Here is a 72,089-nt window from a genome sequence, read left to right on the forward strand (position 1 = left end):
TTTGCCAATTATATGCCTGTTCTACAACTTTACAGTCTCTCAAAAAATAACTCCTGATTGGAAGCATAAAAATAAAAGGAATTTTCATGGATTCCTTTGGCATGTTAAAATGTCCACAAGGCAGGTAATATTATGCAGAACACTAGAGCACAAAGTGGGGCAGGGAGAGTACTATACCTTGAAACAACTCAATGTCTATCAGAAAATTATTTGGCATTTGGAAAGTATTGAGTGTGGAATGATGTTACATCAATGCATCACCAAGAACTGAATGTATAACAACAAGTAAAGGAAGTTCATCCAGCCCGGTGCTCCATAGCATTGTAACATAGAAGCCAACTGGATAAGTCTGCCTATGTCCCTCCAAACAGCAAAAAGAGACCCATCATTTACAAATGGGATCTGAAGAGTAATATTCAGCTGAGTGGCAGTTTCCAGCACCTGCATCCAAACCATGTGCCAAAGCAAACATAGGCTGTGAGGGAAAAGTGAAAAAAAGTAAGTTTGTGGCATGGAATGGAACTGAGTCCGTTGACTAATAGTATCTCAGCTGGTAGGCCGAATGAATCCTGCTGAAGCTGAAGAGATTGAGGCTCTATAGCATGACAGTGTGTACACTTGGAGAATGCAATTGGTACAAGGGAAAGTCCAGAATAATGACTACACCTTATATCAATGACTTCAGGTTGATGGTTTTTTTCTCCAAACCTGCTTTCATAAATTAATATTGAAGTAAAATCAAATTCATCCTTTATTTTTCTTCATTTCCTGGATATGGGTATTATTGAAGACTACTTTTTTTTGTTTCTAATTCCTGGTTGTCTTTGAGAAGCTGATATTAGACATCTCTCTTGAATAGTGAATATAGGAAGTTCCAGGATTTGGCCCAGCAAGGTGGAGGTCCTCTGGCTAGAACACTTCTCTGCATCATATTTTGTTATTGTGTGTGTGCCAATGCCATGATTTCAACTTCAATAATCAGGCCACTGGGCTCTAGTCTGCCTAATGGCTCTCTCTCTCGTAAGACCTTAAGTGAAAAACCTCCAAGCTTCCACTATATTCGTAAGGCTAGTGATGCTGTGAGGGTGGAACTGGACTCGCTGACGGTGGTGTCTGAAAAGAGGATGCTGTCCAAGTTGCATGCCATCTTGGACAATGTCTCGCATCCATTCCATAGCGTACTGGTTAGGCACAGGAGTACATTCAGCCAGAGACTCATTCCACCGAGATGCAACACTGAGCGTCATAGGAAGTCATTCCTGCCTGTGGCCATCAAACTTTACCACTCCTCCCTCAGAGTGTCAGACACCCTGAGCCAATAGGCTGGTCCTGGACTAATTTCCACTTGGCATTATTTACTTATTATTATTTAATTATTTATGGTTTTATATTTCTATATTTCTACACTATTCTTGGTTGGGTCAACTGTAACAAAACCCAGTTTCCCTCGGGATCAATAAAGTGTGTCTGTCTGTATTCCACTTAGCTCATTATTAAAGGATTTAAAGTCTCTGAGCTGCTTGTCATTTCATTCTCTTTTCCTGAAAGGGTATTCATAAAGAAACGCCAATTCAATGGTAAAGTAACTTAATGATATTCCTGCTAATTTACGGTTGTTATAGAGCCATGCAGAAGTAAGTATCACACTACTTCTACAAAGCCATGTTCAGCAAAGGAAATCCTTGCATGGATTCACAACAGTAGTGGTGAATTCCAGAATCAAACGACAAGACCTCCCACTCACCATCCATGCAGTCAACGAGTTGGGTTAGCAATGTGGAATGACTCAAAACAAGAGAGAAAAACACCACAAAAATGCTCTGGCAGGTTTTTCACAACAGCTACTTAACTAGTGTAAAGTACTTTGGCATATCGAGAGGTTTTGAAAGCCTCTACAGAAATTCAAGTGTAAAATACTGCAAATGCTAGAAATCTAATGCAACAGCAAATACTGAAAAATACAACATTCATCAACTTGAAAATATTAGCTTTGTTTCTTCCTTCACAGGTGTTGCCAAACTTTCTGAATATTTTAAGTGATTTATACTTTTATTAAAGTAATTCAAGCCTTTCATTCTTTTTCTTGTGCATCTCAAGTGTTTGTTCTTTTAATCTGTTTAAAATAGTATGGTTTAGTGTATATTGACCAAGGAGCTACCTATTAACTTAAGAAGGAAGAAACTGGAGGTTCATGAGCCAGTGTTCATTGAGGGATCAAAAGTAAAAAGGATCAGCAACTTTAAGTTCCTCAATGCTTTTTACCAAGAAAGCACAACAGTGCCACTACTTCCTTAGAAGTTTGAAAAGGTCTGCAATGAGATCTAATACTTTGAAGAACTTCTATAGATGTGTGTGGAGACTGGTTGCATCACAGCCCAGCATAAAAACAGCAATGCCCTTGGATGGAAAATCCTACAAAAAGTAGTGGATTCCGCCTTGTACATTACGGTTAAAATCCTCTCCTCCAGTGAGCACATCTACACAGAGCACTGTGACAGGAAAGCAGTATCCATCATCAGCGACCAATACCATCCAGGCCATGCCCTCTTCTCACTGCTGGCATCAGGAAGAATATGCAGAAGCCTCAAGACTCACATCACCAGGTTCAGGAACAGTTATTACCCCTTACAACAATCAGGCTCTTGAACCAGTGGTGTTAACTTCACTCGCCCCATCACTGAAATGTTCCCACGAACTATAGACTCACTTTCAAGGACTTTTCACCTCATGTTCTTGATATTTATTGTTTTTTTTTCTCTCTCTTTTAAATTTGCACACTTTGCTGCCTTTTTGCACACTGAATTGTTTGTCAGCACTGTCGGGTGCAGTCTTTCACTGATTCTATTATGGTTCTTGGATTCGCTGAGTATGCCCTCAATAAAAAAAAGCTCAGCGTTGTGTATAGTGACATAAACCTGGGTAATAAATTTACTTTGAACTTTTGATATTACGGGAACTATGAAGTGATCTATTTTGAGGAAAATCTATCCCATGCCTTCCTTTCCTTTAACAAATTAGATCATAATAAGCAAATTCCTTGCTGAATCTTGTGAATTGTACTTGCGATCTGCAACCACTTGTGGGTTGGCCCCAGTACACCCTCAGACTGTGTTAGTCATTGATGCAAGTGACGCATTTCACTGTATGTTTTGATGTGAAGAGGACAAATGAAGCTAATCAGATCTTCATCTGTGGCCCTTCATAAATATAGTTGCATGAAAGCACCTTAGAAGATAAAAAGTAAAGTAATTAATCCCTTTTGTAAATACTAATTGTAAATGGCTGAATATATTAGTCCATTCATAGTTGGATGATATCCTACAGTTTTCATGGTAGTCAATTAACCACCTTAAAGCACGCTGTCTATTGTGGTGTATGAACTCTGGCACATAGAAAATGTGCTGTGGGAGGTCCATCCAGGCCATGTCATGATTTTGCATCTACCTATTGAGCAGGAAGTGCAGAAGCCTGAAGTCCCACAGCACCAGATTCAAGACCAGCTACTTCCTTTCAACCATTCGGTTCTTGAACCAACCTACACAGTCCTAATTACCACCTCAGTATAGCAATACTACGACCATTTTAGCCACTTTGCCCTAACTCAGTATGACCACTGTGAACATGTTGCGCTTTTATTTTTGGTTCTATCTAGTTCCTTCTTGGATAATTTTATATAATTTGTTTTTTCTCATGACTATTGTGTATCTGATAGTGTGTGACTGTAATTTTGCTGCAAATAAGTTTTTATTGCAGCTGTGTATTCAGGTAATTGTGTATATGACAATAAATGGGACTTTCACTTTGAACTCGAGCAGATAATGGTTGCTCATGGGGTCACAGAGAAAACATGCAATCCCCACACAAGCAACACCCAATATCAGTATAGAACATCTATGGTCACAAGATGACATACAGGAGTGAGATAGATCAGCTAGTTGAGTGGTGTCACAGCAACAACCTTGCCCTCAATGTCAGTAAGACCAAGGAACTGATTGTGGGCTTCAAAAAATGTAAGATGAGCAAACATATACCAGTCCTCATAAAGGGATCAGAAGTGTTGAGAGTGAGCAATTTCAAATTCCTGGATGTCAATATCTCTGAGGACCTAACGTGGAACTAACATATCGATGCATCCGTAAAGAAGGCAAGACAGTGGCTGTATTTCATTAGAAGTTTAAGGAGACTTGGTACGTCACCAAAAACACTCGCAAATTTCTACAGATGTACAGTGGAGAGCATGCTAACTCTGGTGAGTGCATCACAGTCTGGTATTGGGGTGGGGACATGGTCTGGTTACTACATAGGATCAAAGTAAACTGCAAAAAACTGTAAAATTACTCAGATCCATCATGGGTACTGTCCTCCATAATATCCAAGACATCTTCAAGGAGCAGTGCCTCAAAAAGGCAGTGTCCATTATTAAGGACCCTCATCACCAAGGACATGCCCTCTTCTCATTGCTACCATCAGGAAGGAGATACAGAAACCTGAAGACACACACTCAATGGTTTAGGAACAGCTTCTTCCCCTCTGCCATCCAATTTCAGAATGGACATTGAACCCATGAACACTACCTAACTACTTTTTTCTTTCTTTATTTTTGCGTTACATTTTTCTCTCTCTATTATTGTGTATTGCATGGATTTACTTATTTATATTTTTCTATATTATTACAGAACATAGAACAGTACAGCACAGTACAGGCCCTTTGGCCCATAGTGTTGTGCTGACCCTCAAACCCTGCCTCCCATATAACTCCCTGCCTTAAATTCCTCCATATACCTGTCTAGTAGTCTCTTAAATATCACTAGTGTATCTGCCTCCACCATTGACTCAGGCAGTGCATTGCACGCACCAACCACTCTCTGAGTGATAAACCTTCCTCTAAAATCCCCCTTGAACTTCCCTCCCCTTACCTTAAAGCCATATCCTCTTGTACTGAGCAGTGGTGCCCTGGGGAAGAGGTGCTGGCTGTATTGTATTGTATTGCATTGTACTGCTGCCGCAAAGTTAACAAATTTCACAACATATGCCGGTTATATTAAATCTAATTCTCATTCCATTGTGCTTTGGGGCAGCAATTCTATTGGATCACCCACTGGGCTATCCTCCTATGCATTAATGATTCAAGCGCTCAACTATCTTTTACATGTTTCAAATAATTAAAAATAATAATTACTTTTAAAATAACTAAAACTAAAAATATTAAGCATAAAAATACATTAACCTGATGCAATTTCAATGAAATAAAGCAAAATAAGCTAAAAATACTAACTTGGAGTTATTTTTAGAGGAATACAGGTGACTGAGAGCAGTTGTCAATTTATTCCTTCAGCCATAAAGCTCAGAACAAGTTCAAACTTCTTCAGAGTGCTGGCATTGGACATCCAGCGGGTTGCTGAATTCCACGTTGCCAAGCCCACGTGTGGAAGGTGAAGATGTATTTAGTACTGGAGGGCCAATAGACAACAAATCCCCATAGAACAGCACGCCACACTGTAACTCAATCAAGTCCACACTTGTTTTATTGGAGTTGCGCACACAAAATGCTGGAGGAACTCAGCAGCTCGGGCAGCATCCATGGAAAGGAATAAACAGTTGACATTTTGGGCCGAGACCCTTCATCAGGACTCATCTATTCCTGGCAAATAACCTTCCCTCAATGTCAACGAGACAAAGGAGATGGCTATCGGCTTCAGGAGAACTCACAAAGACACACACCCCTCTTTACATCAGCAGTAAAGCGGTAGAAACTGCGAGCAGTTTCAAACTTGCTGAAGTGCGCGTCTCATATTTCAAAACACTTCCTGCACAGTCAAGAAAGCTCACAAATTCAACTACTTCCTGACGAGGCTGAAGAGATCTGGACTATGCACGTCAATACATATATTCTACTACAGGCGTGCAGTTGAGAGCGTCCTAACAAGTTGTGCCACTGCATGGTAAGGAAACTGCACTGAAGGATCTACAGCGGGAGGTGAAGACTGCCCAGCACATCACCAGCCTACCCGTCATCAAAACCATGTATAGAGAAAGGTGCCGGAAAAGGGCCAGTAACATCCTGAAGGATTCCAGCCACCCTGATCATGGACTGCTTGTCCCACTCCCATCAGGAAGGAAGCTCTGTGGCATCCACACCAGGAATAGCAGTTCAAAACAATGAAGTTCAAAGTCAAAGTTCAGGGTAGATTTGTATCAACATATATATAAATTATACAACCTTGAAATTCATCTCCTTACAAACAGCCACAAAACAAGGAACCTCAAAGAACTCACTAAAAAAAAGACCCAATGCACAGAGACACTAGTCACGCAAATAATAAAGGTGAAGGACAGCATTCAGAACAGAAGTGAGTTCATAGACACGAGGCCCAGAGCAGCCGAATTAGGCCTGCAGCCGCAGCCTCAGTTCATCTCACAGTGGGACAGATCAGTGCACAGCAGATGGATCTGGCCACAGCCTCAGCACAACAGGGAGTAGAGTAAATGTTGTGGTACAGCAAGAAGAACAGGCCTGACCCTTGCTGCCAGCCCCAACGCCCTGCCTTTCCTATCCATCCAGCCCAGTGTTTAAATCATTCCAAACATCAGGTCATCTCCCGCACTAGGGCCTGGGCCCTGTCAGATCAATATGCTCTGGGCCTGCACCCCACCGCCAAGTTCCAGCCCCTTCCTGACCTTTCCAAAACAGCCTGGTGCTTAGATCGATCAGTCCCCTCGATTTCGGTGAACAAGTTCCGAAGCTCCTCCACTCTGTCCACCCCAACTCCATCTCAACCATGTCTCGACCTCACTCCAACCACTTTGCTTGTCACCTCATTGCTTACAGTGGCCGTTTGCCACAGTTTTCCACAGAAAAAGTGTCATTAGTAAAGAAGTTAGTTGTATTTCTTGCATTATGAACCCCCAGTAAGTTGTTGCCCATCTTCAGTAGCAACAGCTTAAACCAGACTCAAAAACAGTTACTTTCTGTGAGCAGTAAGACTGACGAACACCTCCACTCAGTAACCCACCACCACTACTTTATCATTTCCTGTTCAAGTCACCTTGTGTACTGACATTCCAGTCCCTGGCATCATATTATGGACATAAAATCAATCTTTGTATATAAGCTATTTTATTTATTTATGTCTGTCTTTGTTTTTATTATTGTGTTTTTTAACTTTTGTATTTTTTTGTGTGCTGCATCACATCCAGAATAACAACTATTTTGTTCTCCTTTATACTTGTGTACTGGAAATTACATTAAGTAATCTTGAATTTCCACCAAAAGTGAATCATTCACTCAAAATTGCATGAAAGCATCATCCTGGATTATACACTCAGCTGTCTAGGGTGGAAATTAAAATCATGACTTCTTGACTCAGAGCCGTGAGTTCACCCTCTGTATCGACGATGGCACATTCATTAACTTCATTGTGCTTTCTCGGATGAGTGGAGGTTTCCTCACACGTTGTATCTCTGTAGTACCGCCACTGCAATAGGTTAACTACCTGACATAAAAATAAAATACAATTCCAGAAATATGCAGCAGGTCAGGCAGTGTCATTGGAGGGTGAAACAGAGATAATGTTTCAAGTCCAAGGATTGGTCAACACTTAGAGTTGAAACCAGTCTGAAGTTACAGCAAAAAGTGGGAATGGATTGAGAGAAGGAATGGAAAGTTAGTTGCATGTTGGGACCAAAAGAAATTAAGTGATATGTGCAGGTAGGGGTAAGATAAAGATGGTGGACAAGTTCATAGAAGATGTAAGTAGAAGGAAATTGAATGAAATTTGAACTGTCGGATAAAAATAATAACCAAAATGTGAGATACAAGACTGGAGTTGCTAAATATCTGAAAGTATTGAATTTGATTTTAAATTCTGAAAGATGTAATATGCTTTAAACTACTAAGTATTTCCAGTGTTTTCTGATTTCATTTCCAATATCTGCAACTGCTTGCTTTTAGAGGCAGAGGCTGCTAAAAGTTATATCCTTCTTGTATCTTCTGCCTTCCACAACACTTGCTGCAATGCACCACCAATGACCCCTTCACCTGAGTTTGAGGAAATATTAAATCGCTCATGTCACTCAGTTCTGTGATGAACTACAAAATCCTTTCTCTAATGAAAGATTGAAAAACAGCTTAATTTGACCATACAGCTGCAAATATTTTGCATGATTAAGTCTTTAGTGAGAATAATAAAAAAGTTTAATTTTTACGCTCTTCGCAATCCTCCATTTGATACTACAAAAAAAACAAATGTTCCTATAACAATTGTTAAATCATACTTTTTCAATTTATTATTGAAGTAATTAAGCAGAAGAAAACATGGCCCTTTAATAGCAAACAAGATGATTCTCTATCATGGTGCCAAGTTGTAGTATTGTGAATACTGTCCTTTCCTTAATCCCTTTTAATTAGCAACTGACTTATTTCTCGAATGCTGCGGTTATGTTTGCAGTTTCTCACGAGGGCAGATGTAAAGCTCACCAAAGTGCGTTTGTGTGTTTAAGAATAGGATCATAACACTTGCTTCATGGCTTTTGATGGATGTCAGCATATTTTTCTTTCAGTAATATGAGACTTCGGGGACTGCGTTCTTACCGAAGGAGAGAAATAGAGGGACAGGGAAGAAAAAGAAAGACGTTGCCTTCTGGAAATAATTGGGAATGTCGTCATATCAGCAGAGTGTCCAGGGTCACTAATTGGGAGAGGAGTGCTTTCAGATGTCGGTTAGGACTGGCATTTGCTGTTGCCTAGATTATATTTGTAGGAAAATGTTCTGTATGTGATATATCTGGTAGCTATGAAGAATGAAGATGGGGGCGGATTGGGGGGGGGTTATGTGGGGAGTGGAACGTAATGGAAATGCCTCCAGTTTCTGTTGGCAAAGAATACAAAATCAAATGGAGTAATATTAATTGAAAGCATACTCACCATGAGACAAGAAACAAACAAGATAGATTGGAGGATGTACAGGCAGGTACAATGGTGTCACTGCAGTTAGTACTAGGGTTCCAAGTTCAACCCTGACTCTGTGAGTCCATAAGACCATAGCACATAGGGGCAGGGTTCAGCCATTTGACCCATTGAGTCTGCTCCACCACTCCATCGTGTCTGATGTATTACCCTCTCAAGAGAATGTGATCTTGCACATACTTGCCGTGACTGTGTGTCGCCCCAATCCTCCAGCTTCTTCCCATATTTCAAAGACATGTTGGCACAGTAGGTTAATTAACCCCTTAGCGCAGATTAATGCCAAAAAGAAATCAAAGGGGGCTGAGAGAGAATAATTAGAATGATAGGAGTACAGGGGAATGAGAAGAATGAAACTAGCAGCATTGCTCTGCTGGGGGCTGGCATGAAGCCAATGGGCAGAAAGGTCTCCTTCTGTATTGGTATAGGATTGGGCTCCTTAGGCAAAGTAAGATTACAGGAAAATTTAACAGAGGTGTTGAGTTTTAAGAGTTAGAATACTTTATCAAAACATGGATGCTTCCTATGAAGCAGAGTCTGCAATGTTTAAAGTAAAACAAAAGGTTATGAATTAAGACAAGTTAAACCAACATTATAGCCTCCCTGCTGAGAAATCTGTCAATTTAACTGGGACAGTGGCAAGGATATTACAGGGAAGGTCAACAAGAGTAAAGCACAGCATTAAAGACAGGAATCACTAGATAGAGACTCGGACCAGCATCACTGGGCAGAAGAAAAACACAAAATACCGAAACGAAGAATTAACTTTGGGTCTTGGCCCGAAACGTCAACTGTTTATTCCCATCCATAGATGCTGCTTGCTGAGCTCCTCCAACACATTGTGTGGATTGGTCTAGATTTCCAGGATCTGCAGTACCTTTTGTGTCTAAGAATTCACTCCTGACTTGTTTAAAACTATGTTAAGGTTTAGCTAGATCAGTGAAGATCCAGAAACTCTAATTAACATTGTACTTAATAGCATCCAAAATTTATGCATGCTTGTTTATAATATTTAAAATAGTTTGGTGGTGGGAGAAAGGAATTTTTTCTCACAAAGCCACTGTAAATTTGTCGAATAACTACAAATAATTGAGTGAATCTATTATTTTCCTTAAAACAGAAAGGATTAAGGGAGATTTCACAGAGGTTTAAAAGTAATGATGGATTTTGATAGAAAAGATAAGGACAAACCAGGTTGGGAGTGGAGGGATTCAAATTTGTTTGCCAGTGCTAAATATGCCAGCCATCAGTTGTACTCACCTGTGTATATTTAGATCTATTGATTTAAAGCTATTGACTTTGGCAACAAAGCATAACTTTCTGCCAAACTCTTTCTACGAGTGGAAGATTAATCTCCAGAGGCCCAAGAATTAAGATAACTGGCAAAAGGACCACGAAGGAGATGAGGAAATTTTTTCATATAACAATCTGCTCTGATTTGGAATGCACTACCAGACAGCGAGGAGAATATAGATTAACTAAAATCTTTTTTAAAAAGATTTGGATTTTAAAAAACTAGAAAAATGAAACAATTGAAGAGAAGCATGAAATAAAAGGGACATACTGAATGACTCTTACCAAGGGCAAAAAGGCCATATATCCACTTTGATGTATGAACTAAAAATATTTGTGTATCTCACATCACTTAAATACAAATTAATGTGTCATCACATTGGTGTAGATGGGAATATGTTGCATGGAAAGTAGCTGTTTCTTCACATCCCTTTTTTTATTGTTCCAGTTGTGTTCTTGCTTGCAAAAATTCTGTTTTATTTATATTTTTCTTGCGAATGCTGCTATTTGATGTTATGTGCTGTGTGCTGGTACAAGTATTTCATTGCACATCTGTATACATGTGCTTCTCTACATTGACTTTGACTTCAAATGTATTTTTTTGTCGGCCTCTTTGGAACGTGTACGGGTCATGGAAGATGCTATATTTATTGAAATCATTTCCCCTACATCCCAAGGAAAGAAATGCATGGGCAAGGTTTTTAATAAAGGTCTCCATTCTAACCCTGGGGCTGTGGGAGATGTTGTAGAATCATATTGACACATTGGGTGAGGTACAGACACAGAACAAATCACGATGGCTCTGTTCCACACAGCATGCTCAATTACCACACCAAGTTAGATAAGTGGCAAATTTTTCAATTGGTGTAAACATCTCTTTGTTATTACTGTGAGAACTGCCAGAGGCTACTGCAGGAGTGCTGTGGGATTTGTCTTGGGAGTGAGTGTGTGTGTCCCAGTGTGACAGATCGGCAGCTGGAGTGTGTGCAATGCATCCCCAGGCTGAGAGTGAAGTCATGAAATAACTCGAGAGCAGGGACACCAGCCAACAGCCTGCAGTACATTACTGAGTTGCAGCAGGGGAAAAGACTGCAGGCGAATTATTGGAAAACACACAGTCTTAAGACACTGTGGAGGTTAAGCTGTAACCCACATCTGACAGAGGCACACTGCAGCCTGAAAACACCAAGGGCCATTAAAGTAAGTGCAGATGGTTGACCTTCATAAGTTAATATGCAGAGAATGCATTCGGATCCGGACAGTGTACCTCAGAAGAGATACCCCTTGGAAAGGGTACAGTGAAGGCACTCCAAAAACTGAACCCAAGGCTATGTTATGTCAACAAATGTAAACCTGGCTTGTACTGCTATGACTTTGGATGGTTGAACAGTTGAACAGTGATATAATCAAGGTGATCAAAGAATAAAACAAAAGGATAGACATTGAGAAACTACTTTCTTCTAAAATAAGGGTATAATACTAAAATTGGAGTCAGGCAATTTAAAAGTGAGATCAGCAGGTACAGTCATTTCATATAAAGACTCTTTTCACTCTCACAAAGGGCCGCGGATATTGAACAAATTGAACTTTTTAATACTGCAATGAATAAACTTTTCTTTTTGGATTGGGTTAACAAGAAAATTATAGCAAAGACAAATGACTGCAGTGGAACACAGATGAACAATGATTTAACCAAAAGCTGGATCAGACTTAACTCGCGTTTCTATGTTTCTATGAAGTCTGCTAGAAAATAATGAATGGTGAATGCTGTTGGATCTGCAGATTCATCACTTCTTACCTGTAACTGGGACTGCAGTTCTGTATAAATGGTACAGTGTCACTGTTCCCTATAAAATAAACAAATATTTTTTCTATAATTATGACGTCTGTAAAGTCTTTATGAATGTTCTCTATAATACATTATGAAGTCTGCTCTTCTCTACAATAAATTTAGGATTTTTTTATAATATATGGGGCCCTACTTTTATTTTAATCTGAGTAAGTCTTGTTATCATGCTATTCATATCATCAGCTATTGCACAAATTTCAGGATCTGACTAGTATATAGTATTACATATTAATGCCATATTATTTACAGGATCTGCATTTTTCTATAATAGTTATCAAGTCTGTTATTCTCCGATCTATCAAACTGTGGCTGAAATACTGTACAGTCCAACTTTTTCCTCAACTTTCCTCTATTTTCCTCAATTTTCCTATAGCATGGAGTGAACATACCATGGAGTGATATAGCATGGAGTGATATACCATGGAATGAATATTGCATGGAGTGATATAGCATGGAGTGATATAGCATGCAGTGATATAGCATGGAGTGAATATACCATGGAGTGATATAGCATGCAGTGATATAGCATGGAGTGAATATACTATGAAGTGATATACCATAGAGTGAATATACAATGGAGTGATATAGCATGGAGTGAATATACCATGGAGTGATATAGCATGGAGTGAATATACCATGGAGTGATATAGCATGGAGTGATATAGCATGCAGTGATATAGCATGGAGTGAATATACCATAGAGTGATATAGCATGGAGTGACTATACCACGGAGTGATATAGCATGGAGTGAATATACTATGGAGTGATATACCATAGAGTGAATATACAATGGAGTGATATAGCATGGAGTGAATATAGCATGGAGTGATAGTTTTTGGGTGCCACAGTAGGGTTGTGGCTCAGAATAAAGAGTTAATTTCCAACACTGTCTGTATGCCCTCCCCGAAAATGCATGGGCTTCAACCAGGTGCTCTGCTTTCTTCCCACATTCTGAAGTATCAGTTGGTAGGTTAATTGGTCATTGTAAATTGTCCTGCGATTCAGCTATGGTTAAATAAGTGGATTAATTTGCAATGCAGCTCATTGGCCTGTTCCCTGCTGTATCTCTAAATAGATATACACATAATCCAATAACTGAACGTATACTCTGCTTTGTAGGTGTAGTCACTGTGGCCTGTATATGTCTGAGTGCTGTTTCTCTGCATATACAAGGCTGCATACTCTGAAACAACAGCGAACTCCACTGACTAAACAGGAGAATGGCCAGTGCTGACAACTTAACTGCTTTCAGAGAAGCTGCATTAATGGCAGAATGTTTTTTTGGATCAGAGACGAACTGTACACCATCTGGGTGATGTCATGTCATCAATGCAGCCAGATATCACCACGCTTGTCATTCTGGAAGGGTGGTTCAGACGTCGTCAATGATTGTAAATCACTTCCATTACTTCGAGTTGCTCTTTCCAGACTTGTGGTATTGACACACATGATGAGTCTTCACTGGCAGAGAAACTGGTAATCCTTCATGAAGTTTTATGTTTATTTTTCCTTGTTGTCCAGCTATGCAATATGGATGAGATAGAGCCAGAAAAAATGTCGGCTGTGGAATGAAATATGCTATGTACTACAAATTTGGATCAAGAGCCAAACCCTATACTGCATGAACCACCAAGGTTGAAAAGCGCAGAAGAGAAGATAGAGTAGGAGTACAGAGACACTGAGGACTGTGTTTTCAAATCCTGCAGCCTGGTTCTTCAATTCCTTTGTGAGTGAATAAGATACCAGAGAATTTTCATTAGCCCCACTTTCCTGTGCTCACATGCAGATTGTAAAGAAAGTAAAAGCATGATGAAACTATGGAGAAAGAAACTGACTTAATAATTTAGGTCAATGGCCTTTCATCAGAACCTGGAAAGGTTAGAAAACAAACAGGTATTACGTCACAGAGAAGGGGGGTGGAGTTGCATTCAGTAAACAAAAGCACCCCTGTGAGATGGTGGAGATGAAAGAAACATGTGGAAACCAGGATTTTCCATCATGTCTGCTCTTTCATGCAGCTGAGACATTAAGAAAATGTTGGATTCTGTTAGTAATGAGAAAATCAACAGATAATCAAACAGTATAATTTATTTATGAAAGAGAAATTATGTTTGAGAACTTTACTAGAATTCTTTGAATATATACCATGCAGGGTAGATAAAGAGGATCTATTAGATGTAGTGTATTTGGATTTACCAAAACTATTCAACAAGGCACCATATTAAAGATAAAAGCACTGCCAATGGAAAGATAAGCATAACCTGGATTAGGACTTGATTAACATATTGTCATGAATATGGAAGCCCCTGACTGCTACGAAAAAGAAAAGGGAATTAAATAGGTCATATTTAGATTGACAGCCAATAACCATGCTCTCAATCTCTTCAATGAATGACTTTAAGTTCCTTGGCCCTGGTCACCACATTTTCACTATGGATGTCCAGTACCCATACATCTGAATTCCCCATATGCAGGGCCTTAAAGCTCTTCACTTCTTTGTGGACGATAGACCTAACCAGTTCCCCTCCACCACTACTCTCCTCCATTTGGTGGAACTGGTCCACAACCTTAACGATTTCTCCTTTGGCTTCTCCCACTTCCTTCAAACCCAAGGTATAACCATGGGCACTCGCAAGGGTCCCAGCTAGGCCTGCCTTTCCTTTGCTATGTGGAACAGTCCATGTTCCAAGCATACGCTGGCATTGCTCCCGAACTGCTCCTACGCTACACTGACAACTGCATTGATGCTGCTACCTGCACCCATGCTGAGCTTGTCAATTTCATCAATTTTAATTCCAACTTCCACCACACTGCCCTTAAACTTAATTAGTCCATTTCTGACACCTCTTCCCACTTTCTCAATCTCTTTGTCTCTATCTCAGGAGACAATCTATCTACTGACATCTTTTATAAACCCACAGCTATCTTGATTACACCTCTTCCCACAGTGTCACTTGTAAAGATGCCATTCCCTTTCCTCAGTTCCTCCATCTCCACTGCATCTATTCTCAGAACGAAGCTTTTCATTCCAGAACTAAGGTGTCCTCCTTTTTCAAAGAAAGAGACTTCCTTTCCTCCACCATCAATGCTGCCCTTATCCGCAACTCTTCCATTTAGCACACATTTGCCCTCACTCCATCCTCTTGCAACCAGGGTTTCCCTTGGCCTCTACCACTCCACCTTCTGCATCCAGCACATAATTCTCCATAACTTCCACCATCTCTAATGGGATCCCACCACCAAGTATATCTTTCCCACCCTCCAACTTCCCATTTTCAGAGGAATCGCTCCCTATGCGACTCCCTTGTCTAGTCATCCTTCCTGGCACTTATCCTTGTAAGCAAAACAAGAGCCACACCTACCCCTACACCTCCTCCCTCACTAACACTCAGGGTCTCAAACAGCCCTTCCAGGTGAGGCGACTCTTCACCTGAGAGTCTTTTGGGGTATCCTACTGTATCCAGTGCTCCCAGTGTGGCCTCCGGTATATTGGTGAGACACGAAGTAGATTGGGAGACTACTTTGTCAAGCACCTTCACTCCATCTGCTACAAAAAACGGTATTTCACAGTGGCCATCCATTTGAGTTTTACTTCCCTCTCCCATTCTTACATATCAGTTCATAGCCTCCTCTACTGCCATGAAAAGGTCACTCTCAGGTGGAAGGAGCAACACCTTATGTCTGGGTAACCTCCAACCTGATGGTATGAACTTTGATTTCTCAAACTTCTGGTAACTAACCCCCACCCCTCCTTTCACCTTTTCTCACTCTTGTTCTCTCTCAAACCTTCTCTTCTTATCTACCCATCACCTCCCTCTGCTGCTCCTCAACCCTTCCCTTTCTTTCATGTTCTTCTGTCCTGTCCTATAAGATTCCCCCTTACCCAGTCCTTTACCTCTTCTATCAACCTACTTCCCAGTTCCTTACTTCACCTCATTCCCATCTCCCGGTTTCACCTATAACCTACCACCTTGTACTTCCTCTTCCCCTCCCCCACCTTCTTATTCTGACTTCTTCTCCCTTTCTTTCCAGTCCTGATGAAGAGTTTCAGCCCAAAATGTCAACTGTTTATTCCCATCCATAGATGCTGCCTGACCTGCCCAGCTCCTCCAGAACATTCTGTGTATTGCTCTAAATTTCCAGCATCTGCAGTACCTCTAGTGTCCGGTCAAGAACCATTAGCATACCACAGGGGTCAGTGGAGCCTAAGCTACTTACAATCTATATTAATGGCTCCGATGGAAGGTTGAACAGGTAGCTGGTTAGCAAGTTATGTGGACACAAAGAATTTACAAAGAGACATAGATAGGTAAAGTGAATAGGTAAGAAGTTGGCAGATGAAGTATAATGTGGAAAAGTATAAGAGGAAATGTGCTGCCTTCCCAAAAGGGCCAGCAAGCTTTTCAGTTGTATCAAAATTGCTACCTAAATAAAATAAGCATCAACCTTAGCATAGGATTTTGTCCAACTGGCAAAATACTCCTTACAATTATCTAGGGAGTGGTGTTTAAGTTGGGAGGGATTCCCAACAAACTACTGAAGCAACAACCTAACATGTTAGCATTCATAGAACCATACCTTCTAGATAATGTCTTAATTTCATTCATCACTATCACTGGGTCCATCTTAATCCACCAGCGGACAAACCAGCCAGAGATCCTAGTAATTTGGTACACAGTCATTGATTCAGGCATCAGGTTGAACATGGGCAAAGGAGCTTCCCTTGGTTCCTTTGGGTGTCCTGGCAGAGCATGACGAACCTCATGATACTTTAAAGCTTTTGCACGTAAGAATTTTGACACTATCTAGGAAAAAGCAGCCAACTGGATTGATCTCGTCTCTCCTCCCCAACAGGTATACCATAAATGTATATAGAAGATACTGCAGACGCTGAAATCCAATTCTGATACAGGGTCTTAACCCAAAATATCCACATCTCATTTTCACCCACAGATTCTGCTCAACCCAATGATTTCCTGCAGCAGTTGTTTTTTACATGACTGTATTCTGCACCATCTACAAAATCCAGTGCATTTACTCATCTGCTGTCACACATATCTCGTAGAGTCATAGAACACTGTGCAGAAATACGCCATTTGGCCGATACAGTCCATGCTGAACCAGCTTAGACCCATCGACCTGCTCCCAGACCATAGACCTCCATACTCTGTAGCTATCCAAACTTCTCTTAGGCGTTGAAATTGAAATCGCATGCACCACTTGCTCTGGCGGTTCACTCCACACTTTCACCACCCTCTGAGTGAAGAAGCTCCCCCTCACATTCGCCTTAAGCATTCCACCTTTCATCCTTAATCCATGACCTCAGGTTCTAATCTCACTCGACGTTAGTGAAAAAAACCTGCTTGAAATTATCCTGTCTACAACCCTCATAATTTTATATACCTCTATCAAACCTCCCCTCAATTTTCTACATTCTAGGAATCAAGTCACAAGTCAGAACATTAGTACCACCATGCTCCACCTTTCAGCTCCTGACTTTGTATGTAGGCTTAACAACATCTGTCTCCACAACCTCTCCACTATCTGTCCTGGCACTCTGGTTCCCATCCCCCTGCAACTCTAGTTTAAACCCCGCTGTGCAGCCCTAGCAAACCTTCCCACTAGGCTGGTAATCTACTTCCAGTTCAGGTGCAAACCATCCCTTCTTTGCAGATCCCAACTTTCTTGAAGGAGAGCCATATGCCTCCTGCACCATCTCCTTAGCCATGAGTTAAACTATATGATCTTCCTATTTACAACCTTACTAGCATGTGGCATGAGTAACAATCCTGAGATCACATTACTGGAGGTCGTGTCCTTTAACTCAGCATCTAACTCCCTGAATTCCCTTTGCAGGATCTCGTCAGCTCTCCAGTCCATGTTGCTGGTATTGACATGTAACGACATCCTCTGGCTGTTCACATTCCCACTTAATAATGCTGCGGGTTCTTAAACATGAGAAAATCTGTTGATGCTGAAGATCCAAAGATGCTTGAGGCCCGAAATGCTGACTGTTTACTCTTTTCCATAGATGCTGCCTGGCCTACAGAGTTCCTCCAGCATTTTGCGGACTCAATCCATGATATCCCAGACCCTAGCTCCTAGAAGCCAGCATTCAGGAATCATGTTCTCATCCACAGAACTTCCTTTCTGGTCCCTTAACCAAAAAATACTCTATCACTACAACTTGCCTCTTCTCCCCACTTCCCTTCTGAGCCACAGAGCCAAAGTCACTGCCTGAGACCTGACCACTGTGGCTTTCCTCTGCTAGGTCATTCCCCCACCCTCCCAACAGTATCCAAAGCATCCAAAACCTGTTGTTGAGGGGAATAATCACAGGGGTACTCTGCACTGGCTGCCTATCCCCTATCCCACTCCATACGGTCACCCACTTACCTGTGTCCTGCACCTTGAGTGTAACTACCTCCCTGTATGTCCTGTCTATCAATCTCTCAGACTCTCAAATGATCCAGAGTCCATTCAGTTCAGCTTCAGCTCATTAACAGAATTTGTTAGAAGCTTCAACTGGATGCAATTCTTGCAGGTGTAGTCATCAGGGATACTGAAGGTCTCCCTGCCTTCCCACATCTCACAAGAGGAGCATTCCACTATCCTTCCCAGCATCCCCACTTCTCTAAATGTGCAATCAAAAAGAAAGAAAGAATCAGTATTGAAAAAATCTACCTACAGCCTACGCCTTGCCTCACTATAGCCTTGATGAACCAAAGCCATTATCTATTGTGCTGTTGGCCAGAAAAAGCTAAACTGTACAGTCTACAGTGAATTTGAATGAATTGAGGACAGTGGAAGCAGACGGGCCAATTGCCTTTGTTCTTGCCATGAGAGAGGAGATGGAGGCTGCCATTTTATGAAGTTCTCCATTTTGAGCTGAAGTTGCTTGGCTTGATCGGTGATTTAAAGTCGAGACAATGACATATCAGGTAATCTGCTGAACTAGGGATCATTTCCAACTAATAAGTTATTTATGAGATGTTCTTAGGTTGGATATAACTTGCAGGCTTTTGACTGTTGAAGTCTGAAACTGTTTTGCGTGATTCGAGCTGGTTGTTGATTGAGAGCAAAGAGCCATAAATTACTGATTGTCCCTTGCTGGAAAGACGGCAATAAGTGGATGCTTGCCTGGAGCAGAGCCAATAAAAAGGTGTTAAAGTTCAGACACATGACCTACAACCAATGACAGTGGAATGCAATATTTGAATTGGTAAGAAATGAATATAAAACAGACTCTTCAAGTGTGCAGGCAGCGGTAACTCTGTGGGAGACCAACTATTGCAGATGTGAGGTGCCCCAAGGATGTGCAGATTCGAAATGGGACTATAAAGAACACAAGACCAGCAGTAGAAATTTCTTTTTAACTGGTATTATATTTTCTGTTTATTGACTGTTCATGGAAGGTCAGGAAAGCTTAGGAGCTGTGCAGACAGGTATTGGTTGTGCAAGTTCACATTCTTTTGTTGGAACGATAAAGGTACTTGTAAGTAAATACAGATTCTCTCTGATCATTATTACAGGAGGTGATTCTTTTAACAGGGCACTATTGTTATATAAAATGTCTTGTATAGCAATAGTACACCTTTTTAAGAGTGTAGAATTTGTTGCTACTAATATTCTGGTGTAGATTGTACTGCAACCTTGTTACCATGTCTTGAAGTTAAAAGATGATCCCAGAAGTTCAGATGGAGGAGTCAAAAGGTTCATAGAGCCATAGAGGAAACAAATATCTCCAAGGATCATCGCCTTGTCATGGTTTGTGATTTCTTGAGATCCTGAGAGTGATGCTTTTTGGCATTTAACGTTCAGGTGCTTAGCTCCTGGTAGCGTCACCCATGATGGTAAGGTGATTGGGGTGGAGGAGGGTTCCAAACAAAGAGAGATCTAAACAAGACCTCAAAGGTGGAGCTGATGACGTATCACAACTGCAGAGAAGTCAGAGGAAGGCTGCAGCACTGAAGGGTCCCCAGCTCTCTTGCAATCCATGCCAAGTGGACCCTGATCCTGATCTGTTAAAGACAGGGTGGTGGATGCGGACATTAAATGAAGTCACAAACAAGCATTCTGTATTAAGGGAATCCACCCTAATATCTCATTGAATCCTGGATCGGCCTCTATAGCCATCTAAGGAACCATCAATAGACAACCCCTTTGGATAACAAATAACAACATACTCAGCTTGGGGTATCACACAGGAAACAAGCTCTTTGACCCAACATGTTCATCCTGGCCATGATGTCTATCTGAACTAATCCTATTTGTTTGCATTTTGCAAATATCTATCCAAGCCTTTTTCTATTCACAAACTTGTCTAAAGATTTTTAAACATTATAATTGTACCTTGCACTATAGCTTTTTCTGGTGGCTCATTCCCTATACCATGTGACTGCAGGAATTTCCTCCATGTGTTTCAGCTTCTTTCCAAATTCCAAAGATGTACAGGTTAGGGTTAGTAAGTAGTCAGTATGCAGTATTGATGCCAAAAGTATGGTGACCCCTGGGGGATTACCCAGCACCTTCTTGGACTGCGTTGGTCGTTGACACAAATGACACATTTCACTGTAAGTCTTACATGTGCAAAATGAGGCTGATCTTTAATCTCTTCTTTGAAAAAGACTGTGACTGTTGAAAGTTTGAAGTAAGTTTATGATCAAAGAACATATATGTCACCGTATACAATGCTGAGACTCACTTTCTTGTGGGGAGTCACAGCAAATACAAGAAACACAAATAGAATCAATGAAAGACTGCACCTGACAGAATGGACAACCAACGTGCAAACAACTGCAAATACAAAGAGATAGAGAAGACAAAACATGAAATAATAAATAAACAAATAAATAAATACATATATACATAAATAGATAGATAGATAGATTTATAAATATTAAAAACACGAAATGAAGAGTCCTTAAAAGTGAGTTCATAGGTTTTGGGAACAGTTCTGTGACGGGGGCAAGTTATGAGCCTGATGGGAGTTCAAGATTCCAGCTTATTAAACAAGGGACCATTCAGTAATCTTATAATAGCAGGATAGAAGCTGTCCTTGATCCTGGAGATATGCACTATCAGACTTTCAGCTTTTCTGCTCTAGAATTTTGTGAGGAAGAGGAAATAGATACATTTTGTAAAGAATAGTGAATACGAGCACAGAAAAGGAGAAGTGTACTGAGGCAGTTCAGCTATGATCATATTGATTGACAAGGCAGATTTGAGAGGCCAAATGGCCTACTCATGTCCTGTTTTCTTATGTTCTATCTCTTACTGTAGGCTATTTTGTTTTACAAAGTACTCTAGCTAATTTGAATCACCAGCTAATTATCAGTGTCTGAGTCTTGGTGTCAGAAGCAAAGTTTGATGAAATTTAGACTCCACATGTTCCAAAATGAGATAATATGTGAACAGGAAACAAAAGGCAACAAAATCTGTGAATCAACTTGGGTCACAGTGATTGGAACAAATCCCAATGCCTGAACTGTTAAATTTCCAGGCAGGTGACCTGCCTAAAGAATTGAAACAGAGGAATTAAATGCTACAACACATTTTGAGCAGGCTATGAAAAACAGACAGGAAGAAATGAAATTTATCTCAGCATATAAAAAGCAAGAGAAGTGTACAAGTTGAGACTTTTTGCATTACATTGGATCTATTTCAAATGCAGTTAAACCCACATAGGAAGGAAACATTTGGCCTTCATCGATTCTTTCTTGCAACAATAAATTGGGAGAATATAAAAAGGGCTTTTCAAATATTAGCAGCTCACAATTTTTATAGAGATTTGAAGCACTAACTTATCAGAGATTAGTCACAAAAATGAAGTCTTAGTTTCATTATTTGGTCTGAACTAACTGAAGTTGGGATATGCGGTCTGATACAGTTAATATCTGGGTCAAGACTTCACTAGTTACTTTCATGTGTACAAGCATTAACTAAAAAGCAACATGATCCAATTGCCTGCTAGTATTCACGGACCTTAACACATCAACTTTAGCCACATATCAGGGACTTGGTTATAATATTAAGTAGCAGTGTCATAGGAAAAATGAGAGCATTAAAGAGACTGGCTTGAATGCCTAAACAAATAGAAGTGAGCTAATTGTGACTCAAATGCCCAAGAGTTTCTTGGTAGACTTTGTAGTAAGATTTACATCGTAACAAATGACAACTTGTAGTGGTGTGCTACACGCAGCACTGAAATAACGACACTTAGTTGGTGAGCTGCAGTTGCAAAGAGGTTTATTCAAACTTCACAGCCTCGCTTTAAAGCCTTCCTGTTCCAGCCCTCCCCGGGCATATTCACAGTCCCATCCCGCGCATGGGCTTTTCCCCTCGCTGGTGAAGCAGGCTTGGCGCCCTCTTTGGGACCGGCCTCAATGCCAGTGCGCGCCACTTTGTGAGCCGGTTCGAGTGCGCTGGGAAGTGGGTCGCCACATAACCCCCCCCAAGAACCAGCGATACACCCCCCAATGTCCTCAGTCTGGGTCGGACTCTGCTTGGGAGGTCGGCCTCTGCACCGTGGTGCCTGAATCTCGACCGGCTGCGCCAAGTTCACATGGCCAGTTTGAGTCAGTCCACCATGAAAACCTCCTCTTTCCCCCCAAAGACCAGCACGAATGTGGACCCGTTGTTTCTGATCACAGTAAACGGCCCCTCGTAGGGCCACTGTAGCGGTGCCCGATGTCCGCCCCGTTGTACAAAAATGAACTTAGTTTCGCAGGTCTTTGGGTACGCAGGTCGGGTTCTGCCCATGCTGTGAAGAGGGTATGGGGGCCAGGTACAGAGCCTCTTGCATAATCTGCCCAGGACTGCTGCGGGTTCTTCCTCTTGCCCCCTTGGGGCTGGTATGAACTCTTCTGAGACGACCAGGAGTGCGCCGTACACCAACTCAGCCGACGAGGTGTACAGATCCTCTTTGGGTGTCATGCGGATTCCGAGCAAGACCCAGGGGAGCTCGTCCACCCAGTTAGGCCCTTTCAGGCGGGCCATGAGAGCCAACTTCAGGTGACAGTGGAAACGCTCCACTAGTCTGTTCGATTGTGAGTGGTAGGCAGTTGTGTGGGGCAGCTGTGTCCCCAAGAGGCTGGCCATAGCTGACCACAGGCTGGAGGTGAACTGGGCGCCTCTGTCGGAGGTAATGTGGGCCGGTACACCAAAGCGAGATCAGTGCTCGGGCGCAAGATTCGGAGGTGGTGTCGGTGAGCGGGACCGCCTCTGGCCATCTTGTGAACCGGTCCACAATAGTCAGGAGGTGCTGCGCTCCTCGCGACACTGGCAGGGGGCCCACGATATCCACATGAACGTGGTCAAAACGTCGGCGGGTGGGGTGGAACTACTGCAGCAGGGCTTTAGTGTGCCACTGCACCTTGGCTGTTTGGCAGTGCATGCACATTTTGGCCCATTCACTGACCTGCTTGCAGAGTCTGTGCCAAATGAACCTGTTGGCTACCATCCGGACGGTTGTCCTGATGGAGGGGTGCGCTAAGTTGTGAATGGAGTTGAAAACGCGCCGCTGCCAGGCTGCCAGGACGACGGGGCGGGGTTGGCCGGAGGTCCTCTCACCTGGGCCTACAGGGAAGTCTTGGAGCTGCAAACCGGAGACTGCGGTTCTGTAACTCGGGATCTCCTCGTCTGCCTGCTGCGCCTCCGCCAGCACTTCATAGTCTACCCCTGGGACAGGGCCTGAATGTTAGGGCGGGAGAGGGCATCCGCCACAACATTGTCCTTTCCCGAGACATGCCAGACATCCGTCGTGTATTCGGAGATGTAGGACAGATGGCGCTGTTGGCAGGACGACCAGGGGTTGGATGCTTTCGTGAACGCAAAGGTAAAAGGTTTGTGGTCCGTGAACGCGGTGAAGGGCCTACCTTCTAAAAAGTACCTGAAATGCCGGATTGCCAGGTATAGCACCAACAGTTCCCAGTCGAAAGTACTGTATTTGAGCTCAAGTGGTCATAGGTGTTTGCTGAAAAACGCCCTCGATGAGTTGTTCCAGCACCTCACCGACTGCCAGGTTAGATGCATCCACTGTGAGGGCGGTAGTGATGTCCGTTCTGGGGTGCACTAGCATCACGGCGTATGCCAAGGCTTCTTTGGTTTTAATGAAAGTGACGGCGGACTCCTCATCCCAGGTAATGTACTTGCCCTTACCCGACATCAGGGTGAACAGGGGTCGCATGATTCAGGCAGCTGAAGGGAGGAAGCGGTGGTAGAAATTCACCATACCCACGAATTCTTGAAGGCCTTTGATTGTGTTGGGTTGGGGGAAATGGCGGACCGCGTCTACCTTGGCAGGCATAGGGGTTGCCCCGTCTTTAGTGATCCTGTGGTCTAGGAAGTCGATCGTGTCCAGCCCGAACTGACATTTGGCCGGGTTGATTGTCAGGCCATATTCACTCAGTCGGGCGTAGAGTTGACGGAGGTGGGACAGATGCTCCTGACGACTGCTGCTTGCTATGAGGATGTCATCCAAATAGATGAACACGAAGTCCAGGTCGCGTCCCACCGCGTCCATTAACCGCTGAAACATCTGTGCACCATTCTTTAGGCCGAACGGCATGCGGAGAAACTCGAAAAGGCCGAACGGGGTGATGAGAGCCATTTTGGGGACGTCATGCAGATGCATCGGGATTTGATGGTATCCCCGGACGAGGTCTACCTTGGAGAAGATCCGTGCGCCGTGCAGGTTTGCTGCAAAGTCCTGAATGTGCGGCACAGGGTAGCGGTCCGGTGTTGTAGCCTCGTTCAGCCTGCGGTAGTCGCCGCGTGGTCTCCAGCCCCCTGTTGCTTTGGGCACCTTGTGCAGGGGGGCGGCCCATGGGCTGTCGGACCACCGGATGATCCCCAATTCCTCCATCCTCTTGAACTCCTCCATCGCCAGTCAGAGCTTGTCTGGGGGAAGCCTTCGAGCACGGACATGGAGGGGTGGTCCCCGGGTCGGGATGTGGTGCTGTACGCTGTGTCTGGGCATGGCTGGCATGAACTGCAGTGCCAGAACCGATGGGAAATCCGCCAGGACTCTGGTGAAGTCAATGTCAGACAGCGTGATGGAGTCTAGGTGTGGGGCCAACAACTGGGCTTCACCCAGGGAGAATGTTTGAAAGATCTCGGCATGGACCAGCCTCTTCCTTGGCAGGTCGACCAGTAGGCTGTGAGCTCGCAAAAAATCCGCTCCTAGGAGTCTTTGGGCTACGGCGGCCAGTGTGAAGTCCTACGTGAACCGGCTGGAGCCGAGCTGTAGCCCCACCATACGGATGCAGTAGGTCCTTACTGTGCTGCCGTTCGCGGCCCTCAGGGTGGGACCCGGTTCTCTGTTGTGAGTGTCGTAACTCGTCAGAGGTAAGACACTGATCTCGGCTCCGGTGTCGACCAAAAAGCAGCATCCCGACTGCTTGTCCCAGACATACAGGCTATCCCGTAGCCATCAGCGGTGGCTGGCCCTGGCGTTTCCTGGGAACTTGCAGGACGGGCTACAGTGGTGCGCTTCTGCGCCCCACCGTGGGTGGTAGAAGCACCATTGTTCGTTGGTCTCCTCACCCCTGCCTCTGGAGTTAGCGGGCTCTGCAGCGGGGCCTGGTCTGGTTTGCTGCTGGGAGCGTGGCCTGGTGATCTGTGCGACGGATGCCCCACTCTCCTTCATGGCTTTCCACAGCACGTCCGCCCGGGTCGCCACCTTCCAGAGGTCGCTGAAATCCACATCGGACAGCAGCAGGCGTATGTCCTCGGGCAGCTGCTCCAGGAATGCCTGCTCAAACATGAGGCAGGGCTTGTGACCTCCGGCCAGGGACAGCATCTCGTTCATCAAAGCCAATGGTGGCCTGTCTCCCAAATCATCCAGGTGCAGTAAGCGGGCAGCTCGCTCGCGCCGTGAGAGTCCGAAAGTCCTTATGAGCAAGGCTTTGAATTCTGTGTATTTGCCATCCTCCGGGGGCGACTGTATGAACTCCTCAACCTGGGCGGCTGTCTCCTGGTCGAGGGAGCTCACCACGTAGTAGTAACGTGTGCATCCAAGGTTATCTGCCGAACGTGGAATTGGGCTTCTGCTTGCTGGAACCATAGGTGAGATCGCAGCGTCCTGAAGCTTGGCAGTTTTAACAAAACTGCATGAACAGATGCGGCATCGTTCATCTCCGGTCCAAGTATCGTTTGGGCCGTCGGGGTCACCAGTTGTAACGGTGTGCTACATGCAGCACTGCTATAACGACACGGAGTCAGTGAGCTGCAGTTGCAAAGAGGTTTATTCGCCGCCTCGCTTTAAAGCCTTCCTGTTCCCGCCCTCCCCGGGTGGGAATGCTGTAGGGGGCGCGTATTAACAGTCCTGTCCCGCGCGCAGGCTTTTCCCCTTGCTGGTGAAGCAGGCTTGGCGCCCTCTTTGTGACCGGCCTCAATGCCGGCACGCACCGCTTTGTGAGCCGGTTCGAGTGCACTGGGAAGTGGGTCGCCACAAACTTAACTACTCAACCATACACTGTAATAACAACAACACAAAAACAGAGTGGGGAATGAGTTCATCAGAACAGTGGAGACAATCAGTGTCTCTGGCCCAATAATGTTCCTGTTTTGTTTGTAGCAAATGAACGTCCAAACATAGCAAATTTCATTCAGGGAACATCTAGGATCCAATGGTCTTAATAGTTAGAATACACATGGAAAATTATTTTGAACAGTGAACTAGAGAAGGACTAACTACGTTGTGCATATCGGGCCCAGGTAAATTGGAATCAAAGCTTGAAAGGATAAACAGCAATTGAACAACGGGAGATCGTTGGGGCAGACAGGTTTCAAAGTTCAAGGTAAAATTATTATCATAGTACATATATGTCACCGTATACTACCTTGAGTTTCATTTTCTTGCAGGCATTCACTAGAACAGATAAATACAATAGAATTAATTTTAAAAACTACACACAAAAGGTGTCAATGAGATTGAAAAAGCAATGTAATGGAGTTTTAACATTGTAAACCAGCAAGTTGTTTGTTATGTCTCCCCACTCGCTGGGAAAATGGAGACACCTCCTTCTCCCTATTAGGGAGAGAGAGAGAGCCTGTGGTATGTCGAATACCAGGTGAAATGCAAAGTCTCTGGGGTAACTGCAAGTCTGTGTCTTTGCTATTGCTTTGCTCACACTTCAGTGCTCAGTGGTGGGCACCGATGCTTTTTAATGCCGGTGGGGGGAAGGGGGAATTGTTACCTGCTGCCGCTTATGCATGGGAAGGAGAGGCTGGGGGGATACTTTGGGTTTCTAACATTTAATTATTGTTCATTCTTTGGGAAATTTCTCTGTTTTCATGGATGGCTATGAAAAAAAAGCATTTCGGGATGTATATTGCATACATTTCTCTGACATTAAATTGTACCTTTGAACCTCTGAAAGAGTGCAGAGAAAATTTACAAGGATGTTGCCAAGACTTGCGGACCAGAGTTATAGGTAAAGCTTGAGTAGATTAGGAATTATTTCCCTGGAGCATAGAAGAATGAGCAGAGATTTAATAATTATGAGAGGTATAGATGGGGTAAATGCAAGCAGGCTCTTTCCACTGAGGTTGGGTGACTAGAACTTGATGTCGTGGGTTAAGGGTGAAAGGTGAAATGTTTAAGGTGAACACAAGCAGGAACTTCTTCATTCAGAGAGTGGTGAGAGTGTGGTAAGAGCTGTTAGCGGAAGTAGTGGATGCATATTTGACTTCAACACTTAGGAGAAATTTGGATGGGTATAAGGATGGGAGGTGTATGGAGGGCTATGGTCCAGGTGCAGGTCGATGGAACTATGCAGATCAATGGTTCAGCACAGACTAGATGGTCCGAAGAGCCTATTTTTGTGCAGTAGTGTTTTATGACTCTATGACACTATGACAAAGACTGAAAAACCACCACAAAGAAGACAAACTGTGCAGATTTTTTGTGTGTGTGTGCCATACTCTGCCAGAGCCTCTGCCACATTTTTCAGGTGGTTGTCCTGGAGAAAAGATTCTGTGAGTGGTCTCCCACATCCTTCTCACAGCACAGTGGGTTTTTTTTTATGAGGCCGAGTTGCGAGCTCAACACTCAATCCGGCACAGATGGAAAGCGTGTCTGGGAGCGGCCCGACTGGATTCGAACTGGGGAACCTTCACTCAGGAGTCCGGTGCTGATGTCACCGTGCCACCAGATGTAAAATTATTAAATTAATACGTAAATAAAAGGTACTGAGATATGAAAGTCCTTGAAAGTATGTTCATAGGTTGAGGAATCAGTTCAGAGTTGAGGTGAGTGAAGTTATCCAGAGCAGATGTTGAAGAATATCTATTCCTGAAACTAGTGGTGTGGGACTAAGGCTCATGCACCTCCCTCCCTATGCTAGCAGTGAGAAGAGAGGAGTGCCTAGATGATGGGATTTCTTGTTGATGCTGCTTTCTTGTGACAATGCTCCTTGTGAATGTGCTCAATGGTGAAGAGGAGTTTATTTGTGATGGACTGGGCTGCATCCATTACTTTTTGGAGGCTTTTCTATCCTTGAGCGTTGGTGTTTCCACACCAGACCATGATGAAACCAGTCAGGATACTCCTCACTGTGCATCTATTGAAGTCTGTCAAAGTTTATGGTGACTTACAAAATCTGTACAAACTTGTAAAAATGTAGAGGCGTTGATATGCCTTCTTTGTGATGGTAGTTAAGTATTGATCCCAGAATAGATACTCTGGTATGGTAATGCTATGGAATTTAAAGTTATCCTCCACCGTTTCCCTATTGAGGTCTGTGTCATGGACCTTTGGCTTCATTCTCCTGTAGTCAATAATCAGCTCTTTGGGGTTGCTGCCATTGAGTGAGAGGTTGTTGTTGTGGCACCATTTAACCAGATTTTCAATCTCCCTCCTATATACTGATTCATCACCACCTTTGATTCAGCAACAGTGGTGTCATCAGCAAACCTAAATATAGTGTTGGAACTGTACATAGCCACACAGTTATAAGTGTAAGTAGAGCAGAAGGATAAGCACACAGCCTTGTGGTCCATCGGTGATGATGGTGATTGTGGAGGAGGAGATGTTGTTGCCGTTTTGAACTGACTAGAGTCTGCAAATGAGAAAGTCAAGGGTTCGGTTGCACAAGGAGTTATGAAGGCCTAGGTCTTGGAGCTCAGTGTTCATTTTGAGGGGATGATAGCATTGAATGCTGAGCTGCAGTCAATGAAGAGAACACGAAAATACAACTGCAGATGCTGTGGATCAAAGAATACATACACAACGCTGGAAGAACTCAACAGGTCAGGCAGCATCCATGAGAAAAGAGTAGCCAACGTTTCGGGCCGAGACCCTTCATCAGGAATGGGGGGGGGGGGGGGGGAAGAGAAGGCCGAAGCCCAGTAATAGAGATAGGGGAGGGGATAGGGCCTAGAGGTGCCAGGTGAAAAACCAATCAGAAGAAAGATAAAGGGGGGAGGGGGAGGGGATTAGCATGAAAGAACTGTAGAGATAAAGAAGCAGAAAGTTGAAAGGGGAGAAAGGCAGAATGGGACCTGGGATAGGGGAAGGGGGGGGGGGGGAAGGGAATTACCAGAAATTGGAGAATTCAATGTTCATACCACCAGGCTGGAGGCCACCCAGACGGTAGATGAGGTGTTGCTCCTCCAACCTGAGTTTGGCCTCATCATGGCAGTAGAGGAGGCCATGTATGGACATATCTAGATGAGAATGAGAGGCAGAGTTGAAGTGGGTGGCAACTGGGAGATCCTGTCTGTTGTGACGGACGGAGCGTAAGTGCTCAACGAAGCGGTCCCCCGATCTGCGTCGGGTCTCGCCGATGTAGAGGAGGCTGCACCGGGAGCACCGCATGCAATAGACAACTCCAGCAGACTCGCAGGTGAAGTGTTGCCTCACCTGGAAGGACTGTCTGGGGCCCGGAATGGTAGTAAGGGGGGAGGTTTGGGGACAGGTGTAGCATTTGCGCTTGCAAGGATAAGTGCCAGGTGGGAGTTCTGTTGGGAGGGACGTGTGGACCAGACAGTCACGGAGGGAACGATCCCTGCGAAAAGCTGAGAGGGGTCGGGAGGGAAAGATGTGCTTGGTGGTGGGGTCCTGTTGAAGGTGGCGGAAGCTGCAGAGGATAATATGTTGGATCTGGAGGCTGGTGCAGTGGTAGGTGAGGACAAGGGGAGCCCTGTCCCTGTTGTGGTGACGGAAGGATGGGTTAAGGGCTGATGTTCGAGAAGTGGAGGAGATGCAGGTGAGGGCATCTTTGATGATGCCAGAAGGGAAACCATGATCCTGAAAGAAAGAGGACATTTGAGAAGTCCTGGAATGGAAAGCCTCATCCTGGGAGCAGATGCGGCGGAGACGGAGGAACTGGGAATAGGGAATGGCATTTTTGCATTTGGCAGGGTGGGAAGAGGTATAGTCAAGATAGTTATGGGAGTCAGTGGGTTTGTAGAAGATGTCAGTGGATAGTCTGGCTCCAGCGATGGAGACCAAGAGATCAAGAAAGGGGAGAGAAGTGTCCGAGATGGACCAAGTGAATTTAAGGGCTGGGTGAAAGTTAGACGCAAAGTTGATGAAATTGACGAGCTCAGCATTGGTGCAGGAAGCAGCACCAATGTAGTCGTCGACGTAGCGGAGGAAAAGTTGGTCAGTGATGCCAGTATAGATTTGGAGCATCGACTGTTCCACATAACCCAGAAAGAGGCAGGCATAGCTGGGGCCCAAGTGAGTGCCCATGGCTATGCCCTTGATCTGGAGAAAGTGGGAAGAACCAAAGGAGAAGTTATTGAGAGTTAGATCAAGCTCCACCAGCCGGAGGAGTGTGGTGGTGCTGGGGAATTGGTGTTGTCTGTTATCCAAAAAGTAGCGGAGGGCTTTGAGGCCTTCTTGATGGGGGATGGAGGTGTAGAAAGATTGGACATCCTTATCAATGAAGAGCATTTGGTTGTATGCTCCTTCATTGACCAGATGTTGCAAGCTGAGTGAAGAGCCAATGAAATGTCATCTGCTATTGACAAGGTAGGCAAATTGAAATGGATCCAAATCACTCTTCAGGCAGGAATTGATATGCTTCATGATCAACCACTCAAAGCACTTCAGCACAGTGGATGAGAGCGATGGAGGATGAGAGTTGACCTGATAGAGGTGTAGAGGATGATGAGGAGCATTGATCGTGTGGATAGCCAGAGGCTTTTTCACAGGGCTGAAATGGCTAACACGTGGGGGTATAGTTTTAAGGTGCTTGGAAATAGGTACCAAGGGGATATCAAGGATAAATTTTTCACATGGAGTGGTGGGTGCGTGGAATGCACTGCCTGCAGCAGTGGTGGAAGTGGATACAATAGGGTCATTTAAGAGCCTCTTAGATTGGTATATGGAGCTTAGAAAAATAGAGGGCTCTGCGGCAGGGAAATTCTAGGCAGTTTCTAAAGTAGGTTACATGGTCAGCACAACATTGTGGGCTGAAGGGCTTTTAATGTGCTGTAGATTTCTATGTTCTATGATACTTCTTGAGGCAGGTTACCACATTCATCTTGGGCACTGGTATGACTGAAGACTGCTTGAAATTGCATTCCCATGAAAACTTAGGGGAATTAAATTAAAGCCAGAACTCCAGGAATGCCGGTAAAATGACAGTAATTAGAGCAAAAAAGAACATCAGTTTTCACCAAAGAAAAAGATACTTCTGGACACTCAGAGAAAGATGATATGAATGGAATAAATAAGAAGAGATACAAGAAAGGCCAGCTACATTGAAATGGGATACATGTCTTTGCTCTCACAGAATGGAGAGTGATTTTCCGAAGGAAGCAAGTGAGGAAAGTACGGACATTCCAAACATCTACAGAATCTGGAGTGGTGCCCAAGAAATTCTTCAAAAGGGATAGGTTTTAATTCCAATTAAAATAATAATTAGAGAATATATTGAGAACTGAATAAAGAGAACCAGCAAATGCAAATCATAATCTACTTGACCTTTGACCTGTGTGAAAGGAACTTTTGAGCCCAAAATGGATTAACCACCCATCACTGTTCACATTGTAACACCACAGGTGAGATGTCACAGTCTCACTGAAGACCGACTGATGAACAAACCATCTTAACTATTTTGGTTGATTTTGATTAAAGTTAATGATGGTAGTATAGTTAATATGAGAGATATGGACTTCCAAAATACACCTGGTGTTCACTTTATTAGATACATCTGTACATATGCTTATTAATGCAAATATCTAATCAGCTAATCATATGACAGCAACTCAATGCATAAAAGCATGCAGGCATGGTCAAGAAGTTCAGTTGTTGTTCAGACCAAACTTCAGAATGGGGAAGAAATGTGATCCAAGTGATTTTGATGATGGAGTAATTGTGAGGGGGGGGGGGGTGCAAATAGCATGGTTTGAGTACCTCTGGAACTGCTGATCTCCTCGGATTTTAAAACACGAAGTCTCTAGAGTTGAGAGAGATTGATATAAGTAACAAAAAGCATCCACTGAGTGGCAGTTCTGTGGCCTTGTTAATGAGAGAGGTTAGAGAAGAATGGCCAGACTGGTTCAAGCCGACAGGAAGGCAACAGTAATTCAAGTAACCATGTGTTACAACAGTGGTGTGCGGAAAAGCATTTCTCAACATACAACACATTGAGTTTTGAAATGGATAGGCTACGGCAGCAGAAGACCACAAACATATGCACAGTGCCTACTTTATTAGGTACAGGAGAACAAAAAATATGGAGGCATAGTGATTTGTGAGAAGCATAACAATGGACTTCAAGGAAACATTGGTAGATCAGTGGCGGATGAAATTTAATTCTGAGCATTATTAAATTTTAGAATTAATGAGAAAAAGTCAGTGTAAACCACAGTATTCTGTTCTTATAAGGGAACTAGCAGCAAGTGAATTATCTAGGTATATGTCCACACAATTCATTGACAGGGGTAGCCTCCAAACTGATGTCATGAAAGTTGATTTCTCAAACTCCCAGTAATGTACCCTCCCCACTTCTCCATTCCCACTTTCCTCTCTCACCTCATCTCTTTACATGCCCTTCACTTCCCTCTAGTGTTCCTCCCCCTCTTCTTTCTTCCATGGTCTTCTGTTCTCTCCTATCAGATTCCCCCTTCTCCAGCCCTGTATCTCTTTCACCAATCAACTTCCCAGCTCTTTACTTCACCCCTCCTCCTCCTGGTTTGACCAATCACCTTGTGTTTCTGCCTCCCCTCCCCCCACCTTCTAACTCTGACTCATCAACTTTTTTTTCTCCAGTCCTGATGAAGGGTCTCGACCCAAAACATCGACTATACCTTTTTCCATAGATCTGAGTTTCTCCAGCATCTTGTAAGGGTATTTGGCAATTTGATAGAAAAATTGAATAAAATACAAAGATGAAGAAAACTAAGCAAAACTGTTTCCATTGACAAACAAATCAAAACCTGAGGACACAGATTGAAAAGACCGACCAAAGAAGCAATATAAAAAAATAAAGAAAAGGATTTGTACACATTGAATGGTATGGATGTGAGGGGAAGTAGTAAAGAGAGTAGCTATTAAAGAGAAGCTGGATGAGTGTCTGAAAAGAAAGAATTTGCAGTTTTGTCCTGATAAAGAGTTTCGGCCCAAAATGTTGACTCTTGGTTCCTTTCCATAGATGCAGCCTGACATACTGAATTCCTCCAGCATTTTGTATTTTGTATGAACATGAGGGAATGTGACTAGCTGGATTGCTCTTGCATGGAAATGGTATGGATTTGATGAATCCAATGGCCTCATTGCATACCTATTTGTGATTTTGTAACAATCCTGATAACTCACTCAGGGCAGGGGCCCAGTGTATGGCATTCCCACTTTTCAGGCTTCAGTGCAAATTATCAAACAATCTGCTGGAGGTACTCAGCAGACCGAGCAGCATCTGTGGGAGAAAAGGATATTTTTGTAATTCCTTTCTTCCCACAGATGCTGCTTAACCAACTGAGTACTTCCAGCAGATTGTTTGTTGCTCCTGATTTTAGTATCGCGGTCGCGATTCAGTCCAAATTAATTTTATGTGTACTGAGTTGGTGGAAGCACATGCAAGGCAATGATAATCAACTCTTCTCCTTGTTCAAGTGATAGGGTAAGATGAGGATTAATGGCAATTCTTCAGTGAAATGAACTTTGTTTTCATTTTCCTCAGATTGTTATAATATGCTTCAATTCAGATTTTCTGCATTATGTATTCAGCAACATCATATCGTCTATCTAGAGGAGTTACAGAGGCATGAAGCTTGGGGACTGGGGTGCCTGATCTGTTTGTTCATTTGTTCCAACTTGATGTATCGTGTGCAATATCTTCTAGGTACATGAGCAGTTTTCAAAATGTTTATGTCACAGATCTGAGGGCGGTTTGCACATCATGTGAAACATGACAGTGAGTTAGAAGCCCTTGATATATCTCTTCCAATTTCCATCGCTCTTGAAATCACAGCTCAAATTTAAAATGAGCCCATGTTTTCTGTAGTTAAGACTGAGCAACAAAGGGTTAAAAACGTTGGGACATTCCTTAGTAGATGTTATCCTATATGTTCAGAGGCCACATGGAGTGCAAAAAGAGGATTATATTAACCCAGGAGAATGAGACGATCAGAGAGGAACTTTAATACACAAATGGAATTTTAATCTTTACCTTGTCTATAATTTTTCCTCATCATCTCTTTTGCTATCATAGCAGAAGAATGATGTTATTCATTAAACTTGTTAACTGCTTCACAATATTTCACCCTATGAGCAAAAAGTTCATGGGGAGCAGTCACCATTAATTCCTGTGTTGACAGGGAATAAAGCTCATGTAGATTTAATTACTGCTCCAAAAGGGGGGAGGATGGGGAGAGGAAAGGTTTTTTTTCTGTTTGTAGCATTCTTGCATGTGGAGTGGTCAAACCACTAATAACAATGGTTTGCACATATTAAATTATCCTAATTTAGCAAATATTCCAAGGAAGGAATGTTTGGATTACTTGTTGCTCCCCCGATGGTCTAAGCCGTAGAGGCCATTTGTTTGGTGATGGGGTTAAAGTAACAAGCTTACTACCCAAAAAGAAAGCAAAAAGCAACACACACAAAATGCTGGAGGAACTCAGCAGGTCGGGCAGCATCTATGGAAATGAGTAAACAGTTGATGTTTCAGGCTGAGACCCTTCTTCAGGACTGGAAAAGAAGGGGGGGTTTGGAGAAACACCAGGGAAGGGGGAAGATGCCAGAATAAAAAGATGGGGGGAAGGGAAGGAGGCTAGCAGGAAAGTGAAGCCAGGAGTGTAGGAAAGGTAAAGAGCTGGAGAGGAAGGAGTGTGATAGAGAGGAAAGTAGACCATAGGAGAAAGGGAAGGTGGAGAGGACCCAAGAGGAGATGATAGGCAGCTGAGAAGAGGCAAAATGCCAGAGTGAGGAATAGACAGAAAAGGGAGGGGAAGGGGGAGTGAAAATGCTCTTACCAGAAGTAAAAATCACTATTCATGCCATCAAGTTAGAGGCTAGACAATGGAATATAAGGTGTTGCCCCACCACCCTGAGATTGGCCGCATCGTGGCACAAGAGAAGGCCTTGGGCAACATGTCGGAATGGGAATAGGAACCGCAATTAAAATGTTTGACCTCTGGGAATTTTTGCCTTTGGCCGATGGAGCGGTGGTGTTCAATGAAGTGGTGCCCCAATTAACGATGGGTCTCACGTAGAGGAGGCTGCATCAAGAACACTGGGCACAATAGACAACCCCAGCAGATTCAAGAAGGAGCTGGATAGATATCTGGTGGATAGGGGAATCAAGGGATATGGGGACAAGGCAGGGACTGGGTATTGATAGTGAATGATCAGCCATGATCTCAGAATGGCGGTGCAGACTCGAGGGGCCGAATGGTCTACTTCTGCACCTATTGTCTATTGTCTATTGTCTATTTGCAGGTGAAGTGTTGCCTCACCTGGAATGACTGTTTGGGGACCTGAATGAAAATGAGGGAGGAGGTAAATGGGTAAGTGTAACACTTTGCCCACTTACAGGGAGGGAGGTTAGTAAGGAGGGGCTAACGGACAAGGGAATCACTGAGGGAGCGAGCCTTGCAGAAAGTGCAGAGAGGGGGAAGGTCACAATAAGGTACTTGGAAGTAGGTACAAGGGGGATGTCAGAGGTAGGTTTATCACGCAGAGAGTGGTGGGTGCATAGAATGCACTGCCTTCAACGGCAGTAGAGGTGAATGTAATAGGGTCTTTTAAGAGATTCAGATAGGTACATGGAGCTTAGGAAAATAGAGGGCTATGGGTTAGAGTAATTCTAGGCAGTTTCTAGAGTAGGTTACATGGTCAGCACAACACTGTGGGCTGAAGGGCCTGTAATGTGCTGTAGATTTCAATGTTCTACGTTCTATGTAACAATATGTTGGATAGTAGGATCCCTTTGGAGATGACTGAAGTTGCGGAGAATGACGTGTTGGATGCAAAGGCTCCTGGGGTGGTAGGTTAGGACAAGAGGAACTCTATCACTGTTCTGTGTCTCTTTCTCCCAAAGCGGGATGATGGGGAAAGTGCAGATATTTAGGAAATGCAGGAGATGTGGGTCAGGGCAGCAACAATGGTGGATCAAAAGGAAAGTAACTAGCCTTTTTTAACACAACAAATTGTGATGATCAGCAATGTAGGTGTTTGTCTGAAAAGGTGGCTGAAGCAGGTTCAATGGTAATGTTTGAAAAGGGATTGAATATTTTATTGACAAAAATAACATCTGTAGGACTATTTTGGAGAAAGAGTCATGGGAATTTTAATAATTTAGGGATCTAAACATAATGAATTCAATCGGCTTCTCAATAGAAAAATATAGTGTCCCATCAGCACTAGGCAACTAGCCTAGATTATACCTCCAGGTCTTGGGAGCGGGATTGGATTGCACAACCTTGCAACAGTAGAAAAGAGAGGATCACTTGAGCACCACCTGACTATGGCATGATAGGGGCTTTGCATTGGATCTATTTGTACAGCAATGCTCATAGAACAGGCCTTTAGAAAGGCACAATAAACTGTTCAATCCCACTCTCTCAAATATAGAATCAGTTCTAATGCATTAAACACTTTGTCAGCACCAGACTAAAATGTTTAGGAAATCTTGTAGCAAAGGAATGCACTCAGCAATTGTTGTCAGCGACCCAGGCCTATTCTTTGAAACAATTCAAAATGTTCCCAATGTACTCTCCCTTCAGCAAATCCCTATCCCCAGGGCATTAAACAATGTTTACAGGCAGCAAACTGGGATTTAGAATGTATTGGCTTTAATAGGGATTGCATCTTATTTTTAGTGTGTTTGATGATGCCTGGCAATTGAACTGTTATTGGAAAAAGATTAGTGTCATTGTGGAACAGCTTTCCTCAGACACTTGCCTCAACCCTGCTGTAACAGTTAAACTGGACAGGTTCCTATTCCCCTTGTAACCCTTTCCATTGGCTAGAATGAAATCCAGCTGTCATTAGCCATGATCCAGTTGTAGTAACTTAAGCTCTGACCTGAAAGATGGGAAGTTCAGTTTCTCAAACTTGAGCATGATGTGGAGGTTCAATGCTCCAGGGAAGTATTGAGATACAGAGGTATCCATCAGATAAGATGTTAAATCAAAACTGCATATGCTTGCTTAAATGAATATAGAAGATGCTAGTCAGAGGCAGTTGCAGCTGGAATGAGAGATATTAGTTAGGCACGTAAGCAATATTGGGTGGAAATCAGGCTGAGGAAAGGTCCATGGTTTGAGGACATTGGAAGGAATGGCAGTTTGGGGGATGGGATGTTGTGTAGGATCAAATACAAATGAAACAAATTGTAGGAGGATATATCTGGAAGATGATGGACTTCTCAGCCGCTTGGGAGTGTATACTAGATACAGTCTTCAACTAGTACTAGTGTAAGCCTGCTTTAATACTTGTGGGCCTTGTATGTGCAGGGATTTCAGAGAGCACTTCTGGTGCTGTTCTGTATCACTGTGCACTTTCTCTGTCCATAGTATATCTTACGTACAGCTGACCCAGACCCGAGAATCTGGAAGCACACTCCCAACGTGTGAAGTATATTATAGTGTTTAATAGTTGAGTTTGCAGTTCATACAGAAATTGCTTGGATTGTAGAGTTCATGCGTTTTTGAAGGGAATGATTAGAAATTGCAAGTATTCCTCTCAGGCTGCACAAGGGGCAAAATTCTGCTTTGAAGCAGCTAAATTGACATTTGTACGACACCTCCCAATGATGCTGCCAAAGCTGACAGACTTTAGGCATGGGGAGCAAAGGGAGAACAAACTCTGCCAGTCCAATCTCTCCCCATAACTAAATTGATGAAGGTAGAGCAGTGGATGAGGTGTACGTGGATTTTAGCAAGGCACTTGATAAGGTTCCCTCATAGAAGAATCATCCAGAAAATCATGAGACATTGGATCCAGGGAAACTTGGCAATGGAGATTCAGAATTGGCTAGCTCACAGAAGGCAGACGGTGATGGTAATAGAGTGTATTCTGTTTGGAGGTCAGTGACTAGTGGTGTTCCACAGGGATCTGTTCTGGGTCCCCTGCTCTTTGTGAATTTTACAAATAAGTTAGATGATGAAGCGAAAGGGTGGATTAGTAAGTCTGCAGATGACATGAATGTTGGTGATGTTGTGGGTGGCATATAAGATTGTCGTAGGTTATAACAGGATGTAGACAAGATGCAGAGCTGGGCTGTTAAGTGGTAGATGGAAATCAATCAGGAAAAATGTAAAGTGATACACTTTGCATGGACAAACTTAATGGAAGAATTTCTAGCATTGTTGAGAAACAGAAGGATAGAAACATAGAAGACCTACAATACAGGCCCTTCAGCCCACAAAGCTATACTGAACATGTCCTTACCTTAAAAATAACCTAGGGTTACCCATTGCCCTCTATATTTCTGAGCTCCATGTACCTATCCAGGAGTCTCTTAAAAGACCCTATCATATCCACTTCCACCACCACCATCCGCAGCCCATTCCACTCACTCACCACTCTCTGTGTAAAAAACCTACCCCTCACATCTCCTCTGTACCTTCTTTCAAGCACCTTAAAATCGTGCCCTCTCACGTTAGCCATTTCAGCCCTGGGAAAAAGCCTCTGACTATCCACATGATCAATGCCTCTCATCATCTTACACACATCTATCAGGTCACCGCTCATCCTCCGTCACTCCAAGGGAAAAAGGCCGAGTTCACTAAACCATAAATAGGATGTGAAATTTGGGGTCCACAAGTTGCAGCACAAATTGATAGGTTAGTCAAGCAGGTGTATGATGTGTTGTCTTTCATTAGTTGGGGATTGAGTTCAAGAGTCATGAGGTAATGTAGCAGCTGTGTAAAACAATGGTTGGACCACACCTGGAGTATTGTGTTCATTTCTGGTTGCCTCAGAATAGGAAGCTTTAGAGAGGGTGAGAGAAAATTTAAGAAGATGTTGCTTAGATTAGAGAGAAAATCTTATATGGAAAGTTGAGTGAGCTAGGAGTTTTCATTTTGGAACAAAAGAGGATGAAAGGTGAATTGATAGATTGTATCAGATGATAAGCAATAGAGTTAGAGTACCTTTTTCTCAGGTTGGCAATGGTTAGTACTAGAGGACATGAGTGGAGAAATGTTTAGGAGAGATGTCAGAGCTCAGATTTTTACAGAAAGAGAGGTAAGTGCCTAGAATGCATTGCCAGGAGTGATCGTTGAGGCAGATACATTAGGGGCATTTAAGATACTCTAATTATATAGGTACATGGATGAAAGAAAAATGGAGGACTATGGGCTGAGTAGGAGGAAAGGGTTAGATTAAGCATGGAGTAGTTCTATATAGATCAGCGTAACATTGTGGGTCAAAGGGCCCATATTATGCTGTACTGTTCCATGTTGTTTGTTAAAAGGAGGCTGAGGGATAACCAGATAGAGATACATAAGATTATCAGAAGCATAAATTGGTTAGGTAGACTAAGGATTAATCTATTGGTAGACTGTCAAAAATAAAAGGGTATAGGTTAAGGATGAAAGTGAAGAATTTTAAAAGCATCTGAGTGATAAGTTTTTTTTATACATACAGTGGCTGAAATCTGAAACGCTGCCAAAGGAAACAATGGAAACAGACACAATCACTACGTTTATGATAATTTAGAAGGGCACTTGAATAGGCAAGGCACGGAAGGATATGGTCCCAATGCAGGCAAATGGAATTAAATTAGTAAAAGGGCTTGTTTCTGTGCTGTAGATCTCTAAGATTCTACAAATTTTTGAATTTTAAAAAAATCAAGAATTTACTCTTTATGAAGTAATATTAAGTTGGCAAGTTAGTTTGTTATTGCCACGTGTACTCAGGAGCAGTGAATAACATACCTAACATTCATACAGATCAATTCATTACAACAATGCATTGAAGTAGTACATCAGAATATAAGAATTAGGAATAGGAGTGGGTCAAGTTTTTCACAGATCAGCAGAATTACTTATGAAAGAGTGGAGCTATATTAGTAAAATGGAAAATGAATGCAAGGGGTATTTTAGCAAAGGTAGATGAGCTTAAGGCATGGAACAGCATATTGGAGCCATTCATGAGACTTGGTTGAAGGAAGAGCAGAACTGACAGCTCAGTGTTCTGGGGTTCTGTAGTTTTAGACATGATAGAAGCGGGATTAAAGGGGGAGTTGTGGCATTACTGGCCAAGGAAAATGTCGCAGCTGGACAAGCTAGAGAGCTCATCTAGTAAGGCATCATGATTAGAACTGTGTAATACGAACGGCATGACCACGTTAATGTGATTATATTATAGACCACCCAACAGTTTGCCGGATTTAGAGGAGCAAATTGTAGAGATTGTTGCAAGAAAAATAACGTTGTGACAGCAGGTGATTTTGACTTTTCACGTATTGACTGGGACTCCCATGCTGTAAAAGGACTGGATGGGGAAGGGTTTGTTACATGTGTTCAGGAAAGTTTCCTTAATCAGTACATAGAAATTCCCACTGGCAAGAGCGTGATACTAGATCTATTAAGGAATGAAACTAGGCAGGTAACAGAGTTTGTGTAGGGAAGCACTTTGCATCAAGTAATCATAATGTTGTTAGTTTCAAGGTAATTATGGAAAAGGATAGGTCTGGCCCTTGGGTTGAAATTCTAAATTGTAGAAAGGACAATCTTGATACTATCAGAAAGGATTTGGCAAGTATGGTTTGGGGAAGATAGGTTTATAGTAAAGGTGTACTTGGTAAGTGGGAGGCCTTCAAAGGTGAAATTTTGAGAGCACAGAGTTTGCAAAGATAACAGGATTAGCGAACCTTGATTTTCAAGAGACATTGAGGCCTTGATTAAAAAAAGAAAGATGCGCATAGCAGGTATACACTGCATCGAGTTGACAGTGCACCCAAACTTTGCAGTTTACCACCAGGAAAATCATTAGCAATGCGTAGAAAGTACTTCATGGCTGTAACTACTGTACTGCAAGCCTCTTAAGGCATTTATGTAAATATTGATTAAGGCAGAACATTTGAACAATGCACAAGGACAGAGATCAGAAGTGAGAATAGCAATCTGGCCAGATTTGTCCCTACTCTAACTCAAGAGGCCAATTGCAACCTCTCCACCTTCAGCCCACTTAATGCTTTGCTGTATGGAGATTGAAGCTGGTAGATATCACAGGGAACTTTCCTTTGCTCAGCTGGGAAGGCCTCTCTTTCTGAAAGCACTGCTTTGCTTTCTGTCATATAATCGTGATGGGAAAGGAATTCAGGCTTAGTCCACAGGGAGGCCTCATAATTCACTCTGAGGAATAGTTCTTGCACTAGGGGTCCAGTGGGTCTAAAAACTGAATACCTACTCTTTGGTAACCAATGATCTTATGAATTAAATGCACCCACTTTTCAAATGTACATATTTGCAGGAGCTGACACCACAACTCCTAAAAGCCAACCAATAACAGATGTAAATCATTTGTTACCTTCCACCTCGGGTATCTGGTGCACATATACAGGTCTTGACACTGACAAGCAGTACAGTCCCAAATGTGCCAGGAATGTTAGGATTTAGTCCCATGGGCTTTAGAATGATTGATTTGTTGGATTGTCTCTCTAATATTGAGCTTATGAGTACAAAATGCTATTTCCTGTAATAAAATAAATTGCATGTACATATATATGTTTAAATTGAAAAGTTTTCTTGGCCATAAAACTGAATCTGATGGAACAAAAGAATTTGCTATTTAATCTTCAAAACAACTGAAAAGAATGAAAAACCTAATGATAATTCAATGGATGGAGATACCCTCCTGAATCCTGCAGGATGTATGGCTTGTTAAGGAAACTATGAGAATTTTTATATATTGTGGCATAAAGTATAAATTTGAGAACCTCTTTGAGAATTAAAAATTCACAGCATAAAAGGTGGCAGTTCAGCTGGAGGATGCTAATCAAATCCAATTCCACTTAATACTTATACCCTTCCATATTAATCTTCGAGACCACTTACCAGATTAGTGGCCATATGTGACTAACATCATGTAGAAAGAAATATCAATGCAAGCAAGTAGGCTGCTTGATCTTTTTAAAGTCTTAACATCAGTCTTGCAGCTTCATAGTAACATCCATTTGTACATATTCAAAGATTGACAATCCAAAGCCTCTAGAGTAGAGAACTTTTTCATCAAGGCAATCTTCATGTAAAAACTCTTATTGTAACAATTAAAGAATATATCATAGTATCTCAGGTGGTAACAGCACAGCAAAGTCCTATCACATCGGTACTGTCTCTCTACCAGTACAAATATTTACTGTTCCAACTACTTGTCTTTTCTTAGCATCTTTGTAAATTTTCCTTCCTATTGACCTATGAAATTCCCTCTTGAAGGCTTTCAATCATACCTGCCTCCACCACACATGCAGGAAGTGCATTCCAGGCTCCAACTACAATTTGCTTCTACAATTTTCTCTTCAAGTCATGATTAATCCTTGTCTCTTTTATTTTATACTGTGTCCTCTAATCCTAGACACCTCCCACTAGATACCCTCAACTTTATTTTTCTCTAATAAAAACTGTCTCAATCTCTCTAATCCAGTGGTTCCCAACCTTTTTTTGGCCATGCCCCACCTAATCACCTCTAAGATCCTGATGCCCCCTGTGGTGATATATAATTCTTATTATTCAAAAAGTGAACTCCTATTCACCTGGAGGAAGCCTAAAAGACCATTAACTTGGTTTAAACAAGCTTCCAAAGAACATGGCATTCGTGAAAGAGAAAAATAAAAGAACCAAAGGACTGTTAAAGTTCTGAGGAAGAAATTACTAAGAAATTGTAAAAAAAAGAAAATTAAGTGATATTAAAATAATAATAATAATAAATAAATAAAGCAACGCCGATTCGTTTCTACAGCATACAAAGACAGATACACCGTTTAAGAGAGATGACACAATGTACACACCTTCACACCACCAAGAACCGAAAGCTACTGCAAAAAGCAGCATTGGCGCGACCTCGTACGAGTTTCTTACTCGTTTGGACTTGTTCATTCGTTCCTTCCTACATCAGTCAATTCATTAATTTAATTATGAAAGCCATTTGATGGTTGTAAAGATGGTGATACACTATATATACAGTACATACGCAATTACACATGTCCATACACACAAGTATTTTTATGTATGCATACTGTATACACACATATGTATTAACTCGCACACACACTCATACTCACACAGACTTACTAGAAAAAATTCACTGTTAATAACTCATTCTCAAATTGCCCCCCTTAAAAATCAAATTACCCCCCTGTGGGAACCACTGCTCTAATCCATCCTTGTGACTTTAGTCAGTCACCTTAGGAAATATCCTTATAAACTTTTCCTCGATTATCTCTAAATAGAAATAGTGGTAGGTCATTCAGCCTACTGCACTTGCTCTGCCATTCGATGGGGCATTTAACTGAGTCCCATCCTCCTGCAATAACCAAATAGCCCTCGATTCCCTTAATATCCACAGAGACTGAGCTTCTACTGTCCACATGTCTATGCATGCTCCCAAACTGTACACTGTTCAGCTGAAGGAAATAGACTCAGCATGTACTACAATAACCCCTCAAGAAAACTATTTGTTCCAAAAGATTAGACACTTCTAATCTCCAGTGAATACAGGTCATCCTTTCTCAACCCCCTCTCAAAGGATAACCCACTCAAAATTATGAGTCCACTGTTTCTAAACTGAAAATATCCTTCCCTAGCTATGGCAAATAAAACACCACTCAATATTCCAGGTGTGCTAACACCAAAACCCTAGACAATTGCAAGCAGGCCTAATTATTGTTGGACTACATATACCTTCCTAATTGCTTGCTGTTCCTCCATGTTAATTTCCTGTAATTTGTACTTTTAGGGTTCATGTTGCAACTGAGGAAAAACACAAAGCCAGCCAAGCAAAGCACTTTCTAAAAAATTGGTCTTGGCATTTAGACGATGTGATATTTACTGTCTCTGTCTCTAGGGTTCTGAGGGCAATAAGAGTCAATCTTGCCAGGCTGGAAATCTCCTTGCAGTTTCTCATGATGTGTTACTCTAACATGGGCATAAATCCCAGGTGAACTACAAAGCCCCATCCAAATTTACCACAACCAATTAGGCCTGCCAAAGAAATTTCATGGCATAATGTGAACCTAAGTTACTTGTAGGCCAAACAGGATAAGATAGTTCTTCCTCAGTTATACTTCAACCTATTTTCTGTAGTAGATTTTATTGTAACGTTCTTCTGCTGATATGAATTAGCAGACCTACGGCCAATTTATGGCAGTTCCTGAGTTGTTGGGGAGGGGAAGGTAATGCTCTGGGGTGGATGGATTAGCAGGGCATTGAGACATACTGTATCAGTCAGTAAGAATAATCCATTTTTTTAGCAAGGCCATATTGACGTTGCATGAGCACTAATGGCTAAGACATTTTCTTCAGGGAAATGGGCAGAATATGTTCCTGAGTCAGCAGGATCAAATAACGTGGGTGAGAAGAGTCCTGGGAAGAATAAATGGGAAAAGGAAAGTGAGTAGGGTGGAGTACACTCTAGTGGAATTTGTATTGGGTTTGTGGATTCAAAATAAATGGATGGAATAGAACCACTGGAAAGATGTACTGGATTTAACCTATAATAGGAATGGACTGGATGGGCTGAATAGTCTTTGCCATGTCATGATTTCTTACTTTCTGATTTTGTCTGTATTCACAGTCTGACAAATGTGAGCAGTTGTCCCTTGGGCCTTCTCTGACATTGCAGCTTTGACAACTGTTTAAAGACTTGCTTGATGATGTTTTAACAGAATCTCTGGGTGGCCCGTTAGCACAAACACGAGAGCATTTGTTTCCTGACCAGACGGTCTGAGTGGAATTGTTAGACAGAACAATGTACAGTGGTGAAGCATTCCAGTGTCACATTGAATAAGGCAAGCAGGCAGGGGATATGGTTTAAGCACTGTAATCATCTTTTACAGAGAATGGGTTCAATTTGAGGTTTTGCCAAGGGTAGCCATGTTACAGCATCAACCCTTTTCACCAAACAGCCAGTCCATCCTTTTGCACCTGTTATTTATTCAAACTAATAAATGTTGTGCCCTTTGAACTCAAGCATCAATATTGAAAACTATAATGTAGTATATTCCCAGATAAAGGCAGAATTAAACCAACTGAGCAATTAAAGTGAATCTCCCACTGGAATGGTGGAATTAAGAAATCAAGTCTGCCCCATGTACTGTGCTGAGAGGTACACAATGACCTGACATCAGAAAACACTTTGAGGCCAACCATGTACTTCAAATGAAAAAGAAAGTACAGTGCATAATCTCCAACTGCTTACCCGATGAATTTTAGTTAGTACAGAAAGCGGTGTTCCTCTCATCCTTTTCAAAATGCTATCAAGTGACCTTTAACATCCGCTTGTAAGTATAGATTTAATGGCTTATCAAAAAGATGGCAACTTCCATGGGCAACACAGTCTCAGCTCTGTATTTATCCCCAGGAAAACAGTTCAAGCATTTCTTGAGAGCAAAAACAAAACTGAAGAGGTAGATTTTGCTGGAGAATACCACTAGTTACATACAGACTACTGAGCGCTCAAGCCAAAGACCACTTTTGAAAATGTTGTGCCAAGATGGATAGGAGAAGCAAGTCCATTCATTTAAATGCAAAAGAATGAATATAAAACATTGGATTTTAACTGTTTTAATTGTTTTTGCACTATCTTTTCCTTTACTCTTTTTTCAGAAACATCAAGCTTGGCCATAATGATCAAAGGCACAATACAAGGTGCACTTTGGATACTGCTGAATATTTGAAAGCTACACAAACTTCAGGAACATTCAAATATTTTATAAACATATGAAAAACCTAAATACTGTAAAATTTAAGAATGTTCTAAATATCAAAACACTTCTTTAAAAGTGTTTTGATGTAATAGGCACTCACGTTATGCTCTTGCAGTGATTCCCATAACTCCCAATGAATAAAAAGAGCAAAATCTGGAATTGAAGTGCAAGATACCATTTTCTTCCCAAATTCCACTTAGAATCTAATCTAGAAATAAAATTCTTTGCTTGGTGAATCATTTCATATTATATTAATAAAATAAGTATTTAATTGTACTCAGTTCTCTTTCTATTAATGCAGTTTGGCCTGTTTCATGTTTTCAGCATCTTCTAGTTTAATTTCAACTTTCTAGTATTTGATGTTTTCCTTGATCTTCTCCTGGTATAGGAGTACAATTTACTGGTCAGGAATTGCTGAGGTTCTGTACTTGCATGAGTACCTGACAAAGTTGCTATGAATTATCTGGATTGATGCCAACAAAAGCTGTCAATTTTAATGAAATTTCCCCACACCAGTTCAAGGCAATAAGTTAATGATAACATTCTCTGATAGACAAGTTGCAGCTTAATTCCACTCTGGGATTTAAAGGTATAATCTAAACCAGCAATTCAGAGCTGACCTCAGCAAGTATCGCAATGCCAAAAGGAGTCACTTTTCAGGTAAGATCTTATATCAATGCTTTGCCTGCCTGATCACTAAATAGTAAAAGTTCTGCTCTTCAAAGTTCTTAGCAAATTTATTATCAAACTGCATAGTCTATGTTACCATATAGTACCCTGAAATTCATTTTCTTGAGGGCATTCACAGTAGATAAAACAAAACACAATAGTACCAATGAAAAACTACACACAAAGACAGACAAGCAACCGATGTGCAAAAGACAACAAATTGTGCAAATATGAGGAAAACAAAATAATAATAATAATGAATGAATAAATAAAATTAAGTACATGAGTTATTAGGTAAGCAGAGGAGTAAGTCATTCATCCTACTGCTTGCAAGACCTTAGTGTGTGCAATTTAACTCCAGGGCTTATTTTTTTAAAATCAAAAGTAGTTTCACTTGCATTGACTCAAAGTGCTTTGGAATGTCTGGGAAGATGTACAGCCCCATATAGATAAACTTCCTTCTATCTAATTTTCAGGATTAATGTAAAAATACAGAATCAAGTAAATGTTTCCAGTCTGATATTGAACTAGGCATTTTAGGCAAATGCTTTGTCTAATATTTCAAACGAACAGCTTACAGGAGACTTTCTAGGTGAGAAGGAAGAGAGGGGCAGGTGGGAATACTGGGCATTCTCATTAACAAGAAAAGAGATGTGATTTGTTACCAAGTGGAGTGGGAGCTGAAGTGGAACCAAGTGGAAGCCTTTACAGACAGAACTTCTTAGGAGGCTTGGTGCTGGAATTATTGTATTGTCCCAAGACTGCTCAATAATAGGCAATGCCTAGATAACGTTGATTCTCTATGATTCTCCAAAGGAGCAAGGGATATGATCTCATCTTGCCTATTCCTCTTTCAGAACTTGCATGTCTCAAAATTGTTTACTGACAAGATTGCTTAATGTAATTTCCAGTACTCCAGTAAAGGAGAATGAAATAATTGTTATTCCAGATCAGATTCAGCACAAAATAAACACAATAAGATAAAGAACACAATAATAAAATATCAGTAAGTATCAGCACGTAAACAGTTTATATACATATATTCATTGTATGTCCATAAAGTGACGCTAGCACAGGAGTGTCGGTACATAATGTTACTGACTGGAAAGGGTAAAGTATTGGTGCTCAGAGGTATGGAGTGGTGGGTTAATGAGTGGAGGTGTTCATCAGCCTGACTGCTTGGCAAACTAATTAGTCTGGAGGTTAGTCTTTGAGTCTGGAGGTCTTGGCATGGATGCTATGTAGCCTCATTCCTGATGAGAGTGGGACAAACAGTCCATTAGCAGGGTGTGTGAGATCCTTCGTGTTTGTTACTGGCCCTATTCCATTGAGTGGTAGGTCCTGTGGTTGATGCCTAACATCAAGGCCTGAGGGTCCCATCAGGAGTCTAGAAGTAGAGGCCTGGTATCTGGAGCTCTGGGTCTGCAAATCGATGCAAGTCCACTGGGGTAGTCCAAGGTCCACTGTCTGAGTGCTCACGTCTGAATCGGAGTCTAAACCCAAGTCTCCTGGAGGCTGAAGAATGCAGAATGTGGTGGTCTTAGAGGATTGTATATGAGCATGGGAGGGCGGGAAGAATGGGGTTTGTTTTGCAGTCGTCATCTGATTGCTAGTTGTGTTCTGTACTCTCTCCTTCCTATCACTTGGTGGCCAAACTTCACTCAATACTCCAAGTGCGGTCAAAGCAGTGTTTTGTAAATTGAAGACAATTCCCCAACTGTTATATTCTATGCTCCAAACTATGAAGACAAGCATACCATATGCTTTCTTCACCATTCTGATTACCTGTGTTGCTACTTTCAGAAAACTATGGCTTTGAATACCTAGGTCTTTCTGTTCATTCCTACCACTATTTTACTCTCCAAGATGCATCACCTCACACCTGGTGGGATTAAAATCTATTTGACAATGCTCCGTTCAAATTCCAATCTGATCTTACATCCTGATGTAGCTTTAAACAACAATGCCAATGTTTATGCCATTGGTGATCTGATCCCTGTGATACGCCACTGGTCACAGATCTCCAATCAGAAAAGCATATTTCACTACCCTTTTCCTCCAGTCACCAACCCAGTTCTGGACCAATTCTCCAGCTCTCTTTGGATCTCATATGTGTTATTTCCCATGTAGGACCTTATCAAATGCTCTACCAAAGTCCATGTAGACAATGACTGCGACTTAACTTCCAATGACCTTTATAATTACCTCCTCAAAAAACTCTATCAAATCAGTAAGGTGAGATTTACCCTTCACATAGCTATGTTGATTATCCACGATCAGTCCAGCCTTTCTAAATGTATGTAAATCTTATCCCTTACAAATTTTTCCAGTAATTTCCCAAGCACTGACACAGGCTTACCCATCTGTAGGTGGCTAGCTTATTCCCAATGTTGTTTTAAAATAAAGGAATACCACCAGCTTTTCTCCACTCTGGAGCCTCACCTGCAACTAACAAAAATCAAAACACCTACATCAAGGCCCCAGCTGTCTCATCCCCTTGTTTCCCATAGCAACACAACATGCTTGGGCAGCATGGCCCAGCTGGTAGGGCTGCAACTTCACAGCACCAGAGACCTGAGTTCAATCTTGAGCTCACATCCTGTCTGTGTGGAAAGTGCACATTCTGCCGATGACGGTGTGGTTCTCTTCTTGGTGCTCTGGTTTCCTCCCACATCCCAAAGAGGCATGAGTTGGGAGGTTAAGTGATCACTGTAAATTGCCCTTGGTGTTAAGGTCTGTGGTAGAAACTGGGTGAAGTTGATGAGAATGTGGGGAGGATAAAAAATTGGATTTTTATAAGACAGGTGTGGGGGTCTCAATGAAGCCCTGCTGAAGGGTCTCAGCACAAAATGTTGACAGTTTTACTCTTTCCCATGGATGCTGCCTGACCTGCTGAGTTCCTCCAGCATTTTGTGTGTGTTGTCTGATGTAAAATGAGTTGTTTTAAATGGACTCAGTGGACTGAAGGGCCTGCTTCCATATTGTATTTTTCTGTGATGATATTAACTAATGAGATCTCATCCAGCCTGGGACATTTATCGACCCTTACGCATCTCATGATATCTAACACCTGCTTCTTAACTCTGACCTGCTCCAGATTTCACACATGCCCATTTCTGAGCTCACTACCTTCCACATCCTTTTTCTTGGTGAACGCCAGAGGAAGCCACATTGCCTTTCTGCAAGTGTAGGTTATTATTTTGGTCCCTAAAGGAATCCCAGTTTTTCCATAACTATCCTCTTGCTTCTGATATACTTATCCAATGGTCATTCAGGCTTGAGATGGGAGAGGGACAGGCTGATTTGGCCACAGGACAATTAGGCCCATTAGAAATTTTAAAGGGCCAGCTATTGGGTGATCTGACAGTCAGGGTTCCTGGGGTAATGAGGTCAAAGGGTTTGATGGGTGGGGAAACCATTACCAAGGGAAATGTGGACTTGAGTATAGGAAGCAACTATGGAATTTATTTTGGGGGTTGTTCATGTACTACACAATACAACAAGTACCTTTGTTCAATGTTTGACCACATTGGTTGTTGTATATAATAAGAAAATACGGAGTATTTTTCCCTGAAATCCTCAAAAAGGAACATTGCACAGTGAATGATGTCATCACATCTTTATGTACAACTAATACAATACATTACATGGTATATATGTAGAGATGAGGAAGAATTTCAATAGCCAGATGGTGCTGAATCTGTGGAATTCATTCCCACAGATGACTATGGAGGTAAAGTCACTGGGCACGTTTAAAGTGGAGGTTTATAGGTTCTTGATCAGGAAGGGTGTCAAAAGTTACTAGGACAAAGCAGGAGAATGAAGTGGGGAGGGTTAATAAAACAGTATTGATGAAATGGTGGAGCAGACTCAATGAGCTGAATGGTCATGGAAAATTAAATTATGCAAAAATATTGCAAAATTATATAGATTTATTACAAAAGGTTATAAAGATAAACTGTGAGTAAATGTAAGTTTGAAATTAACAATCACTTAATCAAGTACATTATGGTCATCTGTTATCTGGTAACCAAGATTGGAGCAGGAGGAAAAAAGTGAAACAAGTAAAAAATAATTACAAAAAATAAACAAAAGTTTGCACAAAGAGGTAGACTTCAAAAGATTTCTTAATGGATACAAGAAGATAAGAAAACAGAAATGTTTATTCAAGCTCAGGACCTTGGTAGCTGAAGGTTTGCATTGGTGAAGAATATTTGTGACGAGAGAGGCCAAAACTGTAGGATCACTGAGGTCTAGAAAGGTTATATGCTCAGTGACGATTGGATTTCTAAACCTGAGATTTGCTTAAGTCAATGCTTGAGAATGAGGAATATTTCAGCGGGACATTGATGGGTTTTGAGAACAAGCACCAAAATTGACTACAACAGGTAATATTCGAGGATAGAAGATATAGTTCAGAAGAGCTTGATTGAATGTTTTTCTGTCTTCTGGATAGATAATGAAACCATATATTTAACTTACTTTTATGTGTCTTTTATGTGTGTTTTTTTTATCTTGAATGTGATTCTGGAATTGTTGGAGCAGTTTGGAGATCGTTGGGTGTTTCAGCGCACTACAGTCTCTGAGGGGATTCTAGGAGGCTGCTGTAGCGTGCAGGAATCTTGTGGTGAGAAGGTTGTAAGCCGATGCTCATCTCCATTTCGCCAATTGAAGCTTCCATTGTTCAGTGATTAAAGTGATGATGCAGGCTGAAATGCACACTGCCTGTCTTTTTATTACTGGGTATTCGCTCTGCTACCAGAAAGGAAAGACGGCCTTTTTATTGCTGGTGAGATCGCTCTGCTACACAGAAGGAGAATGCTGCCCAGGTTTTCTGCGTTTTGAATGTGGACGTGCTGTGGACATTTTTTGGTCTTATGGTTTTTTTTGTATTGTAATCTGTGTTTTTTGCCCAATCTTACACATTTTATGTGTGTCAGAGGAAGATTTGAGGGGGGGGGGTCATTTGTTTTGTGCGGGGAGGAGGGATTTGGGGATTGATGATTGTGCTGCTATTCTTTTCTTTCTTGGTTTTGTGGCTATCCGGAGAAAAAGAATTTCAGAGTCATATACTTTAATAATAAATGAATCTTTGAACCATTGAACTAGTTTCAGTATTAAAGGGTATAAGGAAAGACAGGAGAATACTGTTAGACTAGGTGGCTTATGTAAAGTCAGGGTTGGGGATTCAGTCATCCATTTGCAATCTTCTAAATTTTATGGTTCAGCTGTTATATTTCTCTGTTCACTCAGGAATCCAGACAGCATCAGTATTCGGTATCTCTGAAGAAGTATCTTCACAAATACTGCACAGATCCTGATGAAGGGTCTCGGCCTGAAACGTCGACAGTACTTCTCCTATAGATGCTGCCTGGCCTGCTGTGTTCCACCAGCATTTTGTGTGTGTTGTTGTTTCAGTCTCTGTTATATATTTCTTTCTCCTCTCTGGTCAGACATTTTGCCTCTTTTGTCTACAGAAGATTCTACCTCTTCACTGCCCAAACCTTTGCTTTCCATGCTTTCTAGACATCTGTGACTCCTCTCTTCCCAGGCATTTCTGTGTTCTTTCTGTTCAGACATCTTTCCACTCATTTCTGATCTTTTTTCTCCTCGGTCTTTTCACTCCTTTCTTTCCGCTCACTTAGCATTTTCTGTCCTTCTTTCAGCATTTCTCTCCCCCCTCTCCCCAGTCTGTGCAGCTACATTGATCGTTGAATTTAAAATAAGAGAAAAGTGCAAAGAAAAGGAAAATAATCCATAAGTTGCCTAAACAGCAGCAAAGTAAATGGAAATTTCTGAAGCTCTTGTACTGCAGCCACAGCTACACAATGTTATCACTGAAGGCAGGTAGACCGAGGGTAGGTCCAAAGGCTATAGACAGGACAAGGCAAAGTCCTGTTTTTTTTTATACTATGTGACACTTTAGATGGATTAACCGAGGTCCTGGATCATAATTATTAGCTATTCCACTTCTATATACAATTGCCTGGGAGACAAAGTGGACGCTTTGATAGCACTTTTCAAAAGAATGTTACTAACAAAAACTGAGACTTAACCTTCTTGATAACTTTTGTGTGTTGAATTAATATTTCAATGTCATTCTGTGGTGAGAAAAGAAGCTTACTTAGCTGATGGCAGACTTGGAGTGATTTACTCAGGAGTTCTTGCACTGACTTAGAAAGTCCAGGAGTCAATGTTGAAGGAAAGACTTGAGACATGCTGACATAGAGTCAGAGAGTAAGTGTCATAGTCATACATCACAGAAACAGACCGCTTGGACACATCTCTACAAACTTGCACCCACTATAGCCATCTTATCAGAGAAAAACAGAGTTCATCTTCAGGTTGAGAAGGGGAAGCTAAAATCAGATGTATCAGTATTGCAGTGGTGTAAAGGGATTTACAGCCATGAGAGAGGAGCTGGCCAAAAAGTTGATTGGAAGGGGACTCCAGCAGTTGACCGCAGAACAGCAGTGGCTGGTGTTTCTGGGGAAAATTCGGAAGGCGTAGGGTACAAGCGTCACAAAGAAGAAGATGTATTCTAAAGGGAGGATAACATTACCGTGACTGCCAAGGGAAGTCAAAGTCTGCATAAAAGTGGAAGAGAAGGCATACAATATAGCAAAAATAAGTGGGAATCTGGAGGATTAGGACACTTTTTGGAAAAAAAAGGAAACTATTAAAAAAAGAGAAAAAGTTAAATATTAAGACAAGCTAGCCAAAATTAATAAGAGAAGATACCAAAATTTATCAGATATATAAAGAGTAAGAGAAAGGTGACAGTAGATATTGGATTACTGGAAAATAACCCTGGAGAGGCAGTAATGTGGACAAAGAAAAGGCGGACTAACTTAATAAGAAGACACTTGCAATATGCCAAAAATTCAACTGTGTCTGGGGCAGAAGTGAGTGTAGTTGCTATTACTAAGGAGAAGGTGCTTGGGACTCCAAAAATCTGAAAGCTGATAAGTCATCTGCATCAGATAAACTACAACCCAGTGTTCTGAAAAAAGTAGCTGATGAGATTGTGGGGGCATTAGTAGCGATCTTTCAAGAATCTCTAGATTCTGGAATGGTTCTGGAGCAATGGAAAATTTCAAGTGTCATCCACTTTTTAGGAAGCAAGGGAGGTAAAAGACAGGTAATTATAGGCCAGCTAGCCTATAATTAGGTAGCTAGGTTAAGAAGGTGTTGGAGTCCATTGTCAAGACCATAAGACCATAAGGCATAGAAGCAAAATTAGGCCATTTAGCCCATTGAGACTGCTCCACCATTCCACCATAGCAAATCCCAGATCCCACTCAACCCCACACACCTGCCTTCTTGCCTTATCCTTTGATGCCTTGACTCATAGGGAAACAATCAAATTCCACCTTAAATATATCCATGGAATTGGCCTCTACCACAATCTGTGACTCACTACTCTCTTGGCTAAAAAAAAACTCCACCTTACCTCTGTTCTAAAAGGTCACCCCTCAATTTTGAGGCAGCACCCTCTAGTTCTGGATACCACCACCATTGGAAACATCCTCTCCACATCCACCCTATCTGGTCCTTTCAACATTCGGTGGGTTTCAATGAAATTCCACCCCCACTATTCTTCTAAATTCCAGTGAATACATGCCCAAACCTGCCAAGTGCTCCTTATGTGCTAAGCCCTTCATTCCCAGAATCATCCCCATGAACCTCCTCTGGACTCTCCAGTCACAACACATCCTTTCTGAGATATCGGGCCCAAAACTGTTGACAAAACTCCAAGTGTGGCCTGACTAGTGTCTTATAAAACTTCAGCATTATCCTTTTGCTCTTATATTCTATTCCCCTTGAAGTAAATGCCAACATTGCATTTGCTTTTACAGAAACCATGCTGTCTTTGACTTATTTTCTCATTAGTCTCCAAGTACCCTGAAACCTCATCCTTAATAATAGACTTCAGCACTTTCCAAACCACTGAGGTTAGGCTAACTGACCTATTATTTCCTTTCTTTTGCCTTCCTCACTTCTTAATGAGTGGAATAACATTTGAAATCTTCCAGTTCTCAATGACCATGTCAGACTCATGAAAGGTTGTGACCAATGCATCCATTATCTCTTCAGTAACCTCTCTCAGGACTCTGGGGTACAGCCCATATGGTCCAGATGAATTATCCACCTTAAGAACTGAGTTTGCCTAACACTTTTTCCTTTGTAATAGCAATGGCACTAACTCTTGCTCCCTGACATTCACAAACCTCTGGCACACTGCTAGTGTCTTCTATAGTGAAGTCTGATGCAAAGTACACATTAAGTTCCTTTGCCAGTATGAATTCAATCATATTATGATCACTGTCTCCTAAGGGTTCCTTTACATCAAGCTCCCTACTAAGTTCTGGGTTATTACACAACGCACAATCTAAGATAGCCTTTCCCTGAGTAAGCTCAAGCACATGGTGCTCTTAAAAGCAATCTCATAGGCACACAACAAAGAAGAAATATTGCCTGACAAATCTTTTGGAATTCTTTGAAAAAATAACATTCAGGATAGATAAAGGAAATTCAGTGGATGTTGTTTAACCGAACCTGCAGAAAGCCCTTGACAAGGTGATGTACATATGGATGAAAAACTAAGTTAGGCAAAAAATCTAGCAGAGTTCTATCTTTATTACAAAAGCTTATAAAGATAAACAGTGAGTAAATGTAAGTTTGAAGTTAACAATGACTTAATCAAGTACATTCTAATCAAGTAACCAAGATTGGAGCATGAGGAAGAAAAATGAAATGAATGAATAATAATTACAATAAGTGAGTATTGTGTGCAGTTTTGGTGTCCTAATCTGAGGAAAGACATTCTTGCCATAGAGGGAGTACAAAGAAGGTTCACCAGATTGATTCCTGGGATGGCAGGACTTTCATATGAAGAAAGACTGGATTGACTGGACTTATACTTGCTGGAATTTAAAAGATTGAGGGGGGGATCTTATTGAAACGTATAAAATTCTAAAGGGATTGGACAGGCTAGATGCAGGAAGATTGTTCCCGATGTTGGGGAAGTCCAGAACGAGGGGTCACTGTTTAAGGATAAAGGGGAAGCCTTTTAGGACCGAGATGAGGAGAAACCTCTTCACACAGAGAGTGGTGAATCTGTGGAATTCTCTGCTACAGGAAACAGTTGAGGCCAATTCATTGGCTATATTTAAGAGGAAGTTAGATATGGCCCTTGTGGCTGAAGGGATCGGGGGTATGGAGAGAAAGCAGGTACAGGGTTCTGAGTTGGATGATCAGCCATGATCATACTGAATGGCAGTGCAGGCTCGGAGGGTCGAATAGCCTACTCCTGCACCTATTTTCTATGTTTCTACGCATAAAAGTTTGCACAAAGAGGTGGGCTTCAAGAGAATTCATAATTGGGAAAAGAAGAGAAGGAAGCAGAAACGTTTATCCAGGCCCAGGATCTTGGTTGTTGAAGGTACAGCTAGCATTGGTGAAGCAATGATAATTGGGATGAGAGAGACCAAAGCTACAGGATCACTGAGGCCTTGAAGGGTTGTACGCTTAGTAATGATTGCATTTCTAAACCTGAGATTTGCCTGAGTCAGTGCACAAGAGAATGACAATATCCCATTTGAGGGGACTAATAAATCAATCATAACTTAATGTCCATATGCCCTAATTCTGTTCCTATGTCTTATGGTGTTATTTTGTCCACAATCCTCTGATTCAAGTGCTTTGTAAAAGCGCTCAAGGAGTGCATTCTAGATTTCAACCACCTTTTGTGTGAAAAGAAAAGTACCTTCAGATCTCTTCTACTTCCTTCATTAGACATATCCCCTTTTGTCTTAGACACTCTCACCACAGGAAAAAAAAATTTCTATCTGTCCTATCTTGCCCTCTTATTATTTAGTCAACATGTATCGGACCACCCTATAGTCCCCTCTGCTCCAGAGGAAATAAAATTCTTTCTTAATTACTAAAATGCTTCAATTTAGGCAACATCCTGATGAATTTCCTCAGCACCTTCTGCAGTACAATCACATCCTTCCATCTAAAAAAATACTTTCCTACTGAGGCAAGTTGTATTCCCTAAAACTAAATGCAGAATTACCTCCACACTTGTTGACTGAATGTTTCTTTAGAATACATTTTAGGAAATCCGTGCTTTCTATACATTTTATACTGATTGCACCTCACTTAATATTAAGATCATGGAAAATCCACACCATTATCCCGATGGAGTAAAGAAGGGAGAGTTGAACAAATGCACAATTCTAAGAAGTTGAAGTAATTGTGGCGTTTATAAGAGGGGGTCAGAGATAAGATAATGGTTCTGGTTAGCGGACATAACACCAAAAAAAGCCTTTATTTTTGCAATAAAATTACTTATCTGAGGAATGGCACGTCTACTGTCAAATTTGTTGGTTAAAGTTATCACTCCCTCTTGAAACAAGGCTGTGTTTGGATGTGGTTCACACAGACGAACCTTCATCCCATCTAAGAGATGATTCTTTGATGGAACAAGATATACATTATCAAACAGGTCATTTACAGTTTAGGATTGTAACCTCATAGAATCCTGGGAATAGCTAAGAACAGTGAAAGAACAGGCTGTTAACAATATTTCCTTTGGTAAGCAGAACATTCACAGGCAAATGAGCCAGCCATTGACTAAAAATGACCATGCTCTGTTTTTGTTTAACGTATACTGTATGTAAAATAGCAGCTATAATTCAAAGACTAGAGGTATGATGACAATGTAAACCATACATTTTGAGCTACATCAACTTAAAGCACCATTAGAGGCTTTCAGAATGACCTGGAGCTGTCCCATGTATTTTTTTTTTGCACTGTAGATAGCTGGCTTTGAGTTACAAGCTTGTAATTTGTTTTGAGCAGTTCCCAAGCCATCGTAAAGTGCAAGACTGCGACCAAGGGAGTGGTTTTACCAATGTCAGCAAAATCCAAAGATTGAATTACTGCCTAGAAGGCTGTGCCAGACACTTGTTATTCTTTATAATGTATTGTTCCATGGAACTGGTAACATTTGCAAGTTGAGAAAAAAAACTGGCCCACAGAGAGTTTCAGGGAGACTGCATATTATAAATGAAATTCAGGAGAATTTGCCTAGAGGGCTGAGGGTGGCTATAAATTTACATAAAGTTAGCCCATAGATGTTTGAGTGAGCAGTGGATTGGCTGGTTTGGTTTTTTGATGTAGAAGGAATGATCAAATTACTCATGGTGCAGAAGTCCCGGATAGTTAATAGTTTTCATATGAAAGTTACGATGTATAGATCAGATTCACCATTCTCACCAGCATGGCTTTCCTGGAGTCAATATGTGTTGTAGTAGGCCTGCTATTGTGAGGCACTGCAATGACTTCAGAAAAAAAAACTCATTACTCCTCACGCCTAGCTCCCTCGTCCATTTATATTTCAGAACAATGGCTAATTAGGAGTGAATTACAAGATGAAACCTATTAGTGGGATTCAGTGTATTAGATGTTGAACCATCGATATTTGGAGGTGAATTACAGGCTGGCAGTTTAAGGAGGGTATCAGATGGTTTCTATACAGAACAATATATCTGGATAGAGGTATAAACTGGAATATAGGGGTTCAGATGGCTTCGATATAAAATAATAGATACCTAAGTTACAAGCTTTTAGTAGAGGCCCACATGATTAACAAAGGAATAGAAGAATATGTAATATATATACCTTTAGATAAATTACTGAAAATTTCAGAGAACCAAAGCTGTCTTGTAGACAAAAACATATTTCAGTATGCCATTATACTATCACATGAGAAATCACAGCAAACAGTGTTCTCATTACAAGGCCCCACAAACAGTAATTGGTGTGAATGCCTTGTTCATTTTCTTACGCAGTACAGAGATTGGGGGGCGGGGAATGAAATTTATCCAGGATATTTGACACAAATCCTAGAGTCATAGAAAATGACAACCCATCTAGTCCATGCCAAACCACTTAAACTGCCTAGTCTTATTTACCTGCACCTGGACCAGAGCCCTCTATGTCCCATCCACGTACCGATCCAAATTTCTCTTAAACGCTGAAACCAAACTTGCGTCCGTTAATTGTTGCAACAGTTTGTTCCACAGTCTCACCACCCTCTGAGTGAAGAAATTTCTCCCCATTTCCCCCTTAAATATTTCACCTTTCACCCTTAACCCATGACCTTTGGTTATAGTTTCACCCAACCTCAATGGAACAAGCCTGCTTGCATTTGCCCATATATACCCCTCATAATTTTGTATATCTCTATCAAATCTCTCCTCAATCTTCTGTATTCTAGGGAGTAAAATTCTAACCTAGTCAATCTTTCCTTATAACTCGGGTCCTTCAGTCCCAGCAATATCCTTGTAAATTTTCTCCATGTTATTTCAATCTTATTTACATCTTTCCTTTAGGTAGAAGATTAAAACTGCATGTGATATTCCAAATTAGTCCTCACCAATATCTTATACAACTTCAACGTAACAGCCTAATTCCAGTATTCAATACTTTGATCTATGAAGGCCTTGTCAATTGCCTTGCTGAAGTCCATGGGAACAACATCCACTGCCTTGCCTTCATCAACCTTCCTGATATCTTTCTCAAAAAGCTCTAAGATTGGTTAGACACAACCTATCATCTACATAGCATACAGACTATCCCTAATCAGTACCTGTCCATCCAAATACGCATATATACAGTCCCTTAGAATACCTTCCAATAACTTTCCCACTACTGATGCCAGGCTTACTGACCTATGGTTTCTTGGTTTATTCTTAGAACCTTTCTTAAACAACAGAACATTAATTATCCACAATCCTCTCATACCTTGCCTACTGGCAATGGTGATTTAAATATCTCTGATAGGGCCTGGCAATTTTTGTACTTGCCTCCCATGGGGTCCGAGGGAACACCTTGTCTGGCCCTAGCCATTTATCCACCCAAATTTGCCTGAAGCAGCAAACACCTCCTTCTCTGTAATCTGTAGAGGGGCTATGATCACGCTGCGGTTATTGCCTCGGATCTATAGACGTTGTGTCTATCTCCCAAGTAAATGCATATGCAAAAAATCCATTTAAGATCTCCCCTATTTCTTTTGACTCTACGCATAGATTACCATTCTGGTCTTCCAGAGGACCAATTTTGTTTCTTGCCATCCTTTTGCTCTTAACATATCTGTAGAATCCTTTAGGATTCTCCTTCACCTTGTCTGCTAGGACAACCTTCATGCCTTCTTATAGCCCTCCTAACTTTTTTCCTAAATGTTTTCCTGTATTTCTTATACTCCTTACAGACCTCATTTCCTCCAACCTGCCTGTATGTGCTATGCTCTTCAGCTTTTTCTTAACCAGGGTCTGAATGCCTCTTGAAAACCAAGGTTCCCTACATTTGTTATCCTTTCCTTTTATTTGGACAGGCTCTGTACTCTCAAAAATTCACTTTTGAAAGCCTCCCACCTACCAGATATACAATTGCTGGAAAGCAGCCTGTCCCAATCCGCTATTGCCAGATCCTTTCTGATTACAATCAGGTTTATTATCACTGGGATGCCACATGTGTCATGAAATTTGTAGCACCAGTTCAATGCAATGCATAATATAGAAGAAAAAAACTAAAATAATAATAAATAAATCAGCAAATCTAATTCAATGTGCTTTATACAGTATACATATATTGAATAGATTAAAAATCATTCAAAAACCAGAAATTATATATATTAAAAATAAAGTGAGGTAGTGTCCAAGGATTCAATGTCCATTTAGGAATCGGATGGCAGAGGGAAAGCAGCTGTCCCTGAATCACTGAGTGTGTGCCTTCAGGCTTCTGTATCTCCTACCTAATCAGTGAGAAAAGGGCATGCCCTGGGTGATGGAGGTCCTTAATAATGGATGCTGCCTTTCTGAGACACCGCTCCTTGATGATGTCCTGGGTACTTTATAAGCTAGTACCCAAGATGGAGTTGATTAAATTTACAACCCTCTGCAGCTTCCTTCCGTCCTGTGCAGTAGCCCTCCCACCTCCGTACCAGACAGTGTTGCAGCCTGTCAGAGTGCTCTCCATTGGTACATCTGTAGCAGTTTTGAGTGTATTTGTCACATACCAAATCTCTTCAAACTCCTAATGAAGTATAGTCATTGTCTTGCATTCTTTATAACTACATCTATATATTGGGATAGGTTAGGTCCCCAGAGATCTTGACATCCAAGAACTTGAAACTGTTCATTCTCTCCACTTCTGACCCCTCTGTGAGGATTGGTATGTGTTCCTTCATCTTACCCTTCCTGAAGTCTACAATCAGCTCTTTCATCTTACTGACATTGAGTGTCAGGTTGTTTCTGCAGCACCATTCCACTAGTTGGCATATCTCACTACTGTACACCCTCTCGTCACCATCTGAGACTCTACCGACAATGGCTCTATCATCAGCAAATTTATAGATGGTATTTGAGCTATGCCTAGCCACACAGTCATGGATTTATAGAGAGTAGAGCAGTGGGCTAAGCACACACCACTGAGGTGCACCAGGGTTGATCGTCAGCAAAGAGGAGATATTATCACCAATCCACACAGATTGTGGTCTTGGCCTGAAGCACTGACGTTTTATTCCTTTTCATAGGAAAACTTGACCTATAGACCATAAGACCATAAGATTTAGGAGCAGAAGTAGGCCATTTGGCCCATCAAGTCTGCGCCGCCATTCAAACATGGGCTGATTCACTTCATCCAATCATCTCCATTCCCCTGCTTTCACCCTGTACCCTTTGGTGCCCTGGCTAATCAAGAACCTATCTATCTCTGCCTTAAATACTCCCAATGACTTGGCCTCCGCAGCGGCTTGTGGCCACAGATTCCACAGATTTACCACCCTCTGACAAAAGTAATTTCTTCACATCTCAGTTCTAAAAGGACATCCTTCAATCCTGAACTCATGCCCTCTTGTCCTAGAATCCCCTACCATGGGAAATAACTTCGCCATATCTAATCTGTTCAGGCCTTTTAACATTTGGAATGTTTCTATGAGATTCCCCCCCCCCCCTCCCAATCTCCTGAACTCCAGGGAATACAGCCCAAGAGCTGCCAGACAGTCCTCATACGGTAATCCTCTCATTCCTGGAATCATTCTCGTGAATCTTCTCTGAACCCTCTGCAATGTCAGTATATTCTTTCTAAAATAAGGAGCCCAAAACTGCATACAATACTCCAAGTGTGGTCTCAAGAGTGTCTTATAGAACCTCAACATCACATCCCTGCTCTTACATTCTATACCTCTAGAAATGAATGCCAACATTGCATTCACCTTCTTCTCAACCGACTCAAGCTGGAGGTTAACCTTTAGGGTATCCAGCACATGAACTCCCAAGTCCCTTTGCATTTCTGCATTTTGAATTCTCTCCCCATCGAAATAATATTCTGCCCATTTATTTCTTCCACCAAAGTGCATGAGCATACACTTTCCAACACCGTATTTCATTTGCCACTTCTTTGCTCATTCCCCTAAACTATCTAAGGTTCTCTACAGGCTTTCTGTTTCCTCAACACTACTCGTTCCTCCACCTATCTTTGTCTCATCAGCAAATTTGGCCGCAAATCCATTAATCCCATAGTCCAAATCATTGACATACATGTTCTGAAGCTCTTCCATTTCCAACTCCAACTCCTTAACATGGTGTTAGAAGCTGCAGTTGGATGCACTTCTTGCAGCTGAAGCCATCAGGGAAACAGGAGATCTTTTTGCCATCCCAAATCCTGCAAAAGGAATATTCAACCACCATGCCTGGCATCCCTACTGTTCTAACTGTGCAGTTATAAAGAAGGAAGCAATAAATAAAATGAAAAAATAACTCTACCTCAGCATTTCGCCTTCTCTCACTCAAGCCTCTCCTCAAAGCATTAAAGCCTCAGATCACCACTCATCAATATCCACTTCAACAAAGGCCATTTCATTTGCTCGTGCTTTATTTTTATTTGCCCTTGCTAATGAATCCTGATCTCTGTTTGGCCACTGCTTACGTGCAAAAACTCTCATGAAGTCCTGCTTTTTAATGCATGCTGACCGACCTATGTGAGTAACCTCTTTTCTCTCTCTTGGTCTCTGATTGGCCACTGTTCAAACACTGAAAAGCTCAACTTATCTCATTTGGTTAAATCCTTAACCAAAATCATCATAATATTTGGTGCTTAACTCCCTGTTCTACTCACTTTATACTTATGATTCTAGGCTAAGCAGCACTTCAATGTCAGATTTAAATTTGCCAATGACTCCACTGTCATTGGCTGAATCAAAGGTGGTAATGAATCAGCGTATGGGAAGGAGACAAAGTTGGGCTGAATGGTGCCACAATAATAACCTCTTCCTCTATGTCAGCAAGACCAAGGAGATGATTATCAACTTCACTAGGAAGAAACCTCATTGGGGGATCAGAGGTGCATAGTGTCAGCAACTTTAATTCATCATTGTTATCATTTCATAGCATCTGTTCCATTTCCAGTACGTCAGTGCCATTATGGACAAATCACAGCAGTGCCTATAGTTTTTTAAAGGTTTGTGAAGACCTGGCATGTCATCTAAAACTCTGACCAACTGCAAAGTGGTGGAAAGTATATTGACTGGTATGGAAACACCAAGGCAACAATGGATACAGCTCATTCCATCACAGGAAAAGCCCTCCCTACCATTCAACACATCTGCACAAGCGCCATTGCAGGAAGGCAGCCCACCATCCAGGCCATGTACTAATCTCAGTCCTGCCATCAGGAAGAAGTTACAGGAGCCTCAGGATCTGCACCACCAGGTTCAAGAAAAGTTATCACCTCGCAACTATCAGGCTCTTGAACCAGAGAGGATAACTTCTCTCAACTTAACTCGCCCCATTACTGAACTGTTCCCATTGAAATGGACTCACTTTCAAGGACCATTATCTTATGTTCTCAATATTTATTGATTATTTATTTATTATTATTAGTTACTTTTTCTCAGCTCAACCTCGTAAAACCTGAGGTATGAACATAGCTAAGCATAGCCAACAATAACGATTATTATTACTTCATTTGTTGAACTTTCTTCTTGTATTTGCATAGTTTGTTTTTTTTTGCACATTGGTTGTTCTCTGTCCTGTTGGTGTGGTCTTCCATTTATTCTATCATGTTTCTTGTATTTACGGTAATTGCCCACAAGAAAATAAATCTCAGAGTTGTATATGATGACATATATGTACTTTGATAATAACTTTACTTTGAACTTTGTTGCAAAGAACAGAGGAATTCAGAAATAGCTACATGATAAGGAAACAGAGGATAATAGTTGAAGATTGATTGTCCAGTTGAAGTCATGTGACTCATGGAGTGCCATAACGGTCCCTGCTGGAGCTCTGCTGTTCATTACTGATGTAGATGTGAATGGAATGTTCATGGTGCAATTAGCAAGTCTGGTGTTAAATTAGGGGGCCTTGTTGATAAAGAAGCAGTTTATAATGAATTGCAAAGAGAACTTGGTCAGTTAGGGAGATGGACTGAGGAATACCAAATGGATTTTGACCTAGGGAAGTGTGAGATGATGCATTTTGAACAGTCAAGCCAGGGTAGGATCTATACAGTGAATGGCAAGGCACTGACAAGAGAGACCTGGGAGTATGAGAACCTGGTTTGCTGATTGTGGCTGCAGAACTAGACAGGCTGGTGAAACAAGCTGTGGGCCTCCATCAGTCAAGGTGTTGAGTTTAGGAGTAGGGACATTATATTAATCATTGGTGAAAACTACTTGAAGTATAGTGCATAATTCAGACCACCCTGCTACAGGAAATATATTGTCAAGTTGGAAAGAGTGCAGAAGAAATTTACAATGAAGCTTTCTGCAGTAGACACTCTATAGTGAGAGGTTGGCCATACTTGAATTTTATTCCTTGGGGAATAGAAGATGCAGGGGTGACCTCATAGAAGTTTATGAAATATTGAGGGGTATGGATAAGATGGGCTTTTCCCCTGGGCTGGAGAGTCCAAAACTAGAAGGGATAGATTCAAGGTAAAAGCCAGGAGATTTAAAAGAGACCTACGAGATACCTTCTTTACAGAGATTGAGCTACAGAGGAAGTGGTTGAGCCGGATACAATTGCAACATTTAAGAAGCATTTAGATAGGTGTATGGAGGCAAAGGGCTTGACAGCTTATGGGTGAAATGGAAGCATCTGGAAATAGCAGGGAGCATGCTATGGGTGGCATGGACCATTTTGGCCAAAGGCTTGTTCCATGCTGTATTACTCTATGATTCTATCAGCATACAAAAATTGTTAGAAGATGTCAGAAATTTACTTGGGTCTTCGGTGGATCAAAGGTTAGAAGGCATTACTACAGGAGAGAAAAGATCATTTGTCAGGAGTTTGAAATTTAAACGGGGTCTAAGGACAGGAGAAGTTGATAAGGGACTGGGCTTTGAAGGGGATCACACATAAGAATCAGATAAGAGGTGGATAATCTGTCCACATTGGGATTGACAACTGATTAGTAGCTAGCGTCAACTATTCGTCATCCTCTTGTCATTGGGACAGAGAAGTGAGTGTGTCTGAAGAGAAAAAGCAAGTAATTAAACTGGAAGGGGCCTATTGAATTGAGTTCCAAATGTCATTCTGAGACCTGCTCAGTGAGGCCCCTTCTGCATAATAATGCATCCAAAGCTATGGCTATTAAAAGCTTTCTCAACAACAGCCACATCTCTGAAAACAATGACAAACAGAAAATGCAACAGTTACTCAGCAAGTCAGACATCATCCATGCAGACAGGCTCTGTCAACATTTCAGTTGATCTTTCATCAAGTCTGGAATAAGTTAAAAATCAAACTTGTTTTCCGTTTCTGAGGCAACAGGTGGGACTGGTGCTGATGAGAGCTTTGTGCAGAGAAGAAATAGAAGATCTGCAAAAGGGTAGAGGCCAAAAGAGAACGAATGGCAAAACCTGCAGTGGTGGGGTTGCCTGAGACAGGGTGGTGGCTTGCAATTGCAGCTGATGCTTCTGCAATTCAGTAGGTTGCCATTCACTAGTGGAGGCTGTTCGAAATTCAGAAGTTGGATGTTCATCTATCACTAACTTTATTTGCAGAGCACTGAAAAATTTGGTGTAATGAGACTGGATAGCAACTAATATATAACTATACCAACTAATCCCAATGACTTTGGGTTTTGGTCAAAAGTTAAAGAAAATCAATTCTGACACTGATTCCATTGAAAATAGAGTTGATATTTTCTATCATGACTGCAAACAGATTAATTTCACAGGCTGAATGATCTGATGAAAATTTGGATAAACAAGGTTGTAAATAGAATTAATTTTGGACTAGCCAGTACGATTCAGTAGTGCCTCAAAGAACCAAATGGAAAGAAGACAGAAACATCCTTCATGCAGTAGAAGTCATATTGGAAGTGTTGAAAAATTGTACTGTCAATGGCTGTCACATGTTCCGCATCAAGCCTCTCCACAGGAACTGTGAACCTGAGATTTCTTCAAACTTAAAATTAAAATGGAAACTACTAGAAATACTCAATGGCTTGTGTCAAATGTATGGGGAGAGAAAAATTTTGCATTTTTGGCCTTTGATCTTTTATCAAAACTCCCTATCATCTGTTTCTTTCTTAAAAGGTGCAGCCTATTCTCTTTATAGTTCCAAAACTTCAGCTTTCATTTCAGATCATCAGCATCTGCAGCTAATTGCAACAACCATATATTCAGGGGGGATGTGGAATATTTTATCCTAGTTGACAAGGGCTTCCCTGCTGGATGATTGTGGGGAAAGCTTGGCAAACTGGCTGAGAGGATTGTCATGTTGGAAATATTCTCCTGTTAGCTGCCAAGGGTTATGCCAGAGATATTGATGGTGGAAGTTGTCAGACTGTTTTTCTTGGCAGCTGTGAGCAGTCCATGCTTCATTGCTATACAGTAGTTTGCAAATAACATAAACTCTACCAATCAGCATCGTAATCCTAAGGATGAAAATGTTTTTTATTTGTAATCACTTTATTAGTCATACAACATAGGAGCAGAATTAGACATCTGGTGCATTGAGTCCATGCCACCACTTAATCATGGCTGATTTATTTTCCCTCTCAACCCCATTCACCTGCCTTCTCCCTGTAACCTTTGATGACCTTACTAATCAAGAACTCATCAAACTCTGCTTTAAATATACCCAATGAGCTGGCCTTCACAACCATCTATAGAAATGAATTCCACAGATTCACTACCCTCTGGCTAAAAAGAATCCTTTTCATCTCTGTTGAAAAGGAATATCCATCTATTCTAAGGTTATGCCTTCTGGTCCTAAATTCTCCCAATAATGTCTACTTGTCCAGGCCTTTCAATACTCCGTATGTTTCAATGAGGTCCCCCCCCCCCCCATTCTTCTAAACTGCAGTGAGTACAAGAGTACAAACCCAGACACATCAAATGCTACTCATATGTTAACCATTTCATTCCTGGGATAATTCTCGTAAACCTACTCTATATCCTCTCCAATGCCAGCACATCTTTTCATAGATTAGGGGATTGAAACTGCTGACGATACTCCAAGTTTTGTCTGACTTGCCGAGGCCTTGTAAAGCCTCGGCATTATCTCCTTGCTTTTGTACCCTAGTCCTCTCAAAATGAATGCTAACGTTTCATTTGCCTTTCTTACTATCAACTCGGCCTGCAAATTAACCTTTATGAAATCCTGCACCAGGACTCCAAAACCCCTCTGCACCTCTGATTTCTGAATTTGCTCTACATTTAGTCTAATTTGATAACTGTATTTCCTCCAGCAAAATAGTCAATTCTTAGCTACTTTTTACTTGCTGAATCAGGGCATAAGCTGGCTAGGGTGTGCAAGTGATCAAAAGACTGATTGATGTCGTAAGTATAAATCAAGATAACTGAGTTATGGCACATGCCAAGTCATGGCATAAGACATAAATCAGCACATGCAAATAATCCTTTAATGTCTTTGCATGACTATCTACTTCTATGCAAGAAATACTGACTTAATAGACTAGTTAAAAGATCTCAAATGGTAGAATTGCAAGTATTAAACTTCCATCCATTAATATTCCTGGTAATTTTTGTTGAAGACCATAAATCATTCTATAATGGCACGACAGGTAACCATTCCAAATATTGCAATTATTTTCACAATGTGAGGATTACTGTGTTCATCAGAGATAGCTTAAAGGCTATTGGTTAACTGTTGGCTCCAAAGGCTGGGTGCATTTTGTCTACTCCTTAGCCTTGTCTGTGCTTAGCCAACTCAAAGCAGATAGAAGAAATATAACTAGGGTCCTTCTGTGCAGAACACAGCTGTCCAGAAGCGGGACTATATGTTTTAGAGAGCCAGCTTTAAATCAAACTGATTAATTGACATTTTTATTAGCAGTCTCTGTGCAATTCATTGAAACCAATTTTACTATGAGTCTTGACCCTAATGTAAAGTTCTACCAGAGTGGAGATACAACCGGAAATTGAAGTGAAAAGTCTAAGTTAAGCTGAGGGTGGGGGGGGGGGGGGGGTTGGAGAATAAACAGAGTGAAGAGACGCTCCTACTTTCAGAAACCAGGCAGGTAAGTTAGCTGATTAAAAAGTTGTAACACAATAGCCAGAGATTTTATTGAGTTTATCCCAAGAGGTGCACGCAACTGATTCAAATGTAAATGTAGAACTTAGAATAGTACAGCACAGTACAGACCCTTCTGTCCACAATATTGTACTGACTGTTTAACCTATTCCAAGATCAATCTAACTCATCCTGTCCACATAGCCCACTATTTTTCTTTTTTGGAAAATAATCATTTTTTCACCCAATCTTTGAAGATTTGCTTTATTGAGGCTGTGCTTAAGCCTTCTCCAGTAGTGTAACTTATTCCAGTCAGCCGGAGGTACATTATGCCCTCTTGCTCATGGGATCAGTTATGCCATTTCCAGTCCTAAGCAATGGAAACCATGAGGGTTCCAGATTTAATCCGTGGCTGAGCCAGGCTAACAAGGGGTGGAATTGTCAAGGCTTTCATCATCATTTCTGTGTGTGGGAAAGGAGATGACAATTAGTATTCACTTTCTTGTTTCCTTGCCAGACTTCAAAGACCATCCCACTTGAGACAGGATAGGATGTAATCGGAATGTCCTCACAGCTGGAAACCCTGCCAATACCTGGGGTTAATTTCATAAGAATCACTTCATATTATTTGCACTAGAGATTATTATCCGTAGAGATGCACTGAAAAGAAAGTAACTGCATCTATAAGTAATTCCTACAGTTATGAGGGCTTTGTGAATTTCAGATTGCAGGTTATATTTATGTGCTTTTGCTGACCAAGCTATCTGTAATGATTAATCATGGTCCAAACTTTTGATGATCCACTATATCAAAGAATATGAGCCATGATATTAATTCTAGTCTACAAAGTAGCTTATACACCTCTTAATGAGCCAGCATTATCTAAAAGTCCTCAGCTTGAAATATTGACTCTGCTTGTTTCAGCTCAGCTCTCCAGAGATGTTGCCTGACCTGATAAGTGTTTGTAGCCTAATCTGTTTTTGTTTCAGATTTTGATAGATGTAGTTTTATGACTTTCAATCAATAAAGTATAGGAAATCCTAGAAGATAAGCTAAACCGATGTTAAAGGCACATTTGATCATAGAACTTGGTGCTGTATTCATTTGGGACATCACAATTTAAGAAAGACATAGCTACGGCAAGGCTCCTGTTGAACATTGTTGGAAAGACTGAAGAAAGATCAAGGAAGATAGCAGCAAAAAACAGGTAAGTGAGACAGCCTGGATTGCCTTGAGTAAAATCCAGAATAGGTTTAATGAGCCAAATACTGCCGCATTCTCTCTGACTTCATGAAATTCATAACTTGATCTCGTGTACAGTGGTTCTTCCATATTCCAGAACCTAAAGTACAATACAACTGAACTGTAGAGTCATAAGCAAATAAAAACATTTTTTTAAGTTTCAGCTTGCAAGACTCATTTTGTTCCATAAGACATGATAAGCTGAAACTGTCTTTAACTGGCTGTGCTACCATTAAGAAATTTGCAAGAAACTTCATAAAGACTTGCCAGTTACATGGAACCTGCTATCAAATACAGGTGAATTTCATTGATGTTATTATACAAATTAGATCATTGTGAATGGAACAAACTGATATGTGTAAAGACTTATATTGAGAAATTGAGAATCAGCTCATGGAACATAAATATTAGCATGGATTGGGGGAAACGGGTCTGTACAGCTTGTTTTCATTCTACAATTTTTGTGGTTTGGGGAAGTAAACACCAGGTACCTTCTGTATATTAAGACTTTAATTGCTGCTAAGACAACAATGTCAATCATTTCTTTTAGTTTGCCCTTTAGAATACCTTAATTGTGAAATTAAGAACCTAAGGACATGGTCAGCTAAAAATTATTGAGAGATGTTTGGAAACCCCAGGCTATGAGCCAAGGTCAGCAGAGAAGACAAGAGATATATGAAAATTCAGCAACACTCATCAGGGCAGTTCATCTTGTTTACTTTTACATGAAACAAAGCCCACCTTAATCATATATCTATGTTCTGAGTAAAACGAACCCTCAACAGCAGCAAATAAGAGAAAAATCCTGCTAGAAGTGTTCAACAGATCGAGCAACCTTACTTCAAAATCAGAAGACCATGGATTTAAGTCCACACAAGAAGGCAACGTTTCCTTCAAATGCTAATATAATGTTGAACTGAGAAATAAATTGGAAAGTCATTAGAGCAAATAAAGGAGATTCTATTGAACAATGGTATCCTTGTAAAAACAAAGAGTAACTGGCAATATACATAAAATGCTGCAGGAACTCAGCAGGTCAGGCAGCATTTATGGAAAGGAATAAACCATTATTGCTTCAGGCAGATACCTTTCATCAGGATTAACTAGCAGAGCTTTAATCATTGAGCAATGATTTTGAAAAGCATGATGCAATTTTCAAAACCATTGCTAATGATTAAAGCTCTGCTAATTAATTCATTGTGATGCACTGAATTTAACCCAAGAAAAACAACAACCCATGCTTCTACAATGCAGGGAAATGCTTGGATGGGAATATCACACTGGAAGGGTTTAAACTGCTATAGCAGGGGGATGGGAACCAGAGTTATAGGGCTGAGGATGGGGCAGTTGGTATACATGTCAATGTCATGTTCAGTGAGACTCTGAGAAAGAGCAGGCAGATGACAAAGCAAATTTGCTGTCAGTGGGATGAGCTGAAATGTAATATGGAGGCAAAAAATTTGAAGGGTGATGAATATAGGGCTGAGGGTGTTATATTTGAATGCAAGCAGTATATAGAATGAGGTAGATGATCTTGTTGTGCAGTTAGAGATTGGCATGTATAATGTTGTGCGCAATCACTGAATCATGGCTGGATGAAGATCATAGTAGAGAGCTTAACATCCAAGGATACACTTTGTATCAAAAGGACAGGCAGGTAAGCAAAGGGGATGGGGTGGTCCAGGTGGTAAAAAATAAAATCAAATGCTTAGGAAGAGGTAACATTGGACTGGAAGATGCAGAATCCTAGTGAGTAGAGTTAAGAAACTGTACATGTAAAAAGATCCTGATGGGAGTTATATACAGGCATCTGAACAGTGGCCAGTCAGTGGGATATAGAATGGGAGATAGAAAAGGCAGGTAAAAAGGTCATAATTGCAATAATCATGGAAGACTTCAATATACAAAATTAGGAAAATCTGAATGGTGCTGGATCCCAAGAAAAAAAATTTGCATAATGCCTACCATTTGGCTTTTTTAGAGCAGCTTGCAGTTGAGTCAACTAGTGGAAAATTAATTCTGGATTAAGTGTTGGAGATTGAACCAGATTTGATTAGGGAGCTTAAGTCAAAGGAATATGTTAGAAATCACCCTGCAGTTTCAGAGAGATCAGATTTGTTGTATATAGGATATTATATATGAAGAGGAAAACTGAGCAAAAATCCCAGCTGGTCATCTGACAGAA

The 72,089-nt window shown here is 41.5% G+C and overlaps 1 long non-coding RNA gene across 1 annotated transcript; it reads left to right on the forward strand.

Annotated features, from left to right (window-relative positions):
* Positions 1–19,366: 19,366 nt before the first annotated feature.
* Positions 19,367–52,041, forward strand: LOC132378230 (uncharacterized). Its single transcript, XR_009506939.1, has 3 exons — positions 19,367–19,484; positions 36,002–36,069; positions 51,651–52,041. It is a non-coding gene; the product is annotated as an uncharacterized LOC132378230 (long non-coding RNA).
* Positions 52,042–72,089: the final 20,048 nt, after the last annotated feature.

The sequence above is a fragment of the Hypanus sabinus genome, chromosome 1 (genome assembly GCF_030144855.1).
Source record: "Hypanus sabinus isolate sHypSab1 chromosome 1, sHypSab1.hap1, whole genome shotgun sequence".
Lineage (NCBI taxonomy): Eukaryota > Metazoa > Chordata > Chondrichthyes > Myliobatiformes > Dasyatidae > Hypanus > Hypanus sabinus.